At 46.4% G+C, this 72,089-nt stretch overlaps 1 protein-coding gene across 1 annotated transcript; it reads left to right on the top strand.

The window, feature by feature from the left end:
* Positions 1–27,609: 27,609 nt before the first annotated feature.
* On the top strand, positions 27,610–61,495 carry LOC119455799 (facilitated trehalose transporter Tret1). Its single transcript, XM_037717268.2, has 3 exons — positions 27,610–27,710; positions 54,965–55,213; positions 58,928–61,495. Exons 1-3 carry the CDS (start codon positions 27,704–27,706, stop codon positions 60,121–60,123), a joined length of 1,452 nt encoding a protein of 483 aa, XP_037573196.1. The 5' UTR covers positions 27,610–27,703; the 3' UTR covers positions 60,124–61,495.
* The last annotated feature ends 10,594 nt before the right edge of the window (positions 61,496–72,089 follow it).

Here is a 72,089-nt window from a genome sequence, read left to right as displayed (position 1 = left end):
GCTGTCCAACGGGCCCGCGACGCGGCGGAGAGGCTCAGCCTCTCTGTCCCGACGCGGGAGCGGCCCGCTGCGCGCCAGCGCGCGCCCTAAAGGACACTAATAAAGTTCATCTATCCATTCATCCCGCCGGGATCAAACCCGGGCACTCTGCGTGGTACTCAGCTAGCTACCACGCAGCGCTTGCTTGCTGCCGCAAAAACGTGAGAATGTAATACGGTAATGCGCGACAAGTCACGCGATTGTGATATGTGCGCTGCGTAGCGTCGACACGTGCACACTTTGCATTGTAGTTGCATATTATTGCACCAGGTGGCACGCCATATCAGTTTGTTTCGTTGGTAGCGGTACAAGGTATATATAGAGACATTTTGAGGGAGAAAAAGTCGCAGTTTCGCCCGAAAGGCAAAGCATCAGTCGCGCTAGCAAATTAGCAGACAGCTATACGCAGTAATGAAATTGGTTTTATCAGCCGTATAAACTTGCAAACATTCGCTTACTAACTAAATTAGCAAGCGCGGTGTCGCACGTCGCTCGATGACCGCGGAAACTCGATGTCAAGAGGATGCAGTCAAGAAGCGCGGCAGCAGCAGCGAGCGAATTGACCTTCGTGTTGTCTCTCGCTTCAACGTGAACGTCGAAAGCACAGCGCATACGAAGCTACCGGCACTGGGCGTACTTTGTCTACATCGCAGATCGCTTTGAAGATGGGGCCCGCGCGGGCGCGCACTTTGTGCCCGTTGCAGATCGCTGTGAAGGGAAGATACGGTGCCCGCGCAGCCGCTCCGTAAGCAGCAGCCGCCGCAGTAGAATATAGATCTAGAACCCCTCAATAATCTAAAAGTAGCGCCATCTCCTCTCCCCTGCGCCGGCGTTCACTCTCTTCTGTCGACCGTGGCTCCCCCTACGCGGTGCTGAACTAGGAGACGCTCTCCGAATGAAACGTTGTTGGTATACGTATCGCTCGCGCTTTCGAGGTCGTATTAAATGCGAAGCATTTCTTGGCAAACATTTGCCACTTTGACATATATCTATCTATCCAGCCGCCTAGCATGAGAAGAGGGTAGCACGAACATAAATGGTAGGTCATGACATGCGTGTCATGTAGGTCATGAAACAGCCGCCTAAAATGACAATGAACCAGCGAAAAAAGATTAACTCAAGAACTAGTCATGCATGCTCATGATTGACTTCTACCATCCTTCTTTAGTGTTTTCTTCACTTAGTAGTACCCACGTTCGAACCCATTTCAGTAGTTTTTGAGTTAATCTTTTTTAGTTGGTTTATTGTGATTTTAGGCGGCTGTTTCATGACCTGCATGACACGCATGTGCTGACATTCATGTTATGACCTATCATTTAGGATCGTCATACACTCTTGTCATACTATGCCAATTTTGGTACCTACCAAGTTAACGAGACGACCATGAGAGCACCAAGACGTAGGTGACTGTTTCATGACCTACATGACATTCATTCATGACATGACCTATCATTTATGTTCGTCATACCCTCTTCTCATACTATGCTAATTTTGGTACATACCAAGTTAACCACACATTATGACTAATTAGCTGCGAGAGCGAATGATCCACCATCAGTATTATCACCTGTAGTAGTGGGGACAGTGCAAGAGCAGAGACACAATAAGATAGTGCGCGTGCTAACCGCCCCCGCTCGATAGTTAGCTCCCGCCGCCGTTTTCTCCAGGAGCCAGCTGATTAGGGATGGTAATATCGATGAACGATTAATCGATTAATCGACTAAAAGTACGCCGCAAAACGATTAATCGTCATCGATGTGTACCTTTAATTTAATCGGTTTAATCGATTAAAGCAGTTCGATTAATCGTTTTCCAGACAGTGACTAAAGTGGCGTGAAAATTTTGAAATCGTACTGTAGAATGCGGAGTACGAGCAACGACCGCGCGGCTGCGAATACCGAGAGCGACTGTCGACTGTTTTCCCGAGTCATGTCGAGCTGGCCAAGCGCTTCCCCGCTTTACGCGCACGTCACACAGGCTGCCTGGGGCCCGGAGAGAGGCCGCCCCCATGGAGGAAGAAATAAACTAGGCGAGAGCATTACGTGAGGCAACTAGTCTTGGCAAGCGAACTCACCGTCAAGCGATTTCCTTCGCTTTTTACTTCGCAGTAGGGTCAACACGTGACCCTGAGTGACAACGTATTGGCCGATAATGTTTGGTTCGCAGCAGTTTCAAATAAGTGCGCACCCGTTCAGCTGCGCTGCTGCCCTGCACCCGGCAGCATTAAACCTACCGCGCGCTCTGATGTGGCGATCACGTGTTGCGCCATTACTTCTTGATGTCAGTCGTGCTGCGATGTTCTCTTCTAATTATTCCTTCCTCCATGCCCACCCTCCTCAGTAAGCGCCATCTTTAACATACAGGGTGTTCATTTTTAAGTTTTACGAAATTTTTGGAAATCGCCTGTGGCAGGTAGCTTAATTTTATCATTGAGCTGGGTTATTCGATGAGGCGCAAATTCGCGCGAGAAATCGAAACACATATTCAACTAATTAACAAAAAATCACTGATTAACTTCTTAGTTAATTACTTTACGACACATATAACAATTTACGAATTGTAGCCGGTGATCTTGTCAGGCGTATCCACTTGCAATGAATTTCCAGAATGACACCAGTTTGGAGATATGCGCCATCATACTCGCCGTAAAAATGCACTGTTGTTCCACTTAATTTTTTACCAAAATGCATTGAAGCACAAAAGTAACTGTAACGTCCATGTATTTCGTCCCACACTTTGAGAAATAGTATCTCGAAACTGGTGTCATCCTGGAAATTCATTTCAAGTAGATACGTCTTGCAAACTCACCGGCTACAGTTCGTAAATTGCGATATGTGTCATAAAGTAATTAACCAAGAAGTTTATTAGTCAATTTTTGTTAATTGGTTGAATATGTCTTTCGATTGCTCGTGCTACTAATGTCCACCGCTCAACGATAAGAATTATGCTACCTGCCACAGGCGATTTTTAAAAATTCCGTTGTAGTTGTCACGTAGTAGTTACGATGAACAAAACAGTCGCAAACTGTGAATGACGAAACGGACTTTTTATTGGGCGAGCCTGTGCCCACAAATACAAGTTTCACTCGAAGCACACGGCGAACACAATCCGCGATCGTCGAAATTTGATCAGCGGCGAAGCGCGTCGGCTTTTATACATGAGTCATCGAAGGTTCCAGAGTAATCTCTGGTACCCGCGTGTCTTCCAGAAGGTACTAGACAATTGGCGTCGCTCATACAATCAGATTACATAAGCGTCGGTGACAACTGACAACGGATAGAAGCATCGATAACGTTCGAGAAAATTCCGATACATGCAGGCGCTTCCTGCGCCGAGCGATAACGTTTAAGGTGGCGGTCCGGCAGCACCAGCCCCCCGTTTTAAATTTGAGTACCTTTGGAGCAACCGCGGTGGCTCTTCTACTTAGGATATAAAGTTGTGGTATATACCATAAAAAAGCTTAACTCTTGTATATTCTAACTATAGATAATATTAAGAAATTGATTAATGTGATTTAGAGATAAATGTTCAAGAACAAGCACGAGATGCATGGTTTTTGCGAACTGTGTCTCAGTTGTGACCATATTTAGAAGAAATTACCGCATTTACTGCATTGCGGCTTGCTCTGTAGCTTTAGGACATATTTATTTCCTAGACGTAGCAAAATAATTTAGAATTTTTACTTTTGGGATAATTTGCTTTTGAAGTTTGCCAAAATATCGCAACTTCTGTTGTAAACAGCCCGGCAACTACACGCCCAAGGAAGCTAAATTTTGAACAAATTAGAGATCAAGCAATTTCCAATTGAGATGCAAAATTTCATTTATGTACCTTTCTTGGCTTTCCTAATAATGCGACCGAAATTAAGCAATATTTAGAATTCTGGTCCTACTTTTGCCCATTTTTGCGGGAAGGTACTAAAGCTACGAAGGTGCGGTGTAAAACTAATAAAGGTACATGAATGAAATTTAGCGTCCTACATGGAAATTCCTTGAGCTCTAATTGTCCAAAATTTAGCTTTTTAGAGCATGTAGTGGCCGGGCTGTTTACAACAGAAGTTGCGATATTTGGCAATCTTCAAAAGCAAATTATCCAAAAAGTAAAAATTCAACATTATTTTGCGGCGTCTAGGAAATCGATAAATAGGTCCTAAAGCTACAGAGCAAGCCGCAATGCAGTAAATGCGGTAGTTTCTTCTAAATATGGTCACAACTGAGACACATTTCGCAAAAACCATGTATATCATGCTTGATCTTGAACATTTATTTCTAAATCACATTATTCAATTTCTTTATAATATAAATAGTTGGAATCTACAAGAATTAGGCTTTTTTTATGGCATATACGACAACTTCATATCCTAAGTAGAAGAGCCACCACGGTTGCTCCAAAAGTACTCGAAACGGGGGGCTGGTGGCGCCGTACCACCACCTTAACATTTGTTAGCCGGTGAAAAGCGGTCACCGGGGAAAGATAAACAAGCGCACGTGTCGATATGAACACTCTGTATATTGCTTATTCCTTCACTAGTCACTAGTGGCAATTAGAGTTGACCTCTAACAAATTAAACATTATTCTTTATCAAAATTGATACGCTTGTATGTCTTATCCTGGTTCCACCTTTCAAGCGTTAAAATAGGTACTTACGTGAATAGATAACTGTGTTTCAGCCTTTTTAAAGCGCCCGAAAAGAAAAAGTCGATTAATCGATTAATCGACGAAAAACCCCGCATCGAAATCGATTAATCGATGATACGCTAAAGCGACGAACGATTAATCGTTAATCGATTAAAACATTTAATCGACCATCCCTACAGCTGATCTCAATAAACGTCGTCAGCCCCCTTTGAAGACACGTGGCAAAGTAGTGGAGGTGCGGGGTAGTTGTCTTACAGGTTTCACTGACTAGTGAACTTAAACTTACAGCACAAACACCTAAGACGGACCACAAAAGGAAGATACGACACACACTGGCGCTGACTAATGCCCAAATGAAGTTTCACCGACTAGTGAGCTACCGATCAATCGCGAAAGCGATCCGTCGACAAAGAGAATTCAGAGGCTTCGCTCGCTTGCAGGGCCCCTTCCAAACCTCCCCACAATATTTTTCTTTTCTTTTTGCGGACTTGCGAAGCGCGGCAATGGTCATATCGCAGATGTGTGCAAGGCTGCTACTGGAGATCCTATCGCCGCCCGCATGTACAGCGCGTGCGCGAGAAATTGTGCGCTGCGTATTTTATTCACTATCTTATCAAAATGAACGCCGAGTAAAAACGATGAGCGCGGACGATAGCGACACGAACTTTGCTCTTCGCCGACAACCGAGTTTAGTTTCTTTTGAAGGGGAAAAGTCGCCCCAATATGTTCGTCTTTCTGCAGGTAAGTGCACATTTCTGCCTGCGTAGCGTTACCGCTTCGTAACGTACGGCAATACACTCAAAGGTGCTGTTCACATATATCCAGACCAAACAAGGACAACGCCATGGAATGTATGACAGTCGGCAAAATTGCCTTTGCACGTGCACGTGATTGAAATCGGGCACGTAAGTTGCAAATGAACGCTGCGCGAACATGCGGCACTGAAGAGAGCGAAAAACTAACGATGCCGCATACAGAAAGTGGCAGTATATTTAATTAGTGATGTGGGAAGAATCGCTCGCTTACCTCACAAAGCCAGGACCATTGCGTTGGGTTGAAATCAGCACGGCTGATTCTTTCAAGCCAGGCCTTTATCGGCGCCGCGCGTCTCGCTTCGCAGATGGAATCCGGAACAGTCGCTTGCCGTCAATTTCACGTGTGCTGCACCTGAAGGCACAGCAACACGGCGCCGCGAACACAGAACTACGCTACAAAAGCACACAGGAGGCGCGAAACGTGGTGCCTGCATACGCCGCTCGCAATGTTTGGCACCGCGATGACGGCGGAAGCAAAAAAAAAAAAAAAAAAAAAAGCGCGCGAGAGCACGTGACGGCGTTCGGCCAATGGGAGGGCCGAGCGTCGAGGGAAAGCGCAGGAATGGAGGACGGCGGCAATCTTCAAAGCATGGCGCTACCTTTAGTTTTATTCAGGGGTTTTAACCACTTTTCGGGCAGCAGTGGCAGCAGATGGTTCATCGGAGCACCGTCTATCTTCTCGCCTATGCGCAGAAACCCCGCAAAGTGGACGTCATCCGCGCATCCATGCCAGCCTGCATTGCCCCGGAACCGACCAACTGAAACCGAGGAAAGTTGGCGCCATCCGTATATTCATCACAGCCCTGCACTGACACGTGACGGACCAGCTGGTGATACGCCCCCCGCCCTTTATATATACTCGGACGCATCGTGGGACTCAAACCACTTTTCGGGCAGCAGTGGCAGCAGACGGTTCATCGGAGCACCGTCTTAACTATGTTCTCGCCTAGAGCTGCCCTCGTGTCTTGTACTTTGTGACTAGACGAGTGCTGGAATCAGTGACATATGTGAATCCTGTAAACAATACTTTTCTGAAGATGAGCTAGGATGTAATAACATGTACAGAATGCCGGCGATGCTGTCACATCGGAGAATGTATCGACATAAGTGAGCGTATCTATAAAAAGAAAGGGAAAGAGGCAAAGAAAGCCTTAAACTGTCAGACCTGCCGTATGCCTTCATCTCGGAACAGTCGGATGAACAATAACGCTGATCAATCAGCTTTAACGGAAGCCTTAAGCCAGCAACCTGCGGAAATTAACAAATGCTTGGCGCACTTGACAACCAATGTCGATGACCTTGCAGAATTAAAGCAAACAGTGACCAGCATTGAACAATCCATTCAACACATGTCCGATACGCATGACAAGCTTCTTGAAATCAGCTCAAGGCATGATAAAGAGATAGGAAGCCTCCGCAACAGAGTGGAAGCTGTTGAACAAAATTTCGACAAAAAAGAAATTCGCAAGCTAAATCTAGAGTTAAATGACCTTCAGCAATACAGTCGCCGCCAGAATCTGGAAATACATGGCATGCCGTTAATTGAAAAAAAGAGGATACCCTGTCACGAGTTAACGACCTTGCGAAGAGGCTTGACCTGCAGACACCATCTGACTATGACGTTGAAAGCACGCATCGCTTGCCACCACGTGAAGGGAAACCCCCAGTTGTACTTATAAGATTTGCTCGACTGTGCTTGAAGGCAGCATGGCTTGCGAAACGCGCCGAACTAAGAGAAAAAAACAGTAATATTCAACTATTTGATAACCTAACTCCTGTAAATAAGAAGCCCCTTTGGATGGCAAAGACTAGAACCGCAGAACATTACCGCAGCACCTATCAAGGCAGTTGTTAATTTGATTGTTGCCCCATTCACTTACATATGCAACAGAGACTTCTTGACCGGAATTTTTCCATGTGCCGTGAAAATAGCTCGCGCAACTATAATTTTTAAATGAGGTAATAAAAATGAACTTCAAAATTATCGCCCAATATCTATATTGCCGCTTTTCTCTAAGGTCACGGAACGCCTGATATATAAGAAGGTATATTCTTTTATAGCAAACAGAAATGTCATTTGTGAAGAACAGTGTGGATTTCAACCAGGTAGATCAACTCAGACTGCTCTACTCCGTATTAAGGATAGCCTACTTCATAACTTTGAAAAAAAGTCTTACACTGTGGGAATATTTCTCGATTTCCGTAAGGCTTTTCATTCGATAAAGCACGACATATTAATTAGGAAACTGCAAATGTATGGAATACGCGGGATTGCGCTTGATCTAATGAAAAGCTATCTTTGGGCCAGGAAACAATATGTACAGCTTCATAATTGTAAATCTGATTTGGGTGTAATTAAGTATCGAGTTCCCCAAGGATCGATACTTGGTCCCTTACTTTTTATACTTTATATCAACGACATATAAGCATTCCTTTCACACCAAACATAGTCATGTACACCGACGATACTAATGCATTTATTTCTGGTTTAGATCTCCGCGACATTGAAATAACCGCAAATTCCTGGTTGGATAAACTAAAATCATGGCTTACAGTCAACCAGCTAGAACTAAACATAAAAAAACCCAAATTTATGCTCTCCAAGCAAAAAAATCTCTTTGATTTTTATTGGAGAAAATATTGCGCAGGTAAATAAAATTCAATTTCTAGGCGTATGTTTTCAAAGCGACCTTAGTTTGTCTGACCATGTGGACAACCTTCGAATAAAAATATCAAGGTGAATCGGTCTAAAAGCGGGGCGAGCACCTTTAGGGTGCTCGCCCCGCTTTTGGTGTGTAGTTCTATGTCAACTTCGTCCAGGGACTTCCAACCCCTGGGTTTAGGACCTCTGCGGACCGGTCTGTAGAGAAGTAGCTCAGACTTGGTTGTCGAGCATCGTAGGCCTGTGCCATCGAGGAAGGTTTCAGTACGGTCGACTGCTTCTTGTAGGCTCGATTCCACTTGCCCTTCGCTGCCGCCGGTGCACCAGATGGTGATGTCATCGGCGTATATCGTGTGGCGGCGTATATCTTTCAATTCCCGACAGGGATACCGACAGTTGCCTGAGGGCTAGGTTGAACAACAAGGGCGATAGCACTGCTCCCTGAGGCGTGCCTTTGGGTCCGAGTGAATACCATTCTGATTTGTGGTCTCCAAGCTTTAACGTGGCTTTGCGGTTCTCCAGGAATGATCTTACGTAACCGTGAAAGGCTTGTCCTAAGTTACGATCCGAGATGGATTCCAGAATATGTCGGTGTGATATGTTGTCGAAGGCGTTCTCTAGATCAAGCCCGAGAATTCCCCGCACGTCTCCCGTATCTTGGTCTATGATTTGAGTCTTGATTAATTTCATTGCATCTTGTGTCGAGAGGCCTGGTCTGAAGCCCACCATGTTGTAGGGCAGGAGACCGCTCCGTTCGACGTGCTTAGTAATGCGATTGTGAATTACGTGTTCCGCTACCTTTCCTACGCAGGATGTAAGGGAAATCGGTCTGAGGTTGGACAGGTTTGGAACTTTGCCGGGCTTCGGAATGAGGATTACCAGAATCTGGTAATCCCCAAATTGCACGTTTCTTTTCTTATTTGTTTTTATTATTATTAATTTTTAATCACTTAGAATGGTTCTTAACGGAGGGGGTGCTGTGGTTTCACCATGGACATTCGATTAATGGATGGAAGCGAGTCTGAACGTACCATCTCCATTTCTAACGGCTTTCGTACAAATGAATACTGCACGGAGATTTAATTGAATCGGGGAGGTGCACAACGCAGTATACGACCTGTGTAAAAGCCACCTAATTATGATTGCCTTGTAAACAACATGACCAAGGCCTTGTCGCATAATTAGTTGACTTTTTACCAGTGCCGAAAACTAGAAAATTTGCCGGCATAACATGAACGAAATGCGTCTTTGCGCTAGGGAAACTCAGGTGACTCGTGTTCTTTTGAAGCGTGCCGGATGTGTACTTTGAAATTCAGGAGGTAAGCGCAGGATTCCAGCTGTCATCAGGCATTGTTTTCTAAATACATTATATATATATATATATATATATATATATATATATATATATATATAGTAAAGTGAAATCCAAAGTCGAAGTGGAGGCCCGCGTATGGAAACACACCATGGAATAAAAGTTGGATGAAGAGGGGTAAAGTACCTCAAACAAGCCGCTCAACGTTTTGATAGTTGGGCTTATCTTTGTCAAGGATAGCCTTTGACAAATATATATATATATATATATATATATATATATATATATATATGTCCACCTATCGAAACGTCGGCCAGCCTCTATGATGCACTTTACCCTTTTTTTGTCCAACCTCTTTGTCCGGCCAGTTCCTTGTAGGTAAATCACCAAGTTAGCCAACATAACCGTCGGGTCCCACTTGTTGTGGGCACTTACGCGCTCATACATAACGATCCAGACTTCCACGTCGAGGTGGTCGGCGCCGCAGAACGTTCCTGGATCCCGCGGCTGAGCCAGGTCAACCATCGGGGTTGTAGGCGTTGATGTGGGCCGTGCCGTTTCGGGTCCGGCTTCATTGTTGTCTCTCGTGGGTACCCCGCACCTCTCACCAATTTGTTACGCTGCGGAAGTCACGTATAAAAATGTATTTAAAATATGTACAGGAAAGGCAGCGATACACAATCAAGATGGCTGTGGAGACCGATTTCCACTCGACACATCAAATCGTATTCTTCTGACTTGGGCGCCACCCTTGGTTGCGCCATAACAATATGCTCCACTGAAACGTTAAGAGTTATTCGAGTAGCTATAATATGGAGACGTTCGTCTCTTGTTGCGACAGAATAAGTGAGGCGTGTAGGCTACATCTAAGCCTAAGCGATCGAGAAGTGTGTCGAACATGCCGTAATATTTTGGTTCGGTGGAAACCGCAGTATACATATATAATTGTTCAAGTCTGTATAGAGTTGACTTTGGATGTTCGTCGAACCACATAGTCTTTGCAACGTTTGTGCCGCGAAGTGCACAGAACACTCTTAGCGTCTGACACAGAAAACGACAACTTATTTGAAGAAGTTTGTCACAAAGCGGGTAAGCACAATACTTTGTCTATGAGCGAATGAAGTGTCGGAAGAGTCCTTGACTGCGAATAACTTGAATCGGCGGTTCTTTTGCGTCTGCGATCGTGAGGCTATAAGGGTTGTACGCGGTAAACGGAGACAAATACGGAGACTATGGGCTATCATGTTAAACGTATACGTTCATTTGAATGGGATGAACATTTCAGCCAAGGTGCTGTGTGATATTTCCTCCACTTGCGCTCAAATATTACTAAGGACAAAACTTCTTCCACTTACTACCGATACATCGATGGTGAACACGTTTCTTTCCTCTTTTTTTCTGCAGTGAGCGGCGAATGGGAAGGACCGTTCAGCAGAACCGGCTAACTGCAGTCGTGTGAAATCGTGAGCTTCGATTACATGTGCTCATGTTGTGCTTACTGTTGTTTTCTTTCGAAAGAGAATTTGCGTGTTTGTAAACATGCAGGCATATATACAAAACTGGCGGACTGTTTGCCACATTTAAAAGTGATCATTGCCAAATAAAGACTGGAAATTCGGCCGCCTGTATTAACCTCCCATTCAAAGAAATTTCCCGCCTTTAAGAGCTTGTCTAACATTTTGGTTTCTTTTTCCCGGCGGTATGTGAACGTAGCGTCAACGCATCTTCATGACGTCACATTTTGCATCTTGTCTCAAGGAGCGGTCATACCTTCTTATTTTTGTTTATTTGTTGGTCAAGCTCGGCAGATTACGTACCTCTGTCATGTTCTTTAAAGACGGAGACATAACGTCGCGGCTCGCAGAGAGATGACAAAAAAAAAACTACAATAAATATAAGGATATATAATAAAGAATCGAATAACCAGAAGAACATTGATGGGTATATATCCACTAATATTAAACTACGGTTATGAAATAATTGTTACAATTTCTTAAACAGCTGCTACTGGCAAGCACTGACTGTTAATTGGTAATCACTGCGTTGATATATATGCATACGATCAGCGCTAAATTCGCCTGCGAATTGCCCATACTTACAAAGCATCATCACATATAGCGTCTTGCTCGACATTAAAAGCCAAGTGGCCGGCATCCACCATTCGGATAACCCAGGGACATGTACCGAAAAGAAACGACACAGCAGAACGATCAAAACGACACAGCAGGCGTGGCGAATTCGGCAGCGAGTCGGGCCAACAGCTTGAGCAGCTCCGCCGTTAAGCTGTTCGCAAGTCGCTGCATACGGGATTCTGGGCAATGCTGGAACAGCACCAATGTTCTGATGCTAGCGCGCGACTGCAATACACGTTCTAATTGCACTATAATATCAAACAAAACGTTACAACAATGCGAAGCTAATTTTGTCGCCGTGACATGGTTTGCTTGTACTAAATAAGCTGTCACCACTACGGGCGGGCTGCTTTTTTAACTATTATTATTAAGTGTATTCAAGGAAATCTTGGTGCCTATACGTGGCGCTCGCTATACTCCTCTGACATTACCACTGTGCTCGTAATGGTCACCGCATGCACAATGATAACACGGGAATGTGATTTCGTAAGTTACCCGCCGTGGTTGCTTAGTGGCTATGGTGTTGGGCTGCTAAGCACGAGGTCGCGGGATCGAATCCCGGCCACGGCGGCCGCATTTCGATGGGGGCGAAATGCGAAAACACCCGTGTACTTAGATTTTGGTGCACGTTAAAGAACCCCAGGTGGTCCAAATTTTCCGGAGTCCCCCACTACGGCGTGCCTCAAACAGATCGTGGTTTTGCCACGTAAAACCCCATAATTTATTTATTCGATTTCGTAAGTTAGTGTACACCAAATACAGATCTTCCTGGACAGTTGCAAATGAGTTTTCTCTTGAATGCCACACTCCAATCACAATGCTCGCGTACACAGACACAAGAGCCACAGAAACATGAACACGCAAGAATACGTAAACAAAAAATCTGCTGTTCGAAAAGGACAAGAACGACAATACGAGCCAGAACAAGAAAATAAAGAGTTGAAAGGTACCGTAATCTGATTCAGTATTGTAGCGTTAGCTACACTGGCCTAGCCAAGCCCGTTTCGCGCGGCACATCAAGAGCCGTGCTGCGCATGCGCAAGGATCAGTGATGTCACACGGCTTGCGCACCGGAGCCACCGGAGCCGGCACCTCTCGCGCACTCCGCCGCCGCCGCGCGCGACTCACCGCCGCCGGTCTGCGCATTCCAGAGGAGTGTCGTCGTAGCCGTGGTAGACGCACTGGCGCCGGCGCGCGCTCGCTGTGCAGTTGCCGTCTGACACTGCGCTGGAGCCGCTGCGCTTCTGACTGGCGTTTCTGTGTGTCATTGGAGCAGCAGTAAGCATGACAATCAAGCTAATCCTTGACAATCTAGACAACCAGGAAAGCTAAGAATAATCAGCTGAACCTTTGCTAACGCTACGTATATCCTGGCATAGCCGAGCTAAGCCACTGCAACATTTTTTTTTTCAGTTGCCTAGTACAGATACGCCTGCATGAGGAATCATATATGACTGCTGAATTTATTGCAAGGAATTACCACAGGCAGGAAAGTAGACGTGCTAAGAAGTGTAAGTGGAAGCTCCGAGTTTCACGTCGACAGTAAGGAGACATGAAAAGGCTAGAGAGAGAAATGAGATGGGAAAGGCAAGGAGGTTAGCCGGAAGGTAGATATCCAGTTTGCTACCCTGCACTGGGGAAGGGGTAAGGGGAGACAGAAAGATAAAGAAAACTGCACACACATGGAAAGTGAGGGAGATCAGAAAGAAAGACACACACACGCGCACACACACAAAGGAACTCTGGAGTGTCACAGTCGTTCAAGCAGGTCGCTTGTCCGGAGGTAAAACTGCCGAACGTGTTCATTGCAGAGATACACGGTGTGGATCCGGTATTACGCGATACAAATTTAGGCACATTAAGCGCCGCTGAAATGGTTCCGCCCACGGTCTCACGCCCCGAAACCACCGCCTCGCCTTTCCACGGAAGTGTCGCACGGACAAGCGGGTTCCTACATGTGGTCAATGACACATAGTGTTGTGTCAACAATTAAGCGCTTAAAGCGATAGTAAATATCACTTAATTGAAGTTCAACAGTCACCTGCACATTGCCCTCTGTAATCCTATTAGCTTTGTCGAAGACAGCACTTCGAGGCAGTTGGTGTGACAAATGAGACGAAAGAAGTGTCTCCATCGTTTTTCTATCAAATGAATCATCCCGACAATGCAGGAAGCTCTCCCCAGGCGTTCGTAGTTCCTGGCGAGGCTTCGCGGAACGCTGCCTTGTTGCAGCTAAAGGGTACACCTGAACTCAACATGCCCTGAGGTCAACGCTCTTGAAGCGTACTGAGCGGCGGCACAGACGTCGCCCTCAAGGTCGATGCACTGCGTGTCACGACGACTCCCATAGCCATGATTATCTACTCCACAATAAATTTTTGAAATTACGAGTAGTTGCAGCCCACTTTGAGACGTTAGGCGCATGGTCATATTTATATGACAATATGTTCGTTCACGTCATGTGAATGAATGAATGAATGAATGAATGAATGAATGAACTTTATTGTACGAAGAGACTCCGTGTGGATAATCTCGGGTGGAGCCCCACTGGCCGCGGCGGCTCACCGGGCCTAGTCCATGGTCGCCAGTTCGCTTCCCAGTGCAATCTCGGAAAGCCGTGCCTCCTATGACCACGTTGTGAGTGTCTGTGATGAGCTCAACACCCTGGATACTGCCTGGGCTGGGCGCTGCGTACACTGGTAAGTAATGTGTGTCAGTGTGACTGTGTGGTCGTTGCATCAGGGGCATACCCTGGTTGTGTATACCTCTGGAAAGTGTATGCTCTTTTACACATATATAATTAACAGTATATTCTACGTAGTATTATCTCACATATCGGCGGTCGCCAAAGAAGTACGCGAAATTCTGTTGAATGACTCCAGCATGCGTCTGCCAAATGAGGGATTATCGCGTGCTCATCGCTTAGGATCATATCTACCGAACAAATGCAGACCAATTATTTTTCGGTTTTGTTCATATAATGTGAATGAAAAAAAATATTACCACAAAAGCCAAAACTTCGCGGCACGGCGTGCCAGTTGCTGAAGACGTTTGGAAAGAAACACGTGCAACTAGAAAACAGTTACGAGTACTTAATTTTGCAAAATCTAGAGACAGACCTTTATACGCGCATCACAACAAAGTTGTCATTAACCCTTTAACTGGCAAGATAAGAAAGACTTGACCTAGAATGGTTTTATTCCTTTAGTTCTTCTTTACTTTGCTCAAATACATACCAATTGAAATATTGAACAATTTCTCTTAAAGATAAGCGAGATACAGTAGGTCAAAATTATTGTTGACCAGGTGGCGAAAGGTAAATGTATGGTCCAAAGCTGGTCTCTGGCACTTGCTTTGGCAAGGTCAATGTGTGTTCTTGAGATGTACCTTTATGGAGTTAAGAAATAAGAGCTTGCTTAAAACTTGAAGGAGGCTTAAGCTTTGCCTTTAAGAGTAGAACGTGATAGCGTTATCGGGACCCGTTTACATCGCATCGTTCGCATACGGCACGTAGGCTTCATTCACTGCAACATTGAACGTGGGAAAGCCAGCTTACAAAGACCAAGCTTACACCGATCCCCTTAAGGTCGGCTTCACTTTTAAAATGAAATGCATTGCTGGAAAGACGTTTTTCCAAGGGCAATATAAGTGGTCTTATATGAAAATGTGAAGGCCCTAGCACCTTTATTTTATTGTTTGCTATTGCCCCGACACGCGCAGGTCTGGTAGAAATGTTTGAGTTTCCTCGTAGCAGAATTGATTTTCTCGTACATTCAAATTACAATCCGACGCCGATTGGTAAACAATCCGACGGCGAATCCAACGCCGAATGGTAAAGTCGCACTTTAATTTTTCTGACGGATTTCACTGTGAGAAATTCAATTTTTGTTCACTAAAACTGCACCACGTGGAGGGCCTGCGCGGTCGATGTGGTTGGATGATTTTCTCCGCCAACCGCGATCACACGCCGGTCGCCGACGCCGGATTTTCTGCGACACGGGGCACTGAACGCTATCGCGTTAAAACAAGACGCCGTTGTCCTTGCTATTTGACGAACATACTGAAGACGCTCAATATAGACAATAATGATAATATATAAATTCACAATAGCAATATTCACTATAGGAGACCCACCATAATCACGGCTTCGTTGACTTTCATCTTCACAGTAGTGGAATGGCTCTGATTTTTTTTTAATCTCCTTCGTGGACATTGAAATAGGAATTCATTGCATTTCATAGCTTAATTTTGTCGAAGGGCGGTTTTATTTTGAACAGTTCTCTGGTGTGTTACGCACTTTCCTCTGTGTAGTGTATGGATTTGCGTAGGTTTGTGGGTTTTCTGTTAATGGTGTCTAGTTCACTGGAAGTTCAAGCCCAATTTTGCTCGAAGCTTGCCTGACGCGAAAATAATCATTTAACTCCGACGACGCAGCAGTTCCTAAGTCTGGGTTTGCGCTTGAAGCAGCATTTGCGTCAATGTGTCTTGGACATGAGCAGTACACTCGTTACTTGTAGAAAGGGCGAAGTTCTATGCCACTAGCAAAATTTTAACGGCGCGATAAGTCACGTCGAGCGTAGCAGTTTCAAGTTTTATTGCATACTGAAAAAGCTATGGTCTTCAGTACCTGCGTCATTTCATAATGTTGTCAGAAAGCAGCGCTGCATAGCTAAAAGATATGAAAAAAAATGTCACAGTTTCGCCCTAAGGGCGAAGCAATGAATGCGATAGCAACACAGCAATGTCATAGGAAGTAAGGTGAGCGACTTTGGTAGCAATATGAATTGTAGTAAACATGAGCTGATTAAGTAAGCAGGTGTGCTGCGGCGTAAGAAGACCGACATGAAGAGAGACTCGATGACCACGAGAAGGCGCGTGTGAAACGGTGGTGTTGATGAGAAGCGCTTCCCGTGGGCAGCGCGTGCGAAGGGACACACCTCTAGCGCTGCACTGCCGATCCGGGCAGCATTGCATGTGTAGCATGCGTTGGAAAATGTGACCCGACTATTACTAACTGAATGAACAAGCGTGGTGTGAGCGCGCACAAACAAACGCAGACAACGACTGTCAAAATGCTGGCAGCAAGCATACGCCGCAGCGGGCGAAGGTACGTGCGGTCTATCGCTTCAACGGAAACTGAGCGGCGAATGCACGGCGCATAAAGGTCAGAGCCGTGTGGAGATAAGAGACGGTGCGGACGAGCGACGAGCGCGGTTGTTGGCAGAGTAGAAATGCGCCCCCCCCCCCCCCCCCCCCGCTCCCTCCGGCGCTGGCTTCCTGCTTCCTTGCTTGCGCGTGGGAGAATGAGTGCGTTCGCTCTCCGTGATAGCGCGCGTCCCCGCACGCTTCCGCTCGGGCATACGGCGCGCGGCGAAGATTTTATCTATAGGGGACCTCACGGCGACGACGACGGCGACGCCGACGGCAGAAATCTGGTTGAAGTGTCCATATAATTGCTATCGCAATAAAACCAAAAGAACATATCAACAAGTGGGACATTTTGCTTTTGTGTAGTGATTGCTATGTAGTGTTGATTTTCGGCTATGAGGTACCCACTAGCCCCAAAATAGGCCGTAGTAAGACCGTTTTTGTGAGCTTGAATTTCTCGAATTGTCACATTTCTGCATTTTCGTTTTATGCTCACCTATTTTTTTTTTCTGTACAGAATTAAAGCGGGAGAGGTCGACACGGATAACAACGCCACCAAAGGAAGCAGAACCCCCAGTTCTACAGTGCAACTATAATGTGACCCACAGCACCGGTAAGCGAAAATCAGGCCCAGAATGGCTGTTCATTGCAGTCCGCAAAAATCATATGCTAATGACGAAACACACGAAGAAAAAGCTAATATTTTGCTAGCACAAAAGTGGTGTGGGGCACAGAAACAGAGAAGTGTTTACAATATTGCTCGCATGCGGATGACATTGAAGCACTCACACGCTCTGTAATATCACTACAGGTAGACACACTTTCGAGAGCCCTCTCACTCATTTCTGCTGATTTCACAAGAGTGGGAAGTCACTGAATTAGTTTAGGCGAGTGTAAATGAACGCAAGTGCAGCTGCATGCCAGTAAGTATAAGGGACATAAATGAGTGCCCCTGATTGCCAGCTGATAATGTGGGCCAATTAATTATTACCTGCAAGTGTGAGGAATTATGACTGTGAAATGAACCAAAAGGCCAAGCACATTGAGTTGATTTCGAAGATGCCAAGTATATGTGAAATGTTGTTGTGCATAATGTGAAGAAAGAAACTGAACGTATTTTGCTCGCTTTGTTGCTTGCTGAGAGTATTACGTATGTTCGCCTATTGTCATGGCTTGATTACTTTGTTTGCACTATAAGTATGTGCTCATTGTGTTCAGATTATAGTAGGGATGGAATTTGGTGGTAATAATGCCAGTTAAATTTGCTAAAAATGCCACGGTACACGCCGGACACGGTACACGAACATGCCGGCCACGGTACACGAACACGCCGGCCACGTTACACGAACACGCCGGCCACGGTACGAGCACGCCGGCCACGGTACGAGCACACCGGCCACGGTACGAGCACACCGCCGTGGCGGCAAGCCACGCGGCACGCCGGCCACCGAACGCGCGTGGCGTCCGTGACTTTTGCCGGTGCCTCTGGCGGCGGCTCAGAGGTTTTCGTCAAGATGAGAACCTGACACTCGTCGAGCAACGTCGGAAGTCTTTGCCACCTTCTCGCCTGGCAACGTTTCTATATAAACAAGTTTCACAAAGTGATGTTTCTTTCTTTTATTGCGTCATCAGAAGCTTAATCAACAAGCGTGATGATTGTCAACGATAAACCTGACACGCGCTCAGCTCAGGTGATTATTTTAACGAAAGCTTGGCTCTCCGCAAAAATAAAGAATTCCGAGCTTTTAAGCTGTGAAAAAGAGCCTACCTTTTACAGATATGACCACGGAACAGTTACTGGCAGTGTTGTTTTGATTGAGGTCAGTCATGAATTTACTTCGTTCATCAATCTCGTTATGTCACCTCTTGGAGTGGTATGTGCGTGCATCCGTCTTGAGCACAAGGATTTTATTTTCTGCGCGGGTTACCATAGTTCTAATTCGCCTTCAAATTTTTCTTTAGATCTATACAACGTACTACGTAAATTGCATGTAAGGTACCCCACAGCGCTCATATTCCTAGTCGATGGTGATTTCAATTTTCCTAATATATCTTGGGATAAGCGGAACTCAGCAGCTCACTCCAGTTCCTTCGAATCCGCAACTTTTGTTTAACACCTGCTTAGATTTCAACCTCACACAGCTTATTAGACGCCCAACGCACACTACGCTTTCTAGTGCGAATATCCTGGAATTGTTACTTGTCACTCACCCAAGCTTCGTTCGAAATGTAGCATTCCTACCTGGCTTGAGCGACCATTCTGTTATAAATTTATTTTCATCTAACTCGTCGTCTCGTAATAGCAAAGAGCTGAAGCTAATTAGAGAATACAGCAGGGGCGACTGTTGTTTCACACATACGCAGCTCGGAAGTTTTTCTTAATACCTTTGTTTCGGGATTTTTATAAGACCTGTGCTTGAGAACTTGTTATTTAAATTCAATGTAAGTGAACTTATGAATCAATTTATACCACTACGCAAACTCTGGAACAACAAATCCCCGTGTTTCACACCTACCCTAAAAGGACTTAAATTTAAAAGGAGCTTGTACCGAAAAACTAGAGTAACGACTGCACCAGCCCATTGGGCAGCGTATCATCTCGCTGCAAACGATAGTACACATGCGTTGTCCGTTGCCAAGCATACATTTTTTTTTCGAACTATGCTTCCTTCCTTGTCAATAACCAACCCAAGCGAATTTTGCCAGGTTATCAATAGCAACACTAAAGGCATAATGAAACATAAAAAATAACGACGCAATAATTCCGAAAGGAAAGTGCTGTTCCGTGCTTAATTCACTTTTTTACAGCTTGTTTTGTTAGCGATGTACCCACCACGCTTCCAAATGTTTCCGATTATTGTTGCTAAAACTGTTTCCGATTATTGTTGCTACAGTTGCTAAAAGCCAGAATTGGCCAGAGGATCAATGGGCCACTGCGCTGAGCACGCGTTTGAGTGGCGAAGCACTTAGTGTGTACGGTAGGCTGACGCCAACCGATTCCTCTAATTATGGAAGGGTGAAAGTTGCTTTACTGAAGAGATTTAGGTTCACCGTAGAAGGCTTCCGAGATAAGTTTAGGACTGGAAAGCCCGCCGATGGCGAGACTGCCACGCAATTTGCCGCGCGGCTCAGTCACTGTTTTGATAGGTGGACCGAACTTTCAGAGACTGCACAGGAGTACGGTGCACTTAGAGAGCTTCTGATCAAGGAACAATTCCTCATCAGTTGCCACCCGAGCCTGTCACTCTATCTGAAAGAACGGAAAGCTAAATCGCTTCAAGATATGTTGGAATTGGCAGACCAGTTTTTGGAAGCACAGGGAGGCACCAATCTCTCCAAGATCAGAAAAGAGGAGCCAGGGGACGCAAAGAAACCGACATCCGATGAAAGGAGAAACCCTCAGAAGCCTGTCCCGAGATGTTATCTCTGTAACCGACTGGGCCACCATGCTAGCAATTGTCGGAGCAATTTTGCGCGCCCCAATGATGTCAGATGTTTTAAATGTGGGCGAACTGGGCACAAAGCCGATACACGCCGCAACGAAGGGAAAGAAGCTTCCCAGGCATCCTGTGTGTATGCCCCGCCAAAACACCAAAAAGACATAAACGCCGGCTTTGTAGAACTACGAAATGGGAAAAGAATTCCGGTGGTTAACGCTGTGATGACACCACGCCCAGAATTTCTAGTTAAAGGAATGCCTGTACTTGCCGGAAGAATGGCAGGCAAACAAATCACGGTGTTACGAGATTCCGGCACCAGCACAGTGATCGTGCGAAGGGACTTAGTAAAAGACGAGGAGCTCACGGGCGAAACCACTTTAGTTTACCTGATCGATGGTACGGCTAGGAAGCTTGCCGAAGCCAACATTGAGGTCGAGACCTCCTATTACAGTGGGAATGTCACTGCGCTTTGCATGGACAGCCCACTGTATGACCTAATTCTAGGAAACATCGAGGGAGTTCGCGCCCCAGACGACTCGAAACATTTGAACAAATCACCGAAGATCGAATCATCGACGATCGAGGAAGCTCGCGGAAATCCATCAGTAGCTGTCGAGAACACCGCGGCAGCAGACACACGAGCTCAAGCAAAGGCTCAGACAAGCCCTTTCCAGCTCCCTTCCACGCCCCAATTCCGAAAATAAACCGACCGGGACTCATAACCACAATCCGAAACACCACCATCGAAAAACCAAGGACAGGAAATGTAAATTTAAGAACCGTTGACGATTATCCGTGGTGCAAAGCGTTTTGATTGAGTGCACCGAGTGTTTATTTATGCATCATGGACATAAGTGTTTGCTTGTGTGCTATAAATTACCCTGTCATAGTTTTGTATATACTTGTTGCACATGTTATATTTCAAATGCTTGCCTTGTTACGCGAGATATGAGTTTTTGTATAGTACAAGTGTAATCATTACGCGATATATGTATTATTGTATAGTACACGTGTAATAGTTACACGAGCGATGTGTTATTGTGTAATATAAGTGTATTAGTTATGCGAGATATGTGTTATTATGTAGTCTAAGTGTACTTGTGTGACTTGTGTTTGTATTCGATGTATCGCGAGTGATGTGTGATTTGTGGTGGACTGATTTATTGACTTACGGACTCGTGTGTAGTGGACTTTTGCGCGCGCTTCTTTTGTGTTTTCTTGAATATTATTGCATAATCTTAAAGTGGGGGGCAGCGTCACAAAAGAGCGCGTAATCCAAGCGCGCGCCGCGTGTCACGCAAGCCAGCGAAAGAACACGCCGGCCCCGCGGCAACTTCAACAGAGGGGGAGAGCACATACGCCTCAAACAACGCTAACAACGGCGCCGAAACGTCTAGGAGAGCCTCGACGAAGCGACGTTAACCGGAGAGAGAGAGAGAGCACACGCGCGCGCCGAGACACCTTCTCACCCGGCGAGTCGACAGACATTACTACCGCGTGAGCACACACCAACAGGATGAGTCATCACCCCCCCTCGTGAATGCTCCGACTGCGGAGGTCGAAGGTACGAGAAAAGACTGGAAGCTTCCCAAGCTTTGGCCATGCTACGAGATCACGACACCGATAGGAAAGTTCGAGAACGCCTGTGGAAGCTATATAACCGCCGTGCCAGAATCAGAGGGTGGAATTCAGGGAGTTCAGGAGTTCAGTCCGCACCGGTGAAGTGATGTAACGTGAAGACCGAGCGTCTGCGGAAGGGGATTCCCTGGCAAGCTAGTCAACGAGTTTATCGAGCGTCTGCATTTCCGGAAGAAGTTCTTTCTTCGAGATTTGCCCGAGCTACGCCGAGATCGTCCGACTTCAAGACCAACGCTGGTGAATACGAATGGACACTTAGTGTTCCTTTTCATTTTGTATTTTACGTGTTGGACTCTGTCGTTATATTCTTGTGGTTGTTAATACCCATCTGATTTGTCTTGTGTTGTGTCTAGCCTAAGTGTGCAAGTGTGTGTGTAACTGCCTTGTGTGAAGAATATATCTTGTTGTGTCTTGACAACTCTGGGCTCTGACTCGGTCTTTGGACAGCAACCGGCGTTCGCTGGCGCACCAGAGGGCCCACTCTTAATTGTCCTTGCTTTCGTGGGATTATTTTCGGAAGCTGATAAGTCGGCTTTGGAATTTGGTCCGGCGTTTGCGCCTCGTTCACGGGGTCTGTGACATGGTATGAAGCACATGGCTACCATTTCAAATGACCGCAGGATGATGTCAACGCGTTGATAACGCAAAGAAAAAAAAAACCAGTTTTGTACTTTTCATCTGATAGAACATGGAACGCATTTATTGAAAAATAGCGCAAACGAAACGATTAAAACACTCCACACACATCCGACATACCAGTGTCCGCGCACAGGTGAAATTATCTTCCACAGCAGGAAAACATTAAACAACGGGAGCCTGTGCAAACGACCCGAAATGTAATTACGTTTTGAAAGCAATAACTGAGCGCGCTCACACAAACTGGTGAGAACATCGTAAGCTCCGGTATAGCTTGCATACAAGGCGCGCTCATAACCACTAATAATTACACAACCGCGGTGATTGTTCGCTGAGGCAGAAGGCCCAATGTCTGTTGTACGATATCTTGGAACGATTGTTGCTGAATTCAAAGAGGGGTTACGGAAAAAAATTGCCCCCACCTCCCCGAAGGGAATCGTGAGGAAATGCGAATGCATTTCTTGCGCCGAGAGTACACGGCGTAGTAATTTTAATGGCGTAAATTAATGACGAGACGAGGATTTGTACCGTAATCATTTGTTTACACATTCATCAGCACCTGTTGACGTTTCTCCGCCGCGTCTCGAACACGAACTTCAGCGTTCTCGGCTCGCCGTTGACGTCTCACAGCGGCGTATCGAGCACACATTTCCGGATCTTCGGCTCGGCGTTGGCGTTTCGCAGCGGCTTCTCGAGCACGGAGTTCGGTATCGGCAGCTCGCTTCGCTCGCTTGCGTTCGGCATCACGCGCTCTTCGCTTCGCAGCCTTGTCTTCCGCTTCTTCTCCTCCGGTTGATGATGACGTTGAAGCTACTGCAGTGACGTCACCTCCAGCGAGAGGTGTAATGCTCGGGTTGGATTGTATTACACTTCTTGCTAGGGGTACCGTTGCCGTCAGACATTCGCCTTCACCGACTTCTGCCATCGCCTTGAGAGGCGCCCAGCCAGCGAACGGTCGAGAGTGAGGCGTCCGCTTCACTCCATTTATATATACGTGCGAGCGAGCGAACGGGAGAGTGGGGCGCAGGGAGGAGAGAGAGCGAACGGCGAGAGGAGCGGCGAAGCACTGCACCTACCCTCTCCTACACTCTCTCCACACACGCGGGAGCTGCGCCGAGTTCCCGCGATGCGAGCGCCCTCACACGCCAGAGCGCGCTCCTCCTGCCCACTCACTCTCCGCTACTCCACCCGCACCAGATGCTCCGGTTGTAAGTAGTAGTAGTAAGTGGTTCGTGAGGAAAGGGAAAGGTTGACGCTATCTTCTGCAGCTCCGGTTGCTAGGGGCGAGGATAAGCGCACGCGCCCGCAGCTGTTGCTATGGGAGAGGGAGTGAGAGCGGAGAGATAACACCTGCCGGCGCGCGGACACCGACAGACGCCTGACATGCCCCGACTAAGAAATGCATTCGCATTTAAAAGCTAAGAGAGAAATACTCACTACATGGAAAACAGTATGGTACGCTGATCGCGAGCTTACACATAATGCTCTGCTATGGCACGTGCCATAAAAGCTATGGTATAAAAATTTACGACTGTTAGCTTTCAGGCTATGCTGGTAGATATATATAGATGGGTATTAGTGGACGCAACAAGCAGCATGCGCACGCGTCACCACTACAGAAGCCAAGTTTTCGCTGGAATGCTACCGGGCTACCAAGCATCTATATCATAGTCTGATACCATCAATGACACAAATGGCAGATTTCCCACAAAAGCGCATTTTGATCAGCCGGTGCAGGTTACCCCAGGAGTACCCCCCTTTAAATATAAAACGAAAAAAACTGCCTATTAACTATCATGTTGAATTTAGAGGGTACTAACCTGGCCCGTTATACCCAATCCACAATGCTACGGAAGGTCCATATACGGTCTACAAATGCTAGAAAATAACCTATCTTACTCGCTGAATGAACAAGAGAGACAGAGAGAGGAAAGGCTGGTAGCTTAACCAGATGCGAGTTTCCGGTTTGCTCCCCTGCACTGGGGTGGCGGAAGTTAGCTTGGAAAGAGGAGAGAGATAGAAAGAAAAAGACAGTTTCGCCCGGAAGGCCAAGCATTGACTGCGATAGCAAATTGGTAGACAGTTATACGAAGTAAGGATATCATTATCGGCTGTATAAACTTGGAAACATTCGCTTACTACCTAAATTAACAAACTTGGTGTCAGCGCGCACAGGCAAGCACGAACACAACACACTCGATGACCGCGGACACTCGCTGTCAAAACGCTGGCGTGAGGAAGCGCGGCTGCAGCAGCGAGGGAAGTGACCTTCGTGCTGCCTATCGCTTTAACGCAAACTGAGCGGCGAGAACACGGCGCGCACAAAGGTATGAGCCGTCGGCAGATTGCTTTCAAGGCCGCGCAAAATACGCAGTTGCTGCTAGAGTAGAGTGCCTCCCTCTCCCTCCCCGCTTTCCTCCCTTGCGCGTGCGAGATTGAGCCGCGATCGTCCGTTCCCGTTGCGCGCGCTCGCGAAAGACGCAGCGCTGCCGGAGAACGCCCCAGCCCCTCACTCCCTACCCTTCCCCCCACGGCCTTTCGCGCGACGGATGACGGCGCGTTTCTTCTCAGCTTTCCTCCCTTGCTCGCGCCATATTTAGCCGCGATCGTCGGTTCTCCTCGCGTGTTTTTACTCGCACATACAACATACGGTGCGCGACGACGGTGTTATCGCTCTTGGACTTTATGCTGAACATCACGGCGACGCCGACGGCAGAAATGCGTCTGGAGAGTCCATATATTGCAATTGCAATAATAATAAAAAGACTGTGACCCCTCATTCAGATATCGCTGTCAGATCTATCTCATTTATTTATTCATTATTTCGATAGGAATTCTACGGGCTCTCGAGGCGTGTTTTTGCCGACGCCGTTTGCGTCGGTACCCCCCGTTGCCGTGCCGTCTCAAGTGGACGGTGCATGCGTGGCCCGCGCACTTAGTGTTGAAAGTGATGTGATCTGTGGTATTTGAGACAGCCAGTCGTGAAAGCTGTGGCTCCATGCGCGCGGTCGTCCTGCGTGCCCATGGTGGAGATCATTTTATCTGTTGAGCTTTGAAGGAGCCACAGTTGCGCCCCCTTCCCCAGCACAGGGTTGCCGACCGGGTGCAGCCTGGTTAACCTCCCTGCCTTGCCCTCTCTTAATGTTTTTTGACTTCGACAATCACCCTCTAATGGTTTCTGCCAAGTTTATTTCGACTTTGCGTGCATCCTTTTTTATTATTATTTTCGCGATTACCTTCCAACATGCTAAGAACGTAACTACAAAAAAATGTACCTAACGCATCCTCGGTAACATACGTCGCTCTTTGAAAAGCGCTATACTTTCTGTAAAACTGCCAGCAGATTTTTTTTCAATTCAATTCAATTCTTTATTTGCAGACGTAGAACATACAGAAATGCCAAAACTGGTTGAACCCATAGCCAAAGGCTAGTTGCGGGTCCAATGAAAAATCAATAACAATTACAAAACAAGTGAGATACATCATGTGCATACATATACTTATCGTACACCATTAAATTGCACGAGCGTACAAAAGGAATGCGAAATTGTGAAAAGCATGTTATAGTATTAAATATTTCTAAGTAAACATAAAACACTATTTCACACTGTAAAGCCAAAACTGCATGGAATACGCATGCGTCGTCCACTCCTTTGGTTACTGTTCGGATTTTCTTTCTTTAAAACTTCCTTACTGGCGGCTGTTGTCGAATAGCTCTCACACACAGAATAAATGAATAACGTGTCCGATGGTGGTACCCAACCATGGTCTCCGAACACGACCACCTGATGCTCTAAGCATTAGGCGGTGCGCCAGTGTCCATTAAGCCCACACGCAGGAATGGAACGGGCAAACAATAGTAAACCTTACCGCTGTCTACCGTGTCATACTGCTCTATGCACGCAGCTTCCTCGCCATTCTTCTCGGGACAAACAACAATCATTGCCTGCTTCCGCCTGACATTACTGCGTCTGCGTCAAACAATGTGCACATGCATATATTGCTGTTTTCATTTCAGCATACCAAATATTTAATGACATTCAAGTTGTCACCTGACCTGTGCGTAAACATACACATTGCATGAAATTACACGTTGCATAGGATGACAAAGACATTGTACGCATCGCGTCTAGTTTTAAAGTAGTTAATTACCCGCTGAGCGAAAGCTTCGCTTCCCTTACAGAACCCAACTTGTGCGTTAGCTCTGCACAATCTTATTTCTGCGGCCAACAGGACCATTCTCTACGCAATCATCGGATTCTTCGTCGCAATGTGCTCGTACGTGAAAGGCTCTGTGTCAAGTCCGTATCTCAGGGGAAGCAAACGACGAACACTGCCTGCTCAAATTTCTTAGATGACGTCGCCCCCATCATGTCATCGACTCAGACGTTCCACGGAGGGTTCTTGCTGACAGCAACGTTCCTAGCTAAATGATTGCGGAAAACGTTGTTGAATGGTTCATTATTGTGGACCAAAGATTGCAAAACGCATCAATTATTTAACACGCCAGGAGTTTTGCGTCATGCCTACAACAACAACAACAACAAAATAGAAAATAATACAAACCCCAGAAATTCGCCTTTAAAAAGAAAGTTCGCCTTGGTCGAACTTTAGATCTCACTTTTTGCGTTTTATGACACTAGGCTGTGCAAGAACCAGCGCCAACACTATCGTGAGTCGCCCCGGTTGCATTCCTAGCAATGTGTTTGACCCTATAGCTCGAACCTTCCATCGCAGCTACTTCTTTGGGATCAGTGTGCCGACTGTAATCAGAGCGCTTTATCAAAGCACGCTGCTGACGTCTACGAGCACTTCATTTAAGAAAGGAAAAGAAAAGCGAAACTCCAAATTTAGTCATTCGTATACCAGATTTTTCCCCCACTTCTCCTGGAAAGTAAATGCACCGTTATAGTAAAAAAAAAAAAAAAAAAAAAAAAAAAAAACGGAGTTGCAGCGCCACGGACACTTCTTTAATCGAGATGCTTTCAACACTTGCATGCCTAAACCACTACATCGAAAACTCGAGACAAATCAGGTGTGACGACACGCCACTTCGTCGCCGAAACACTTCGACAGTTAAACATCTGCACCACCGCGCGATATTCCCCTTTCTCTCTTTTCTCTGTGACGTCAATTCTTTCTTCTTGTGCGCGCAGTCAGAGAGAATGCATCTTCAGAGCTCTCCCAGTGCGTTTCTCACGCCCTCGTAGAACTTCTCTGTTCCTTACTGACGAAGAGCCAGCATGACAGGTAGGGCATACTACTACTATACGGAGCTACTTGTTAACCGGAAACGACTCAAAAGTCAAATGTATGCGCATAAATTTTAGCGGGCATTCTCATACCACATATATTCATCGCTTATCGAGGTGAATGTCACGTTTAAGACCAGAGTATGCAATGCATTGATGTAGATAGATGTATGTTGTTCCTCGAAATATCAAGCACTGCAGCTACCTTCTCAAGCATCTAAAGGCTCAATATTATCTCCATTACCTTTATTACACCTCTGTGAAGAAATTATTATTATTATTATTATTATTATTATTATTATTATTATTATTATTATTATTATTATTTGATTTATAAACATATACACAGGAAAGAGAAAGAGAGGAGCAAGGCTGGCAACTGCCACCAGAAGGGGCACAACGCCTGGAAGCATGCCAACCACGCACACCTGTCAACTCTCCCGATTTGTCCGGGAGGCTCGCGAATTCCGACCAATCATCTCTGTTGCGCGGACAGGGCCATAAAACTCCCGAAAAACAATTTTAACCCCACCTACAGAAATAAATAAAAAAAAAAAAAAAACGCGGAATGCAGCACAGTCACATCCTCATTGCCATTATGCGCTAGGTAGCTAGCTGAACTCAGATTTAAGTCAAAGCTATTTGTGTGTAGGCAGTATAGGCCTAACTTAGTTTGCTTCACATCACATGCGTTGAGGAGTGCCCGTGAGGCAAAGGTATAATATGCGTTGTAAAATGGCCCGCTCCCTTAAATAAGCCACTCCGCTGTACAGGCCCGCTTTGCGGTGAAGCATATTAAGAATGGAAAGGGGCCATGATCACGGGACATAGTATGCGTTCCTTAATCATACATGCGCGCACATTCTGTCTCCGGCCACAGTTTGAGCACCGAGGCGTCTAAGGACTGTACTGTCAGCCATTCAGAGCCGTTTCTGACGTTGCTGTGGCGCAGTAAGAAAAAAAGTGCATTTTTTTGTCTTTTTACTTTTGTCATGTAATGGGGCTAGCGTAACTTGACGTGAACTGTTATATAACGCGTTAACTCTATAGAAACACCAGTCACTGGAATACGCCTAAACTTTTGTTACCACAACAAATCTAGTTGTCGTGGTTTCGGTTGCCTGCTGACAGAATTAGGCAACCACTCAGCTTCTTGTTCCGTGAAAAGCATTGTTTGGCGTTGATTTCCGCTCGTTTTAACTCGTTTATACCACTTATTTGTGCAAAGACCAATATTTGACCTTTTGGTAGGTAAGTATTTTCACGCTACATCTTGGGTTTTCGAGTCAACTCGCAGTGCTTCAAACCCACTTCCCGGGTGTCTTAAAGCGAGGCTATATTATTGCCGATCCACCCGGGCTTGTCGTGGCTGCTGTCATCTGACTGAGGCTTGCTGTTGGATTCCTTGCCGATGAATCGCTGATGTATTTGCGTTGTCTGCCCTCATGACGTGGATGATATTGTCTAGTTTATCTACCTATACCTCGGTTTTAATTGTCTGCGATCCTTTATCGCTTCGTACGTCGGTCTCAGCTATCCCCTGCCATTTTTATCCTCTTGGACGTCACGCATATTCAACCCAGTTGCATCGTTGTATACATAATTTCTGGTTGTACGACTTCCTTGCGCACTTCACTACCCCAACTTCAGAAGCCAGGCAAAAGCCACGGGATTTCGTTCTTTAAAGATACTGCAGCTTCCTTACGCTTCAGATACAGGAATAAATTCGTCCCGTATCACTTAAGTCTTCATCGTCAACAAGACAAGAGCCATTTGAATACCTATGTGGCCATCAATGCTTCTCTGACCTCTGCGGCGTGATAAGGAGAAACGACTTCATGTAATCGCGCAAATTGCCTGGCCCGCCATGGCATGAAAGGTCTTTACATGTGCAGTCCCAATCATGTTTCAGATACACTGTAATGCCCGCAGATACGAGAGTAATCACGTAGGGAGACTGTAGAATGAAGCATGTATGCGGATGATGTTAGAATAATGGAACATTTTACGATCAGTCTGCTTTCCTGCTAAAAATGTTCACGTTTCAAAGCTACAGGCCTACAATCGGCTAGGCTGCAGTATACTATATTGATAATATATTTCAATTTAGGTAACTGTACTATTTAAGAGGCTAAACAACGCAAATGGTTGAAAACGTATTTGGTTTAACTGATATGCTAGCACACCAGACACTTTGCCGCGCTATCGGCATTCATTACATTATCGCGAACACAGGTATGTTGTCTCTGTTCTGGAACGCATTAATATTCTAGTGCTAACACTTACACCGCCAATGGTAAGGCAGCATTTGTGTCGAAGGCCATAGCAGGTATATTACCATTTTAACATCTATGTATTGCCACGCGTACTTATTTATTTTTCCCGGTGACCGTCTTTCATCGGTTAACAAATGTTAAAAGTTATCGCTCCGCGCAAGAGGCGCCTTTCTGTATCGGAAGTTTCCATAATGTTAACGCTGGTTATACAGGGTGTCCCAATTGTCCTGCACCAAGATTTTAAAATATGCAAATGCCACGTAGCTAGACACAACTAAGGTAATGTAACAATGTTTGCCGTCGTTTCGAGATGCTCAGATTATTTTTTGCATTCCGCCTAATTGCATAATTAGCCTTAATTAATCAACTTCTCAGTTATTACAATTAGATGAAAAGTGTCAATGACAAAATTATAGAGCAACACGAGAAACTCCCGATACAGCTTTGAGTTGCTGAATACACGCGACATAAAAATGTCACAGTTTCGCCCTAAGGGCGAAGCAATGAATGCGATAACAACACAGCAATGTCATACGAAGTAAGGTGAGCGGCTTTGGTAGCAATATGAATTGGAGTAAACATGAGCTGATTAAGTAAGCAGGTGTGCTGCGGCGTAAGTAGACCGACATGAAGAGAGACTCGATGACCACGAGAAGGCGCGTGTGAAACGGTGGTGTTGATGAGAAGCGCTTCCCGTGGGCAGCGCGTGCGAAGGGACACACCTGTAGCGCTGCACTGCCGATCTGGGCAGCCTTGCATGTGTAGCGTGCGTTGGAAAATGTGGCCCGACTATTACTAACTGAATGAACAAGCGTGGTGTGAGAGCGCACAAACAAACACGAATAGATCACACTGAATGACTGCAGACAACGACTGTCAAAACGCTGGCAGCAAGCATACGCCGCAGCGGGCGAAGGTACGTGCGGTCTATCGCTTCAACGGAAACTGAGCGGCGAATGCACGGCGCATAAAGGTCAGAGCCGTGTGGAGATAAGCGACGGTGCGAGCGAGCGACGAGCGCGGTTGTTGGCAGAGTAGAAGTGCGCCCCCCCCCCCCCCCCCCCCCGCTCCCTCCGGCGCTGGCTTCCTGCTTCCTTGCTTGCGCGTGGGAGATGAGTGCGTTCGCTCTCCGTGATAGCGCGCGTCCCCGCACGCTTCCGCTCGGGCATACGGCGCGCGGCGAAGATTTTATCTATAGGGAACCTCACGACGACGGCGACGATACAGCTTTCAGTTGCTGAATACACGCAACATAAAAGTGTTTTTCCGAGCGTGAAAGGAGTCCGCGAATACACGCAAAATTGCCGCGCGACTGGCTGCTCGAGGCGCTTGGCCTGCGACAGCTACAGGGGGCCACTGCCTGCGACAGATGGCGCGTCGGGCTCGCCACTTCGCAAACCGCTGGGCGTGACCTTATCATGGTATTATCTCACTGCGGGGGAGGGGGAAGTTTCCCCTCCTGAGCTGAAACATAAAAATGTGGCCATTTAAATATATTCTTTAAACTGCATGGCAGAGGATGGTTGTTGTTGTTGTTGTTGTAGCCTAACACGCATGTTGCTCCTACCCACGTTGGGGATTGACCAAGAAATGGGTGGATTATTCCAAATTTCATCCGTAAAGCAGGAGCAACAGTCTTCTTCATCTTTGTTTGTATCTAAATTTCGAAGTTATGCAAAATACAGTGCACGTGAACATTTTCCACACGCAAGTGTGTACATACTTGCGGACTCCCTCGAGCAGACGAAACCTAAAGGAACAGCCTTTACGTAGCAAGCACGCACGCCGCGCGACAGCACATTCTCCCAGCTGACGTCACAGGCAAAAAGGCGCCGCTCAATCTTTTCGAGGCGAACACTATTGCTTGAAATAGAGAGCCCTTTAACCTTTTATAGAGAAGGCAATGTCTCTCCCTTCAGTATGCCTTTTAGATACAACGGTTTTTCTATGCAGGTTTTAAAATAACTGCCTGCGACAAAATCGCTGTTCCGCCAACTATTCGCGTTTACACCAAGAGGCGAAGATCGTATTATAAGACAAATGATGGTGAACCACTAATTCATTAGCTCATATGCAATAAATACATTTTTAATGGTGCTCGAGGCCATCTTAGAGTGGTGACACAATGCGGCAAACAGGGCCAACATGGGACTAAACCTAAAGGACGGACTGCGCGGGCACTGGCTTCCAACAACAGTTTAATGCGCTTTGGCTAATTATTCTTTGTCCTATATTTGTACCTTATGCCACACGAGGGGATGATAAGTATTTAGACTACAAAAAAGAAAAAGAAAAATGAGCTAGGAATCTAACAGCCACACTGTTCTGCATATTCTCCGAGGAACTCAATGCAGTTGCGACATCTGTCCTACAGCTTCTTGAATTGTTGCAAATAAGATCCTTTCGTCAGTTGGAATTCGTCAGTTTCGTCATGGCTGCAAATACTCATTGGCAGCCATGATTACGCATATAATACTTCCAAATTGTTCACTCTCTAAGCCTTTTTTTGAGATTGGGGAAAGATACTAGACGGATCGGACCCAGGTCGGGCATTTAGTGTGAATGGGGCGCCACTTAAAAGCTTAGGGAGGTCAGTTTTCCTATTGTTTTTCTCTGTAGTGTGTGACGAGGCATCATGCAACAAGATGGCCCCTTTGAAGGACTTTCCTTGATGTTCTTCCTTGACATGTTGCCTCAACTCCGTCAATAAATCACAGTAATATTCGACATTGATGGTTCAACCTTCCTGGAGTTAGTCAATCAGCAGAAGTCCCTAATTATCCCGACCTGTTGCCATTTACTTCAGCACCGACCTTTGCATATGGAACTTTTATAGCGAAGCTGTTAAGGGCTCAGCCTTCGATGGTCGCGTCCAGATGTAAAAAAAAAATACTCTATCTCCCGCTAAAGGGAACCATGTGTGGATGCGAAGCAGCGGGGAGATGGTTAGCGGGAGATGGTTTCGCGGCAGCGGCCCGAGCGCTCATTGCGGCGCTGCACAGGAGAGAGAATGAGGCGCGCGCGCTCCGTAATTTTCATTCATACCGCGGAACTACCGTGGCGCCCCCAGCGGAGTATGCAGCTGTCGCACCACCTGTCGTGCGCGCCGCTCCGGATTCCTAGAGGAGAGAAAGGGGGGAGCGTAGGAGAGGAGAGAGAGGGGCAGGGGACGCGCATGCGCTGTGGGGGTGTGGCACGCGGGCGCCACTCCGTACAGTAGAGGATTCCTGGAGGAGAGAAAGAGGGAGCATAGGAGAGGAGAGAGAGGGGGAGGGGACGCGCATGCGCTGTGGGGGTGTGGGACGCCGCGGGACGCAGGACGGACAAAGCCCCCGCCAAAAGCTATTTCGCATCTAAAACTCTCCTTGGTCGTATGATGTATGTGCGAATGAAAGCGCGCAAGGGACGCGTGCTTTCACGTGGAGCGAACGCACGGCAGAGAGCAAACGCCACTTCTCCCGTCACGCGAAAGACCGTAGGGGGACGGGTAGGAGGGAGGGAGGGGAGGCGACGTTTAGCTGCGGGCCTGCGGTACCAAATGCGTATCTTGCGACCGGGCGCAAGGGGAACTGGCGACTCAATCTCCCACGCGAAAGGAGGACAGCGGGAAGGCAGCGCGGATGGGAGGGGTTGCGGGTTCTGCTCTGCGAGCGACTTGTACTTTGCGCGGCGCCGGGCCGGCGGTCGCGCGCACCGTATCTTGAAAGCGATCTGCAACACGGCTCCTACCTTTGTATGCGCTGTGCTTTCGTCGCTCAGTTTCCGTTGAAGCGATAGACCGCATGAACCTTCGCTCGCTGCTGCTTGCGCGCTTGCTCACGCCAGCGTTTTGACAGTGGTTGTGTGCGGTCACACAAACAACGCGCAGAAGCTGTTGTCGACGGCGGCGGCGTTTTGCCCGCGTTCGCACCGAACGCGCGCGGCGTTGGTGACGTGTTTAAGATGAACGTGCCAACCTTTGCCGTACATCCTATGGCGGTGTACCGTAGCGACCATAAGGCCATGGTCCCTGTGGTCACTAAATAAACGAAAACCACCGGATCATACATAGTTCTCATTCTTTAATAGTTCAAATAGCCAATCACACCATCCCATCATAATAGTCATCATAGGAAATACATAATTCCCACCATAGTACAGCTTCGCTGGTCTTCCATCTCCACCCCAGTGGAAGGGCTGACTTTTTTTTTTTGGGGGGGGGGGGGGTAGAGGAACCACAGTGCCTCTATTCATTAGGTTGTTCCTTTGTTACTCCGATCTCAAAAGGGGGCCCTATAGAAGTTTCGAGGTCTCTGTGCGCCAGGTTTCAAACCACAGACGGTAATCTGCTAGACCATCCGCCGTGGCCGTGGAAGGCAGACGAGAGCTACCGTCGGGTAACTGCCGATAAATTAGGCACAAGCGCACTCCCAGCTAACTACTCGGGCAATACGGGAACTCAACACTTGGGAACGGCACACACATGTTGGCAAATTGTCGGCATGGAGCCAGCAGGCATCCATTTTTTTAATAGTTGTGTCGTCCTTCGTATTTGTTCCCTTGGAGAAAGCATAGTGGTCTGTGCGAATCCTCTGCCATGCAATGTATTTGTGAAAAGCCGGAAGCCTGGCCGTCGGCTGCTTGTAACCGTCTTCGTAAGAGCGGGCGCCAGCTAATCGTGAAGTTGATCATGTTACAATTTTGAGTGCCTGTAAGCGGCCGCCATGTTTTTGTTATGATGATGACGATGGTGAGGGGATTGTGGGAACGATGCGTTGTCAGTCGCCCGCGATAGCTGGTTCCGAAAGCGCTGCAGCCGTCTTGTCGTCTATAAATGCCGATGAGTGTGTGTTCTTTAACGTAATCACATTTCAGATCACAGAAGTATACCACGGAGATAATTTAGCGAGAGCACCCTGCAGCACCGTCTGCTTCAACGGAGCTGCAGCATCGTCTGCTTCACTGCAGTTCCAACTTCGTGAAGTTGGCGAAGCTTTTTTTTTTTTTTTTTCTGCGATATCTGCGTAACTACACACATATGTAGGGAGGCTTGAGGCACTGTATGGAACATACTAGACATCTAGTACGCTACACTTTTTTTTTACGAGTATCGTATTAGTGCCGCACGATAACGCAATAGCTTGTGCTGCATTTTTATCCTGCTTTGTCATCTTGATTGTTGTATATGCTAAGAGCAGACGACGATAGATATCAGTGCAATAAAGTTATCTGCTAGGTTTTGCACGCCGTTGCAGAGAAAACTCTAGCTCATACGTTCTTACGTAAAACTGACACGAAGTAAGTATGAACAGCATTTCACACCGACAACGGACACTCTTCAGCAACATATAACCAATTAGTGGGCCAGTGCAGTGGGTACAAGATAGAAGCATAGCGTTAAGACCCCGAGTCGCAGAAAATCCGACGTCGACGCGCCGGCGTCGTTGGCGGAAATAATAATCCCGAACCATCCCGACTGCGCAGGCCCTCCGCGTGGCGCAAGGCGTTAGCGAAAAAATTGAAATTCTCAAAGTAAAATTTGTCAGAAAAATCGTAAAGTACGACTTAACCACAACCTACAGACGTGATAGCGTCGGATTATAATTTGAATATACGAGAAAACATAATTATTTTCCGCCGAAACTCAAACACAAACCCTTTTTCCAGCATTTCTACAATTCATACGGCGCCGCGCCACGGTATCTTCCTTGCAAAAACACCATACAGATGGCGCTCGCCTCCTCGGCAGCCGCGCGTGGAGGCGAAGTTGGAAAAAAAAAAAAGCTGCAGTTGCCGGGAAGTCTGATAAGCAGCCTAGAACTTTGAATGTTATCGCGTTCCACACTTAAAGGCGAAGCTTAAGCATCCTCCAAATTTTATATGGTGTGTGCAGACAGTTCAGGTGCTTTATTTTCTCCTTGTAGCAGTCAATAGAGAACAGACAATAATTTGGGTATCCATGCATGACATCGCTTAAGGATATTGCTTAAGTACCAGCACTATTAGAAACGACTTAAGATGCTTCTCGTGTAGGTGAGTGCACCATTATAGCAGTTGAAGCACATAGTGAGCGAAAGAAAAAAAAATTCAAGTGAGGCGTTAATGCGCGCGCAGCCCTGTTTCTGTGCACGCCAGTCATATGCTGCTGCGTCTTTCCATAGCCACGAGTGCTCGAATGCGGTTCATTCATGTGCATGTGAAACACAGGACACGAAAACCGTCACGTTACGTGTTGTCTTGTTTAGTTGCCGTAACGGAACAATCGCTGCGCAACTTACAAAGTCGACGGGCGCAACCGAACGCTTTCTGCTTACCTTTATTTCATATCCAAAAGGCAGTTTGGGGTACGGGTTGACCTCTGTGCACTTTCCGGCCGTGAAATGAACCGAGCAGAGCCAAAATAAGGACGTCAGAGGGTCGTAAACGGCACTATTATCCTGTTGTTGCAGGCCCGCAGCGTGGAAAGGCAAGACACACAGTATCGCGCAGTTTACAACCAAACGAATACCCACCCGAGTAAGCTCGTTGGACACGAAGTCTATTCACCATTATCCTGTGGTGTCGTTTCTCGGGCACCGCAGGAACTTGCGCCGCGAAAACACTCCACACAAACACAAGCTTCTTGTGCATCCGTGTGCATCGCAGGGCTCTTGCATGAGCAGCTTCCTGTTCCGCTGGTTGTTGGTACTGCCAACGATGGCACTGTGCCGCCAACACTCATGTCTAGAACGACGGAACGTCGCGCTCGAGACTGCACGAGCGACATCTGCAGTTTGAAATAGGCCACATCTGAGCATGCGCGGCGCCAATGAAGCGCCGGCATTGCATTTTTATCCCTTTTTATCGCCGCGGCTGCAACAACTGCTTTGGCCGTCAAAAGCGCTGTCAACGGTGTAGCGCAAAAACAAAAACAAACAAGCAAGTAAACAAACAAACAAAAACGCAGCGAATCGTTCTCGACACCCGGTGCAAGCTATGCTTTAAGCTTATTCTTATTGACAATGTTACCATTGACAATGTTCGCTCAAAACGCACAAAGAAATGCCTCCGCTTACTACTCATGTATGTTGTGCTTACATTTGACAGCGTTCTTGATGTACCTGCATGTGTTGATTTCAATAAATCTCGTAAGTTCAGCATATCTAAGCAGCAATTTTCTGTATGTGCGATCGAAACCTACAATTATTCGCAATTAACATTGGCGGGTCGACGACCAATAAACGATGAAAGTAGGTTTGTAAAATTCACTCCTAACAGACGACAATAAAAGCGATGCGTTATGCAAAATCCACGGCGCGATGGGCGAGATATATGTCCGACGCCATGGCGGTATGACGATACCGCGAACTGAGAATAAGCCTGCAGTATAAGTATAGTGAACTAGAGTATAAGGGCGCCGAGCCGGGCGATTCCACGCGTTTTTCTTTTTTGGTGGCGCTACACCGTTGACAGCGCTTCTGCCGGCCAAAGCAGTTGTTGCAGCCGCGGCGATAAACAAGGAGAGAAAACGCGAGGCAGGCGCGCCATTGGCACCACACATGCTCAATTGTGGCTTAATTCAAACTGTAGATGTCGCTCGTGCAGTCTCGAGCACGACGCTCCGTTGTTCTAGACATGAGTGTTGACCTCTTTACATCCCGCTTAGCAGATGCGATATGAACACGTTTAAAGCAAACAGCTCAGCAGATTCTGAAAGATCACGTCTAAAAACACAGCAACATGCGAACACGCACCGACAAGTGCAGCCATTTTCTCCCGTCGTCCGCAGTCCCCGCAGCTCTCACCAGAAGGCACCGCCTGGTATCGAGGGTAGTAGCGCGCCTGACACTCGGGCTACAAGGCCATAAAAATCAGGGGCAGAATTCACTAAGCTGCGCTGTTCGTACGCAATTTCTTAGCGAAAAAGTTCTTACGCATGAGATAAGGGCGAAACCGAAGGTGCAGCGCATTTAACTTACGGTGTCGTATGAGAGCGAGGAGGGAACAAAGCTCGGAATAAGCGACAAGAAATGAAAGAAGTGCGCTGAACTGATAGCATGATCGCACATCATGCATATGCAATCGAGGCTATATTCATGCGGCAAACCACTGCACGTCCCTATTCGACAGCTTCCTTTTCCGGGCGTCTGCTACAGCGCCGACAAGCTCAACCGCGCTCGCCCGTTCACCGCAGCGCCGTCAAAGAATTGCGGTGAAAGTGTTACGCATTCTGTTCGCATTTCTGCGAGAGACAGGACTGATGGACACATGGCGACATATTTGGCGCAGAAAACTCAGTCAGAGCAATTGGCGAACAGGTCTGCCAGGCTCACCCCGCCTGTATACATCACCACTATCCCATTGCAGAGCTACTAAATGTCTTTATTTCGATATTAATTAAGCAATTAAAAACGAAAATTCCATAATATATAGTTCGTATGACCTCAAGGCAAAGGGCCCGCCACCAGTTCGTTCATCGGTATGGTACGTGATCGCGCTGCGCACTGTTGCAGGTGCGGTTCTATTGCTGCGCATAGGCTCATTATCAGCTCCCTCGCCAGCCCGTACCGTCTAAGGGGCTGGTCGACGACGTTGTCAAGCGCCAACCGACGACGAAACACGCGCTCCCTTCGCATAGATCACTGTCGAGGGCACGGATAACTATTAAAGTATCCCTAAAAAAGAAATGCAGAAAGAAGCAGTGACTATCAATACTCCCAAATTATGTCAGAAAACTTCACTGCGTAACATCCACACCTGCAAGATCCCCTGCCTATCACCACTGTGGGGATGCGCGACGACATTCACGCGTCTCCTGTAATCCGGCTTCACCGCGTAGCTAAGTGCCGACGGCGGCGGTCGTGGTCGTTGCGGCGCATTGCGAGAGTGTCGCGATGCTGGCGCCACCGGGCGGCGGGGTGACTTGGGAGAAAGGGGTCAACGGCGCTTCCTCTTTGGGTTGGAATCGGCGGCCAACACGCACGAACGCTTCGCGCGTGCGCCGGCCCGCTTCGCGCGACCGTCGCGCGAGGCTAAGAGCAGGACACCGGTATGGACGAACACGGATCGTTCGAGCGCGCCACCGTTGGCGTGACTGTACACGTGAACGACTAGGCGATGGTGTCATGGCATGGGGCGAACGTATTCGCTCGCTATCGGGTCGCGGTGAATCGGACATCCTTGATTTGTCGCGCGCCCATGTGAATGTTCTATTGGTTGTAATTCGGCTAGTGTGTGTTAGTGTATGTAAGGTGCAATAAATGCCCCTTTACTTGTTTGCACTACTGCGTTGTCGTTCCTTTGTCCTAAGAGCACATGTGAGACCCCACACCACTTTGACATCGTACCAGCGTTCATCGCTTCTTTTTAGCTTCTCCTCAGCTGATAAAACACAATGATGCCTCGCTCGAGGTCAAGAGTTTGTTCTTACCGATTCATCGCTTTTTAGCGGTCCTTAACTTATTCTCAGACTTCATTGTTAACCTCAAAGTTTCTGCCCCATATGATAGTACTGGAAGAATGGAATGATTGTACGCTTTTCTTTTCAACGACAGGAGGTGAGCTCCCGGTCACGATTTGGCAATGCCGGCCGTATGCACTCCAACCCATTTTCATTCTAATGTAAATTTCCGTCTCATGATCAGGGTTCCCTATGAGTAATTCACCAATATAACCTTACTCCTTTACATAATCTAGAGCCTGACTGCCGATCATGGATTCTTGTTCGCTTGGCAGGTTATTCAGCATTACATTTGTTTACCTACTCTCACACTTTTTCGGTTAATGTCCTCAATCAATTGTTGAAATGTGTCCCCAGCGTTGCTGAACAGGACAATGCCACCGGCAAGCTGGTTGACATATTCGCCGTTGATCATCGCCCTTGATCCTCCCCAGTCTAATAGCTTGAATACGTCTTCGAAAATTGAAAGAACTGGAGAGATTGTGTCTCCTTGCGTGACCATTTTCTCGATAAGTATTTGTCCACTTTTCTTGCGGCTAATTAAAACATGTGAAGCCACAACAATCACTGATGCAGAGTCGGAGCCTGAGAAGTTGCGGATACGTGTGCTGTGTGAAGGCAAATATGAAAGTTACACATAAGTGAAATAATTATTGAGCTGTCAGCCGTATTCCGCAAGCACCCCGGCGTTGATGTGGAGTTCGTTCAGTCCTTCAGTAGGATCCCTACGATATGCACTTACACCGCTAATTACATAGAAATGTCGTAGATTTCTCCAAACGCACTGAATTAAGTGATCGAACTGTGCGCCTCCGGGAGAGCGCACAAGGCAGCATAATTCGAGCGACGTCAATGCTGATCTTGCTGATACGGCGCGTTTTAGTGACCGCGCTTAGGCTACGTTCACACTCGGGAAGCGGCAAGCGGGCGGAAAGGCCAAAGCGGCCGGAAAATCTTTTCCGCGTTTGTCCAAGTTGTTCACATTTGTTTTGCTATCGCCGCTGCCACCGCTGCCGCTTTCGCCCACATCCATCTAGTCTGCGTATGTTTGTCGGCGTGGTGGCGCTCATTATCGCACCATTTCGAGCGGTATGTTCATTCATTTTCCCACCCGTCATCAAAAGTGTTCATTTCGCGCAACTTTGCGTGCCATCTGCGACCTTCGGTAATTCCTCGTAGCCGTTCCGTAATTCTCATACGGGCACGTTATCGCTGAGTCAAAGGTTGGTGCCTAGGCGTGATTATATTTCTTTAATAGCTTTTATTTACAGGTTGTAATAACATTTCATCATTTCGTATTATTGGCAGCGCCTCCAGTACACCAAAGCTAAAACCCGGGCTGGCCCTTGTGTTGGGGCTCGCCGAAGCCTGCGCGTTCTACGTGAGACCTGAGACCTATACTCCCAATGAAAAGTCTTTATAGGAGGCGTTGCCCCAATCTATTGTCGCGACGAGAAAACCACCGCGCAACGAAACAAGCGCCCTGCGACTTCTGCAACATACCGCGCCCGTGCGAGCAGAATTGCGGAGCGCCAACAAGGAATCTGCCCAACTTTTTTCTGCCACAGAAGTGGGCGAAGAAATTGTTTTTTATACTTCTACCTACTTGTTTCCTAGAAATGGACAATGAATAAACGGAAGGAGCGGACACCTCGGAAGCGGCTGTGGTGGGTTCGCCCAGCTTTGCAAAAGCGCGAGAAGTTGGGTCACCCCAAGGCTTCGCGACCGGAGGCTGCACCTCCGGTCGCGCGACGTTGAATACTATCTCGAGTATTGCTGACAGTACGTTTTAGTACCACTCTTGTCGTAGAGAAAGTGGTGGATCTAGATCGCGTCGAGCACCATCGCAGCCTACACTTTTGGTGCCATGTACAATTTTACGACCGGATGTTTACATGCTAGTGGAGCTTCCGGTCGAGCGGAACGACTTTCCGCCGCGATTCCGCCTCGCCATGGCGAAAAAATCGGTCCGAGACCGATTTTGCTTTCCGCCTGGTTTTCCGCCCGCTTCGCCGCCTAGGCGGGCGGATTTTTAGAAGTTTTTGCCGCTTCCGCCTGCTTCGAGACCAAGTGTGAACGTAGCCTTAGCGTCGGGCACGCTCCAAATTCTTCACTTCACGATACCGGGCCACTGTGACCGGCTTTTTCGCGCCGTCACGTTGACCTGACTACTGCGCAGCAGGCGCGGAGAACCGTAAAAGCTGTTGCCGGCGGGACGAAAATTCTTGCGCTGGAGTCACAAACGTCTACGAAGGGTTTCTTAGGTGAGAGTAAGTGAGAGGAGGAAAATATAGAAAGAACATCGTACGAACGAAGCGACTGAAAGACGTGAGTGACGTCATTTCGCCCAGGACTGATCTTAGTCTGGGGTTTAGAATCAGCATCTCCGGCCAATCATAGGAAGACGATGGCTGTCGTCTGCTGTCGCATTTCTTTTCTTTTTTTTTTTGCCATCTGCTTTTACCGTTGTCTGTTGCCTGTACGGGCTTTGTGCACGCAAAACAAAAACGTAGTGGTGTCTTTGTGAACGTTATGCTGCGCTCGTTTTTACCAAAAACGACGTGTCTCCAGTTATACGCCTCTTTGTGGTTATGAACATAAATGTGTGTGTGTGTGTTTGTGTGTATGTGTGTGTGTGTGCGTGCGTGTGTGTGCGTGTGTGTGTGCGCGTGTGTGCGTGTGCGCGCGTGCGTGTGCGCGCGCGTCTACGAAATACATTGATAACGAGTACAGAGCGATTTGTTACATGGCCGTTAAACCACTGATCATCAATATATTTGAAAGAACATTGCATACATATTGCGTACAAATACCGTATGTGAAACAAAGACAGGCAGATACAGGTTAGGAATGTTTTCCATTTTGTAAATAGCCCAGCAGCGCTGAGTGAAACATTGAAGCATCTGATATCTCGGCGATGTTGGTCGGCAGGGAGTTCCATTCGTTTATGCACAATACTAAAGGCGAACTTTGGTACTTCTTCGTCCGGGCAAAAATGGGTGGTACTTTGTGCGCATGATCGAGACGGGTTGAAGTATGAGGGGCTGGAAAAATGTGCGATTGTGCGAACGTTGTGTTGCTGTGGTAAAGTGAGTAAAAAAACGATAGTCGAGCATGTCGCCTGCGCATGACAAGCGTAGCTAGATTAAGTTCAGCTTTTAGTGATGAAACGCTTATGAAACGTGAGTAGGATGACGTGACAAACCGCGCGGCTTTGTTCTGTGCCATTTCGAGCATGTTAGTAAGACCTGTCCGGTGAGGATGCCATATGATAGAAGCATATTCTAGAGAGGGCCGAATCAATTATTTGAAAGCGTGCAGTCTTGTATCTTTATTACTGAAATGCAAACGTCGTTTAAGTAGGCCGAGCTTCTTGAAAGCCTTATTGGTAATATGCTCGATGTGGGCAGCCCTAAAATCCCTATATAAGAAAAGTACCGCCATCTACTCTTTCCTCCGCCGCCTCCTCTCCTAAAGCGCTTGCTTTTTTTTCTTTACTTTTTGCTTGCGAAAGCCAAGTCGACGGTGGCGCACCTAGAAAGTCCACGTTGAAGCTTTCAGGCCGGGCGCGCGCTGCCGCCGCCGCCGGCGACTGCGGCTGCGCAGAGGACTTTCAACATGGCTCTGAGGCGGAAAAAAAGAAAATATAAAGAAGTGAAAAGCACGCGCTATCATCGTCCAATCGGAGATACAGGATAACACAGGAGAGAGCGAAGCGGCATTTGTCAAAGGATGGCGGTACTTTTCTTATATAGGGACTTTAGGCAGCCCAGCTTAAATCGGAAGTATGACGCCCACGTACTTAAATGACGTGACTTTTTCTATTACTATGTCATTTACTTTATAAGAGTTTTAACATGCAGAAGAAATTTTGTAAATTTTAAGTGCTTGGTTTTTTTTTTCGACATTAATTTCCATTTGCCAATTACTGCACCATTCCTTTAACCTTGAGAGATCAGATTGTAGTTCTGCGACGTCGGCTATGCAAGTTATTTTCTTATAAATAACACAATCGTCCGCGAAAATACGGATTGACGAACTTATGTTAGAGGCTATGTCATTAATGTATACTAAAAATAGAAGAGGACCCAGCACACTCCCTGGCGGCACCCCAGAAGTTACTCGTGTCGGTTTAGATATGTAATTCTTAAGTTTAACTGACTGACACCGACTGTTTAGACATTCTTCGATACAAGCAGTCGTTCTCTCGTCGAGACCCAGATTACGTATTTTTAAAATTAGTCGATTATGGGGAACACGGTCGAAAGCCTTTGAAAAGTATACGAAAATGGCATCGATCTAGGCGGACATATGTATATAGGGCTGTGTACAGGTCTGGCACAAGTTCGAAAAGTTGTGTCTGGCATGATAATTTTTCGCGGAAATCATGCTGGGTGTTGAGAAGTAAATTGTTACGGCTCAGATGACCCATCACCTGTGAATATATGATGTGCTAGTCTAGTACCTTACACGAAATGGACGTAAGTGAAATCGGCCTGTAGTTGTTAGGGTGATTGCTGCTACCAGATTTGAATATAGGAACTACATATGCAGATTTCCAATCGTCCGGTATACAGCCAGAATCAAGGGATTGCTGGAGGATTGATGCGAGCAGGCTAGCTGAATGGTGGCAGGTTAATTTAAGTAGTTTGGCGCTGATGCCATCGGGTCCGGAACTGGTTTTGTGAGGAAGTCGATTGATGGCGCTAGCAACGCCGTGTTCCGTAATTAGGATTGCTGGGAGAGGGTGCGAAAAGGTCAGCTGCGACAGCGAATCATTTAGTGGAAGATCGTTAGTGAATACTTCAGTGAAGTGTTTATTAAATTTTTCGGCACATTGTTCAACCGCTAAAGTGCTGCCGTCTTCCCTCGTCAATACCGGTAATGAGTGGATACTTTTAGGGTTCACGATATTCCAAAATTTTGGGGGGTCCGTTTTCATAAGGTTCGGGAGCGTATCATTAAAGTATTTGTCTTTAACTTGGAGAATGATACTTTGTGTTAAAACAGCAATGTTTTCGTAGGCTGCCCAATCTTGAGGACAGTTTGAGCGACTCGCTTTCCTGTAAATCCTTTTCTTCTTGTTAAGGGAACGTTTCACGTCTCGGGTGAACCATGCGTCGTCTATTCTAGAAGTTATTGTTACTTTAGGCGCGCAAGCAGCTTCAATTTCTTTTAGTTTGTTCCGAAACAGGCACCAGTTTTCATAAGTCGAACGGTCGTCAAAGTACTTGTAAAAATCGGCTGCAAAAGCCTGTAGCATAGTGTTCAACTTCGTTATGTCGGCACGCGTGTAGTTCAGTGATAACTATGCGTGTAGATCAGTTCATAATGATGTTCTTAAGACTGCTACACCCCTATCGTAGAAATTTCTTCTTAAGTCGTTATCTACGACGGGTGTTTAGGTTTTGTGAATCTTACTATTGGCGGAAGTACTGAAGTTCGCACCTGTGCTACTCTTACATAGACGCATTTTTTCGACTACAGCGCTCGTCTTTGCAGCGGTGCCCATCGCAAGCTTGCTGATCTTACGAACAGTTTTAGCTTTGTGAATATGGCTTTTTCGTAAGATTTTTCTTACGCCAAAATGTGTTCGTAAGTTCGCTTAGTGAATTCCGCCCCAGGGCCCGAATTCACAAAGCTCTTTATTCGTAAGTGCTCCTTGCCATTGGTCAGTCACCTTCGGTAATATGTCCAGCATCAGGATTGTTCGGAATGTTATCTTACGAACAATCCTAGCGTAAGAAGGTTTTGTGAATTTGGGCCCTGGTCTATTCGCGACTCCAAGTAAACGCCCGCTACCTGTCGGCCGCGCCGAGAAACAGCCGATCCAGGTTCAGGCTGTTTCAAGGTTCAAGAAGCCTGCGAATACAAGCAAAGTGCCTCGAGCGGCCAGTCACGCGGCAATTTGGGTGTATTCGTGGGCGCCTCTCGCGCTCCAAAAAACTTTTATGTAGTACGTATTGATCAACAGAAAGCTGTATATGGAGTGTTTCATGTTGCTCTACAGTTTTCTGACATATTTCATATACTTATGGTATTTGAGAAGTTGTCTAATTAATTAAGACTAATTATGTAAGTATACGGAATGCAAGAAATAATCTGAGTATCTCCAAGCGACGGCAAACATCATTACCTTGGTTCTGTCCACCTACGTGGCATTTGCATATTTTTAAATCTTGGTGAATGGTAGTTGGGACACCCCGTATAATCAGAGACTATGTGCATATAATCGATGAGAAGGAAATACACATTCCTCGCGGAAAGCCCCTGCTATCGGAAGGCGCCATCTCCACGAATATCCCTAACCTGCATGGTTGCAGCGAACACACGGCTAAACTAACAATGAAGGTGGTCACTTTCTACCTAACTTCTCGGCCGTACTTCTTCGTGAAAGGAGTTAATGCAGAGAACTGAGGCAACAAGCAGACAATGAAACTCCGAAAGATGAAACCTAGACTAAATATGCAACATAGGGGGGGGGGGGGGGGAGGGGATGAGTAGTAGTTTAGGATGCTGATTAGCTTCTGCATGCTGTTCTGCTACATTTTTGCACGATGCGCCTTACCAATATGTTGTATTTGTTACTGTAAATGAAGTGTTTATATATACATGCTCTGAAAAATGCTTGTTTGTTTCGGCCAATTTACTCTTATGTTTTGTATTGTAAGAAAACGGTCTTGTAAAAGCTAGCATGCAGAGTGCCGCAGGCGAACCAATTGAGATGGCATATCCATAATTACTGAACAAGTTGGCCGCCGAGCCGGTGCCAGCGCTTGGCAAGTTTACTTTCCTGCAGCAGCGTATAATGTACCACGGCAGTTTAACAATCAAGCCCGATGCGGTTAGAGCAATGGGCATACGACGAAGGTAACGGGTCAACCCTTTGCGTATGATTAGGCTGTGGCAGTGACATAGGCAGATAAACTTCCCGCGGAAGCGTAATGATTGTAACAACAAACTGGGCAGACATTTAACATAATCGCGGGAACGACGTCAAATCTTCCCCGAGCCGGTCCCGAGAATCGCACTTTTTATTCTTGCCAAAGCGTCGGGGTACCCTACAAATAACTGCCCGGTCGGCAGTACAGTAACCGGCAGTTTACTTCGTAGTGAAATGGTAAAAGTAACGCCGCCAGCCTCGGCACCGCCGTGTCTCGAAGCGAAGCTTCAGGAGGAACGCCTTGCTGCGCCCCCTCTCGACAGGCAACATGCAGCGCTCCAGCCCGCGCCCTCCTCTGAGCCCACTACAAAGCCTTCTGGTACACTGTAGCGCAGCCACCGTTACTAATCTAGTAACGTTGAGCGCAGCCGCCGACTAATCTAGTAACGTTGAGCTACTGTACGTAGTTGAGCGCAGCCGCCGTGGCCGGCGGCGGAGGCGGCGCGCGCCCGGCCTGAAAGCTAAAGCCCCTTGAAAACTTCAACGGGGGTTTTCGAGGGGCGCCACCGTCGACTTGCTTTCGCAAGCAAAAAGTAAAGAAAAAAAACAAGCGTTTTAGGAGAGGAGACGGCGGAGGAGAGAGTAGATGGCGGTACTTTTCCTATACAGGGACTTTAGGTGTTCCTAGGTCGTCACTTTGCCAATGACCGACCGATATCACAGAGCTTGTTAAGCTTTGGTGATATGACGCTAAGCAACAGTGGGCTGGTTCAGGCCTCTTGAAGCCAGATAATGCACAAGGATGCTTCATTTCTGTAGGAGCCGATTCAGCACTGCCTCAAGAGTGGTTTTGCGTCCAGATGTGAATTTTATCTTCGAGCTACTTTTGAGCGCTATGTTGAAGTCAAATGTCAGCGAAGAGCCGCCGACCCCGAGTTGCAGGAACGCGATGTTGAGGCCAAACGTCAGAGTCGTCTAGCCCTTCAGGAACCCGACAACGGCGGTGCACGCCTCGGCAATGCTAGTGCCAACTTCCCCGGTGCGACGGCCAGGTTTCAACGCGAGTTTGTCGACCGGAACTTCGGAGCCAGCTGCAGTGCTCGTGACCGGTTGTGGTTCGAGCACAACGTGGTACTCGTCAGTGCAATTCGTTCGGAGGAACAGCGGAGAAAAACACCACATGCTTCGCTTACCTCCTCGACAGGGGAGGGGCTACTGATTTTCCTGCACACTCGCCTACAGCGTACCGCTGCCTAAGCGAGCACCATCTGGATGGTATTTTTGCGAGGAACAGACGCGGATGGGCGCCTGTATGAATGGTAGAAATGCTGGAAAAGGGGGTTTGTGTTTGAGTTTCCGCATAACATAATTATGTTTTCTCGTATATTCAAATTACAATCTGACACTATCATGCCTGTAGGTTGTGGTTAATTCGTACTTTATGATTTTTCTGAGGCATTTTACCTTGAGAAATTGAATTATTTCACTAGCGCCTCTGGTTCGGTATGATTTTCTTAACCGCGGACGCCGACGAAAACACCGACACCGACGCCGGATTTTCTGCGAAACGAGGCCCTTAACGCTATTGCGTTAATAACAGGCACTGGATCTCATAGCTGTATTGACCGAGGATAGTTATCCCCTTGCTATCGCCAAACACGATTGTGGTTCAAACAACGAGAATGTGAGAGCACGCCCGCACGCTTAAAAAACAAAGCCTTCTAGAAAAGCCTTCAAATCAGCTGTGGTTTTTGCTGCTCCCACTCATTCATAATTAAAAATACGGTCATTTCTTTAGGCAACATTCGTTCGGAAGGGTAGACATTGTTCATTCGTTTGTCATGTTTTTTTTTTTTAAGAGAAAGCTTTAGCTCGGGGTAACTCAGATGCGGCCTATTCGAGTACATGGGAAACGCAGACATGCTTTTATGAGGCAACCTCTTGACCGATTTTAATGATGTTTGTTGCATTTAAGGAAGAAAACAAAATTATAGTGATTGCAGGAAGCTGAAGTTTAATTTAGACCTTGCATTTTTTCACCTAATTGGCAGGAATTGTTAAGCTTAAAAAATGGAAGCATACAGTTTTAGAACCGTAACTGCGGCCGCACCCAAAACAGATATCGCAGTTTTGTACACTCCACCCATTAGAACATCTAAAGCCGACAAATTTGATTAAAATATACAGCTTGCGTAAATGTGTTAAAATGACTACAGCGGTTTTGCAAATGTCCTATTAACATATAGTGGCGTACTTGAGAGCCCTGTATAATACATCAATTTTGTCCTCTTTAGAAGCACTAATAGGTGCAGCTTACGCAATTGCCATATCTTTTTTCTAGGCCGAGTTACAGATTTGCAAACTTGATAGTTTCGTTCGTCGAAAATTTCAATATTCCAGCAATTTTTATTAAGAAATTGCCGGTCTAAATCAAATTTGAATTTGCAACATTAACTACATTTGAACTTTTTCTTTTAGATGCACCAAATCTCATCAGATTTGGTGCAGTGGTTACCGAGAAAAACGATTTCTCCGTTCCCATCTTTTCAGATAGGAGCCCCGAGCTAAAGCTTCCTCCCAATAGCAGCGGCTTGGTTAAGCATATTCTCACAGCGCAACTCAACCGCTGTTTGTCTGCTTCACTGACTTCTGACGTCCCTCAATGAAGACCGCGTCGCGGACGAATTCTGCGCAAAGACTGCAAGCGTCACAGCCACGTATAATTTCTGAAAATGACGGCCTAAGACGGTAGTACTTTATTTTTCTGGCACAAAAGAACTTACAATGGTTGCTCTGTAGAGAAAACCACATGACCTCATGCGTTTATTCTTCCTAACCGGTTGGCAACTGTAGTGATTTCTTTTTGGTTATCTCGCCATCCGACACCGAATGCACCTAACTTTGCCCTATTTTCAGTCGGCCATTTTTGGAGAGTTCTTTTTACTGTGCCTTTTTACAGCGAAGCTGGTAGTGCGACTATAAGCGCTCAAAAGCGTCATATGCGTGTTTTCATGGTGTCCTGGTGGAAATTATAAATTTGCGGAGTTTATATTGAAAGGGAATGTTGAGACTCTAGGCCTCATGTTCAAGTTCAAGTTCATTTATTTACCACATACATGGAGTTTCACATAAGTGGTTGGGACGAGGGAAAAAAACCTGCATTAAAAACAGCTTGACTAGCCCCACGTCCCCGGTTCACTATGGCAGCATGGCCAGTAAAAGAAAAGTACATTTCGACATCGGTGTCAAATGAGAAAACACGTGATATCCACAGAAAACATATTGACAAAAAGTGAAATTTAACTATCAACATATCTAAAACAGCATGCTTAAAACAGAAGTGTTAGAGAGTGTGCGAACATTTTCATAAGAAATCTTGAATTTATTTAATGTCTTCGGCAAGCAATAACCTAATGTTTGAAAGCCATAGTTTGTGCGCGGCCGTGGCACATACCATTGTTCCGAGTGTCTGTTTTGGCGCAAAGAAGGATTTAGTTGCAAGTTAGCTACACTGTGTATATAATCGCGATTTTTCACATTATCAGATCTAAAGGAAAGTAATAAAGTGTATTCGTATAGCACGTTCAATTTAATTACATGATATTTAACGAATAGTTCTGAAGTGTATGCATTATATGGTAGGTTTGCAACAGAACGTAGGGCCTTTTTTTGTAGGATAACAAGATTATTTATGGATTGCTGTGTTCCGTTACCCCAAATTAAGTTACAATAACGTAGATGTGATAAGAAGAGTGCCTTAAATATCGAAAGCTTTTGAGGAACTGGCAATACGCGCTGACATTTTCTCAGTACGCCCAAGACCTTGCAAAGTTTGTTTTGTAAAAGTTCCGTATGGTGATCTCATTTCATATATTCGTGAAACATTACACCTAGAGATTTTGCTGTAGAAGAAAATTCAATTTTATTATTATTCAACATGAGATTATAAGAATGAGTGGGCTCATAAAGCGAGGATTTAGAACGAAAAAGAACAGCTTTAGTTTTTAAGCAGTTAATTTGTAAAGAATTGTTAAGTGTCCAGCCACATATTTTATCTAATGTCAAGTTAGCTAGATTCACGAGATCATGAATATTTGTTCCTGAAAAGAAAAGACTAGTATCATCAGCATAGATTATGTATTGGGCTGAAGGGTCAACATTTACAATATCATTAATAAATATAACAAACAAAAGCGGCCCCAATATGCTGCCTTGGGGAATTCCGTATTTAACAGGTTGCATAGAAGACAGAATTCTGCTTATCGATACACATTGATGTCTGTTAGCTAAGTAGTTTTGAATTAGATTGAGGGCAACACCACGAACTCCATAACACTGCAGCTTTCCTATTAATGTTTCATGAATAATTTTATCAAAGGCCTTGTACATATCTAAAAATATGCCGAGTGTGAATTTTTCAGCTTCAATATTTTTAAGAATCAATTCTTTTTGAAACAGAGCACTTTCTGTTGAAAATCCTGATCTAAATCCATATTGCGATTTTGTTATGACGGAATGCTTGTCAAGAAAGTTTGACAGTCTAAGATGAATAATTTTTCAAGTCCCTTGGAGAATAGGGGAAGGATTGAAATAGGTCAATAATTACCGAGAATGTTTTTATCTCCACTTTTGTATATTACCGTCACTTTAGCATTCTTCATATTCTGTGGGAAAATGCCCGTTCGTAAGGAAAGATTGTAATTATGTGGCACACACGGGCTGATAAGATCAATAATATATTTAATAATCGGCTCCATTTTTAGACCGTTTATATCCTCGCTCTTACTCATCTTAAAGTTTCTAAATACTCTTAATACTTCGTTTTCATCAGTTGGGCAAAGAAATATTGATTCCTTGAGCAGCACGGGTAAGTAATCAAAAGCGCTATCTTGATGTAAGCTCTCAGTTACAGATTGAATTCATTGAATTTGTCGGCTAACTCCTTGCCTTTGATAACTTCATTGTCAACTATACAAGTTCTTCTAAACTATTTCTTACTCTACCTGGAGATATGATGGAGTGTAATTTATTCCACATTTGTTTGATATCTGTGACGCCCTCAAACATGGCATAATAATAATTTCGTTTTGCTTGCCGTTGTAACCTAATGATCAAATTTCTACATTTTTTAAACATTCTCAAAGCATCTGGATTTCGGTTAACTAAGAATGCATGATATAGCCTATCCTTCTCCTTCATCGTTTTTAGAATTTCTGTAGTCACCCAAGGCTTGCGGGCACGCTTTGGTTTTTTAAAAACCTGAAGTGTGAAATGTTTATTATAAACTGAACCGATCGTTCGGATAAAATAGTGGTAAGCTAAGTCAGCACAGGAGATAGAAAATAAGTCATCCCATTGCGTTTGCTCAATTTCATCACGAAAGCGCGAAAGAGAGGTTAAATTTACAGCTCTATAATATATAGCAGAAGCAGCCTGTCTGGTTGTGCAGCGGGATTGCTGTACAATAAAATAAATAGGTAGGTTATCACTGATAGCAGTACAAATAGTGCCAGAAAGTACGGAATCGGAAGGAAAGTTTGTTACGAACAGGTATATTAATGTTGCACTCGAGTCAGTAATACGAGTAGGAGTGACAATAACATTCGATAAAAAGTGGGAATCAAGAAGTGCCGAAAGATCCTTTTGCTTATTTGTGCTACCTAACATATCAATATTCAGGTCACCTCCCAAAACGAGTCTATATCCATTGTCATTAACAAAGGAAAATATGTTATCTAACAACTGTATAAAATTGTTTATGCTGCCATCGGGTGGTATGTATACTGCAACAAACACACAGTTTCCTACTTTAAGACATACAATTTCAATATCATCCGTGCATTGATAACATTCGTTAAGGAATTCATATCTCATCTCATGTTTAACATACATACATACGCCACCTCCTGTCCTTGTTTTCCTATTTAAATAAACTGAATTATAGCCTGCGATATTAATAGCGTCTGAGCCTATCACGGTACCATTTCTGTTAGCATAATTATGGAAAAATCATTTAAACTCATCAAGAAGAACAAAGAGGTTGTCCTCTTTGCAACGAGCCGACTGCATATTAATGTGAAGCACAGCAAGGGGTGATATGCGCTGGTCTACAATGCGTGAATTTAGTTCCGATGGACTAGAACCTATCGTATTAGATAGAGTCCATTAGTAGACAGTGGTGATATCATGTGTATACAGAAATTAATTATAGCAAGTATAACAAAACAGCAGCCCTTGAATAGGGTAAACGTATTCACTAAAAAATGAGGCTGAATCATTAGGAAGCTGTACGTTCGTTGTACAACGTTAAAATAACTAGCATAGACAACAGAGAAGTGATATATGGCACTAATCCAGCACACAGAAATATCGAAAGCATTATAAAAAAGTTCAGTTGCATAATATTAATGAAGAGTAGGGGCATTGTTTATGTGCATAAAACGTTCGATGTGTGGGGTTAAATTAGCGGCTACATGAAAATTGCTAAAACCTCGTTTCTTGTTTGTTTAGAGGCGTTATATAAAATCCTTACAAAGTTACCCCGCAGCCCTAGAACAAAGACGGTAGCACATCTATATTTGCATACAATGGGTGTCACGTTATGATCGGCGTACACTGGAACTTTGAAGTTTGTACGTCAATTGCAGTCTTTGCAGGAAATTACTTACACAAGCGTATTTTTACAAACTGCGCAGGAAGTTTTCCAAATGTCCTGAAAAGCTCACAAAGTTGAAACTTTGAGCGTATCAGAGGCAAATGATCCTTGATGCTAGAGGAAGCTTTACCTGCGTCAACTGATTACAGGCTTCGCGAAAAAATCGATGCATGTGCGGTAGAAAGCAGTCATACGGCCGTTATTAGCTGTTTACTGGTCTCCATAATATTGTAATAAAGTTTATTCTCTCTCCCGTATCTCGAGGGGACACTACGTAAAGCCACGTTTACATTTGATGAAAACGGGCTGCATGTTAAGTGTAAAGTGTAAAGCAGAGGACCTTTAACCTTCTGTCTTAATTGATAGCCTTGCAGATTATTAGTGAACCTTCGTTCTCTATGTATATATTCATGCGTTATACTTGGCATCAGCGGCGTCCTCAGTGAACTCACCTTGTTCTCAGTGACCTTGTTGATATTTCCTGGAAATAGGGGACTGGTTGTGGGTGATGTGCACGCTTAACGTAAAGTGCGTGGTTAATTGTAGCATCTGAAATAAACTGCGTATGCAAGTGCTCTGGAGCATTACAAGTGCATTTTGCGAACTGTGAAGAATTAAGCCCGCTCTCTTATGAGAACTACAATTGTCACCGAAATCGCATTTAACTAAAATGGAGGAAATATTATCGCGGATGTGCAAATGAAGTATAATGAGTGTGCATAAATTACAGCAATTGGAAAAAAAAGTCCTTTAACAAGTGCTCAGAAGCGTTATGGGGTCGTTGTCCTCAATATTTACCAGTGTCTTACGACAATTGGTAGTGACATCGAGTTCACATTCGGTGGAAATTAAACCATTGTTAGCGGTGGGGTGTGGGGAAAATGTAACGTTTGTGGTTTAGTTATGATCCTTGCAAATAGTTGATCAACCCTCAATGTCTCCCTATATATTCATGGGTTATGCAAGCCATCCGCGGTATCCTCGATGTACTAAACTAATTATATTTCGTGAAAATAGCAGGCAGGTTATGGGTGATGCGAAGGTAAAGTTCAAAGAATGTAGTTTTATTTACAGCATATAATTTTCTTGCTATTTTGGGAAAGCTAAAGGGTACCGAGATCAAATTTCGTGATAATGGGGAGAACATTATGGCATGGTAATTTAAAAGTGTGTTGATGAAGTACGGCCTTGGTTAAAAATACTTCAGCAAGTGCTTGAAAGAGTTATATATATGGGCGATTATTTAACGTGTCTGGTGCAAGCGACATGAAAAAAAAAAAAAACATTAAGCCAGGTTATATCGATAGATTAATAATCTAGAAGTCTATCATCGTTTTCTGTGTGCCAATATATATCTTTGTTGCTTAGAAAAATGCCAACAAAGGTCCCACTGCTGCTCCCCAATTTTTATTACCCGTGCCAAAAAGGGACAAGTTGACGTAATCTCCACGAGATCTCTTTCTATGCCGCTCTCTGTGAATCAGCCAGTGCTGACGTCACAGAAGAGGTGCCATAGTCCACAACAGGTCGCACCGCCTCAATTTTCCAAATTCGTCATTTACTCGTTTGACCTGTCCACGCTACGAATGACGAATTCGTTATTACAGAAGCCTACTATTTCAATTTAGCTCGACCTAATATTCTACTCCCTTCAAGTAGAGGCAACTGAATTTATTATTGCAACTGCTCGAAACACCTTCGCTGTAAGATTAGGATGTAATTCTTGCAAGGTCGCACAAGTATGCAGTCTTTTTTGTGATGCAGCATATTGAAATTTCAAGCCTATTTCTCTCTCTCTCTCTCTCTTTCCTCGACGTTGAGCAGGGGTCACTGCCCAGCCATATGTGCGTAGTCGCGCTATAGCTGCATCGCACATCTCCAGTTACATTGTCCACGTAAGCAAAGCATCCGCGTCTGCTGTCGCAGCTATGCTCGGTTGGCTGGGAGAAGAGCGCAGTGCATCGCCCCTGAAAACAAATTCCGCCGCTCCAGTATCGAGCGTCACTTGCTCCGCTTACAGATGCAGGACCTGTCTGCGATGGAACCGCCGTGGTGGAGAGCGCCATGGGCAGCGCATCGGACGGGCGGCGCCGAGTGTACCTGGCGGTGGCGGCCACCTACTTCGGCACCGCTTCTACGGGCCTCGCGTGCGGGTACTCTGCGCCCGCGTTACCGGACATCCGGCGCACCATGCACGTCAGCGAAGACGACGCGGCCTGGTTCGGCTCCCTAGTGCTCGCCGGAGGCATCGTCGGCGGAGTATTCTCAGGTGAGTGATGTCCAGTGTGCTGAATCTGAATTATTTATTTTACAGCGAAGCTGTTTATGCGGACCCTGTGCCGTCGTTGTCGAACTTCGCTAAAAAGGGGCCCCGTGACCTAACGGGAGAGGAGAGGGAAAGAAGAGCTCAACAGGGAGAAAGGGGTTGGAGTGACCCCTTTCTCCGTGAGAATGCTGTGAGACGGTGCAGATGAAGAGGAGAACGGGGAGAGGGGTTGACGTAAGTCGCGTCTTCCTATGCTCGCGTTGGAGGGGGAGAGCGTCTGGCGCGCCAACCAATGGCGGTGTAGAAAAAAGTAGGTCAACGGAGGAGTGGGGTGTGAGAGGAGTTCACGTTAGCGTTGGTTGTATATACGGAGCTTTGGTCAAGGACTCTGGTTGCAGAATCAAGCGTCATTTCCTTCGCTTGATCACACTCTCTCTCCTGTCTGGGAACGTCGTAGAAAAAGCGCGAGGAACGCGCTAGGAATGCCGTCGCCCATGGACGCCAACGCGTCCCATCCCCCGCAAGTAGCGCCGTTCACAGCTTCGCTGTTCGACCATCTTCACGGAGTGGAAAGGGGGCGATGATTGTTTTTTTTTTTTTTTGCAAGTGCGTGCTTTGGCACGTGCATTTAAAAGGGCCAGTGTTGCGGACTAGCTATCAGCTCAAGATACAAAAATAGGTGCTTATTGTGAGCTGGAGGTTTAAATCGAAAAGGAGGAAATAGGACTAACTTATCGGGCATATTGAGAACTTCTTTTCCTCGCGAGAACATGTGGGCCAAATTCTGGAAGTGTTCCAATAACGAACACAATTTTTCTAGACTTTGCACGCTTGTAACGAGTTAGTACTCATTCGCAAAACTATTGTGCTATGAATTGTTGAAGAATTTAGATAGAAGGCAGCACCAAATAAATGAGATAAATGCGCCCCTCTAGTGCTGAGAAGCGTTTTCGCGCACATATTAAAATGGGGCCTGTATTTCCCATTGTTATTGGTGAAGTTCAATTTTATTTATCTCACAATAGAAACTGACAGAGTGGACGCAGAAAGAAAAGCTGTTCAATACAACAAGGTTTCCAGATATGTCCCATTTAGTCAGTGGGACACCTTCTTTTTCTTTTCAAATATGTTCCACTTACTATGTGGAAACTTGTGGACTGAGATTAGGGGCGCTATAACGTAAAGCTATTCCAAACGTTTCTATTCCAATTTCTGCATTCACCCTCCACGATTGGTCAAAACATTTTCGGGCCACTCCCAACTTCGCCTGTCTGTCACGCGATGTCACGAAAACCGCGATTGCTCCCCATTTGATATAACGTGTACGCACTGATTATGCAGGATTAAACCGCACAAAAGAAAAATAATTATTCCTGATTCGACGCCTTTTCACCATTAGCCCTCTGCTATTGGTCCAATGTTTTCGGGCTGCGCCCACTTCGCCTGTCCGTCACGCGACCTCATAAAACCGCGAAAACTGACCGCGTCAAAGTGACGTGTACACGAAAAAAAATGCATTAATATGTCGAACAAAACTGAAAATTTTTCTGAATAGCCAGAGACTGCCTCGTTCCGAAAGGCCCTCGCTACTCGCACCTGCCGGTGAGCATGTATTTATTTGCGCATGATAAACTTTTTTGCGTGGCAGTAAAACGTTATCGAGCCCTTTCGGCACGTATACGACGTTGCTGTCGTATCTTCCTTGCTGAGGATTCGTTTTAGCGGCCTTCTTATCCTTCCGTTGCCCGCCGCCGCGAATTTCGACCAGCCACCGCAACCTAAGTAATGCGAAGCGAACCAATCGGAGAAGCCGGCACCACCCTCTTCATGCGGTTATCTATTTTCACTGTGCTGGCTCGGCCCCATCAAAACCCTCTCCACTAGAGCGTGCTCCTCGCCTCTTGTCAGCCAATTTAGATAACAAACACCTCTCAGTGCAGGCAATGTTATTCGTTTTGAAAGCGAACAAAGGTGACCTCCTATAAACGACGAGAGTGTTTGATTGGGTTGTTCAGACAACGCTGCGGGTCACCGCCCGATGCTTGCGTCGGTGGTTACGTAAATTTGACGTCAGGAGATTGGAATAAAAGCAATTTGGGAATAGCTTTACGTTATAGCGCCCTAGGAGTAAAAACGTGATAAACGATAATGCATCTTTAAGGGACTACAGCGTAGAAGGGCAAATAACAACAGGGACATTGTGTCTGTCACTGTTATTGGTGCTTCGCCTGCTTCTGCGCTGTAGTCGCTCAATGCAACTTGAAGGCCACCCCGCGCCCGGTGATGTCACATGAGAGGAGAGAGCGAACAAAGTCACAGCAGCAAATACACATGTTTAACCATGGATTCTCTTCGTAAACTGCAGGGCGGAGCTGAAGCATGTTGCACATCGCGGCAAAAATGGGACTTAACTACTTAGCATATGAAATATATCATGCAGCAAATCATTCACGTCTATTCAAACAAGTGTATGAATGTAGTTAATTACTTTATGTCAGGTAGCCTCCAGTGAAAGTGAAGTCTCGAAGCTGGACAGTAGAGGCACTGTAGTGGAGGGCTCCGGATTACCTTTTACCTCCCGGGGTTCACCTGGATGTAAAAGTACGCGATCGTTCTTGCATCCTGCCCCCATGAATTACCCCATCACGCCATAGCCACTGATCAACAATAGCGGGCATCAACTAGCAATCTCCCGTCAACTGCTCAGTTTTAAAAGCGTGATACTTAATTGTTTACTTAGCAATGTTGAAATCGTCATGTTTACATGAAATAAACTGCGTGCAAAAAATATTACCACATCTTGGCACCTTACGCTAGACAGATATAGATTGAAATTTCGTGTGCCCACTAGTTGAGCAAGGACTACGAATGCAATGTGCAGGGATGATAATCAGCGGGTGCATTTAAATATGAATACGTCGTAAGGACAATAGTAATATGAATAATTTCATGAGTACAGACAATCAAGTTTGCTTCTTTAATATACTTGAGGTAATAGACTGCAACCCGCCGCGATGGCTCAGTTAGCTAAGGCGTTGCAATGCTGAGCACGAGATCGCGGGATGAAATTGCAGCCGCGGCGGCCGCATTTCGATGGAGGCGAAATGCAAGAACGCCCGTGTGCTTGCGTTGTAGTGCACGTTAAAGAAACCGAGGTAGTCAAAATTAATCCGGAGCCCTCCACTACGGCGTGCCTCCTAATCAGAACTGGTTTTGGCACGTAAAACCCCAGAAAGAAGAAGTATAATAGACTACAAATTTTCGAACACCAGTACTATCTTGAGAAACAAGAATACATTCAGTTGTATTATAATCTTCGTAGTTTTCGTGCATATCCATGTCTCACAATTTATTATTTCCGTATTCCTTTTTTTATTCGTGTATATTTTTCAGTTGCCTTTTATTTTGTTATTTGATGTCGGCCTCATTTTTTTTTACCTCTTTTGATTACTTTCCCTATTGCAGAGAACGGGAGAGCGGTTTGGCCGCATACTGTTAAATACCATTCTCCTCTGCGCTCATTATAGGCTGTATTCGGGCTGATGCCCAGCCTGGCAAATGATAAACTGTAGTTCGGCGCAGTATTCTGGAGGCCGCATGGCTCTCTCGAGAACGACGTACAGTCGTAGATGTAGAGACGAGACATCCCTGCAGTTAATGGCACAATTAATATGCGCAGAAGTATTTATGTCGTTTCCCATCCCATCTACGCTGCAGGGCAGCTGCTGAGCCTCGTAGGCCGCAGGGGTGCCATGGTGGTGGCGGCCACGTTGTTCACTGCCGGCTGGCTTTTCCTCGCCTTTGCCAATTCCACGGCTCTCCTGTTCACCGGCCGCGTGCTCACAGGCGGAGGAATGGCCGTCGCTTCAGCAGCGTCCGCAGTGTTTGTGGCAGAAGTGGCTCCCACCAGCCTGCGGGGAGCGCTGAACACCGGCTGCAACTTCATGGTCGCTCTGGGAATCCTCGTGGGCTACGCCCTTGGCAAGTGGCTCAACTACCAGTGGCTCGCCGCCGCCTGCCTCATCCCAGCTGTCCTTAGCGGCGTCGCTTTTCTGCTCTACGTCAGAGAGTCGCCACTGTGGCTCCTGCAAAAGGGACGCCGCGAGGAGGCCATGAAAAGCATGCAGTTCTACCGGGGCGCGCACTTTGAAAACGAGTTCAAAGCCATGGAAAGCAGCATGACCGACGTATCCGTGGGTCTCAGCCTCGGCGACATTGCGCAACCTTACGTCTACAAGTCTTTCCTGTGCGCCCTTCTGACTCTATTCATGCAACAGGTGTCGGCCATCAATATTCTGCTCTTCTTCGCTCAAGACATATTCCAGGAGGCCGGCGTCGCTATGGCGCCCGACGATTGCGCCATCGTCGTGGGCGGAATCCTCGCGGTGGTCTTCCTGGTCGCCACCCTGCTCGCGGACAAGGCGGGGCTCAAGCTGCTCTTCATCGTTTCGACCGCACTGTCCGTGGCCAGCCTGGTAGCGCTGGGCCTGTGCTTCCACCTGAAAGAAGTGAACGGCCAAAGTTTTATCGACGACTACGGCTGGCTTCCCCTGGCTTCCATCGCACTCTTCTTTATCGGCTACTCTCTCGGGCTCGGCCCCTTGCCCTTCGTGTTCGTGGGAGAATTGATACCGCTGAAGGCCAAGGGCGTGGCAACCGGTGCATGCGTAGTCCTCTACTACGCGTTCGGCTTCATCGTAACCAAGACGTATACAGACTTGGTGCACTTGATAGGCACTGCAGCCGCATATTGGTTCTATGGCTCACTACTGGCGGTAACGCTCGTTCTCTTTGTAATATTTGTGCCTGACACGAAAGGGAAAACCCTCGATGAAATCGAACAAATTTTCGGCAAGAAAGCTGTGCCCCCGCAGTTGTATAACGTCGATGAAATCGTAACGTATCATCTCTAAGAGCCTGGATCAGCAACTTTCTGCTTTACGCATATTCTGGACACCAAGCACCATTCCTGACTATATAGTGGCAGGAAATGGCAGCACTATTTCCGCTCACATAGCGACATTGAATTCGTACTACTTTATTACCACAAATAGATGACCTGGAAGATAGCGCGCCTCGGCAGAACTAGTCGGTGGTAACGGCTATGGTGACGCAATTTCTTTCTGGTTTAGGTTTGCTGCGCACGTTGATACCGCGACGTAATTACAACGGTATTCGCGTTTTCGTAGGTATTATGAATACGTGGCTTTGTCTACAGACAAGATCCTAGAACATAGACCCTGCGGTTCATCGACGCACAAGGCGCTGTAGGCGCTACTTGCGTTTTATTGCGATAAAGTTTATATAAACACTATAGCATTGTGGACACTAGCAACTATATGGACGCACCGCCCCCGTCTGTCACCACCGTGCTTGCTGTTCTGGATGCGACGGCGCATGCACGGCGCGCATGGCCCAGCCCCCGAGTCCGCTCTGTTCTCGTGGCCGAGCCATAGGCCGAACGTATACGCGGCCCGCGCGCTGCTTGTTTGAGGCGTAGAGGAAATGGTTGGAGACCACGTGATCTGTAGCGGGGCCTAGGCTTCTCTACCAACGCGTGGGGTGAGCATGCCAGGGCATACCCAGAAGGCTGGTTGTGCTGGTAGGGGCTGGTGGCTGGACGCGCCCCGTCCTACCGCGCGCACAATGTTCGAGGTATATAAAACGATCTGCAGAGATCCCGAGGCTCGGTACACTTGAAACGGTCAACGGAGCAATAGCAAGGAACGTTCGCTTTGGGAGAAGAACGCGCGTTCCCAGCTGTCGGCACTCCTCGTTACTCCGGCGCTGTGACCGCGAGGGTTCTCGGCAGTGCTGCCAACCTTATTAAAATTTCCTTAGATCTATTCATTTTAGGCAGAGTTTAGGGAAAATAGAGAAATGTGTCCAATTCTAGGGACATTTTGCGCTAAGCCACTGAAACGATGAAACTGCTGACTTCACGATGCGTATTGATTTCAGTCACCACAAATTACCATTGCGTTGTTAGCACGCGAACTATGTCGTTCGACTGTACAGCAGCGCATTGAACGCATCTTGCCCAGTGAAAGACAGGGTGTCGGTGCCCAAGACCCTTTGACCAAGTACTGCTACTGCGCTATTGCCGTTAGTACCTCTAGCTGGGCTTTCGATGTATGTGCAGTTTGAATTAGATATTTATGTATAAATAGCGAAACAAACGTAGGCTGGATTACCAAACAAAGCAGCGCGGGCAAATCTGAACGAAAGAAGACACACATACGAAGACACACTGGTATGTCCTAGCGCCGAGCACGACAATGCGGTCGTGGACAATGCGGCTCCCCAGCCTCACACTTTGCATCCGCCTTATTTGGAGTATGCATTTCGGCATAGCTTGTAAGCGATGCAGTGCATAAATGTGAAAATTGCATTACATTAATGGTGTGACCTTTGTCTCGGATAAACATACACATTCCATGAGAGTACACGTTGCACAACATGAAAGCAAACAAAATTGTGCGCGTCGCCGTAATTGTAAAGCACTTAATTAACCACTTTATTAAAGCTTCGCTGAACATAGGTTCCAGCGTGTGCGTTGGACTTGCAGATTTTTTTTCGGGGCATTTGTAGTTAAGATGGGACATAAAATAAATGTTAATTAGGGCATAAATGTTAAGTTGAAACATAAAATAAATGCACGCTGCCCTATGTGATGCAGATATTGCAGAACTGAGGTAGCGCATTTTTTGTCGGTTATCCAATGAGTATAGTCACCTGGAACATTAGGCTTCAGTTTGGCCTCCCTGATCATCTTTTGCCTAATAATTCGAGAAGCTGGGCATAACACCACAAGGTGATGAATGTCCAGCGTAGACACATGAGCCGGACAGTGAAAGCCGTGCAACGTGTCTCTATAGAGACACGTTGCACGGCTTTCACTTGGAGATTCCCAGGTAGATGTGACAGTCGAAACTGTGTATGCAAGACTTAAAGCATACGATTGGGCGTACGTATGCTTAAAAGAATATAGACTGACTGTACATATTATTCCGCTTCGGGCGACGCTACAGCAGAAAATAACGCACCTGGATAGCTATGATTAGCTGACGTCACGCCTCAGCAGTTGATCTATAAACCAACATCGAGTTGAAAGAATTGAAACGAAGCTAGAGGTGAGAAGAGAAAGATAGGATAAGAACTAGGAGGAGAAAATCAGGAGTCTCCATTCGTCCTCCACCTGGAAGCGCCATTTCCTCAAACGAAGGCAAAACGAAAATTACCACACATCACTGGGTCATCCTGCTCTGAACTCATTTACGGCAGCAGCAGCGGGATCTCCCATTTGAGACCATTGTCTTCTATAAACAACAACATGGTTGCGATGCACAAAACACTGTCTTCGTCCGCTACATTTTTGCTGTTATGGCCTCCGAAATGCATGCACAGACGCCACCCCTCTAAGAATCACTGTGGGGTGCGAAACCTCGCACGGCAAATAATTGAGCGCCACTTAAGTGCGGGCTCGCAAGACGCCTATTTTCGCGCGCACGAAACCATTTTAGTCAACAAATTACGCAATGAAACGTTACCAATTAAAACTAGGCTGTGTGATTTTGTTACTTTTGTGAAGTGTCATTGAGACGTACCTCAAACAGTACAGCGTTATTTTATTGGGACGACGTTATAAAAAAAATTTAAAGAAATGCTTATTTTGAATCCGCACACTTTTGAATATTTGATTCCACCCCGTGATGATGACTTACTATTTGATGTATTCTTCCTAAACATTCCACCACTTAATGATGACTTGCCATTTGATGTGTTCCTCCTAAACACAGTTCATGTAAGACACGCGTGTTGGTACGGTGTACTTAGCACACTGTTTCTTCAAAAAAACAAAAACAAAACAGTTTAGTCAAATATTCGTATGATGAAACAAACTTTCAACGGGACGGTTACTATCTCTTTAAGTGCTAATGTGCTTGTTTTTTTTTTTTCGTCTAACTACATACCGAGTTTCGCATGTGAAGCTTCCAAAGCGAGACACACTTACCTAGATCTCCCATCCCCATACTCACTTCGCCAAAAACGCCTCCAACCATTATTTTAATATTCTCTCTCTAAGTTGTTATACATAGTTGAATTGAATTGAAGTTTATTTTCGTTCGAACTGTACAGAGCAAAACATGCAAACAATGCATTTATATTCCTAGCTAGAAGCTAGCTGGAATCCATTCAAAAATATGCATAGGAAGCAAAACAAAATACAGGCATCACAAGTACTAGTACTTACCAGACTAGGCAAAAGATGTCGCAGTTTCGCCCGAAAGGCGAAGCATCAATTAAGATAGCAAATTAGTAGAGAGCTATTCGGAGTAGGGATAGTAGTTTTATCGGCTGCATAAACTTGGACACATTCGCTTACTAACTGAATTAACAAGCGTGGTGTCAGCGCGTACAAGCAAACATGAATAGATCACACTGAATGACCGCAGACGACTGTCAAAACGCTGGCACCAAGCGCTGCCGCCGCAGCAGGCGAAGGTTCGTGCGGTCTATCGCATCAACGGAAACTGAGCCGCGAATGCACAGCGCATACAAAGTTCAGAGCCGTGTGGACATAAGCGACGGTGCGGGCCGGGCGAAGTACTAACGCAGTTGTTGGCAGAGTAGAAGCTGCCCCCCCTCCCTCCCGCGCTGCCTTCCCGCTTTCTTGCTTTCACGTGGGAGATTGAGTGGCCAGTTCGCCTTGCGCCCGGTTGCAAGATACGCATTTCGTGCCGCAGCACAGCGTCGCCCCGCCTCCCTCCCCCCCATACCCCCACGGCCTTTCGCGCGACGGTCGCGTTTGCTTTCCGCCGTGCGTTCGCTCTCCGTGATAGCGCGCGGGGGAATACGGCGGGCGGCCGGCGATTTTATCGCCCTTGGATTTTAAACGGAACCTCACGGCGACGGCAGAAATCCGGTTGAAGTGTCCATATAATTGCTATCGCAATAAAACAAGCACCTTTACAATTTCACAACGCAGACGGTCGTATGATGCATGATCTCGTATGATTTTGTACTACACATCATGTTTCCGAGTTTTACTAAAGCGATTGAAGTGTGATGTCTTGGCTGGGGGGTGCGTAATTCTTGCATAAGATGTTACACTGGTTACGATAAATAACATGTATGTACTATTAAGACAGAAAACGAGAAGATTCACGATAGCCCAGTGTCCAGCGCTTCCAGTTTCCGAATGGACATTGCCGCATAGCAATAGATTGCAATCCAGTCGCTGCAGTGCTAGGTGCAAAGTCTTGCTCTTATTCTCGCTTATGGCCAGGTTGAAGCTGAGGACGAGAAGATGGCCTGACGAAGACAACTTGACGATGACGACGACGGCCATCGCCGTCGGCTCAGCGAACAGGACGGAAAGATCGCCACAGAAAACGCAGTTGAGAGCTCTTAACTGCTCTCGCAGTATAACTAGTAATCATTCTGCCGTACCACAAAATATGCAAGGTTACCTTTGACTTGAGGAGCCGAGTGTAAATGTCACAGCGCGCTGCGATCAGGTAGTCAGTATAGAACCCAGTCAATAGATAGACCTAATTAGCATAGTGTAGACTCTCTAGCGCAGACGTATATTTTGGGAGACGCGCCGATCGGAGAGTAGCCGCGCTGTTGGTGGCATACTAGCTCCGACGCGGTTACAAAATACTGAATAATTAATTTAACTCCCCTAACACGCTCGAAGGCTTTCATTGCGTCACTGTTCTCTTGGAGGAAGAAGGGAGGAAATATTTTCTTTGTTCGCCACCGGTTTGGTTAAAGACAGCGTCACATGATGTCGCTACAACCGCTACTGATCGCGTCTATACGTATGCCGGCATTCCTGTTTACGCCAGTGCAAACACAATGTCAGTTTGCGGAAGCGCGAGCGCGTTGACAGCACTAGCAAGGTTTGGCGTTGCGCTTTAACTACTAACGCTGTTATAACTTTGGAGAGGCTGCAGGCGACGTCAGTTCCTGTCCTCCAGACATGATTTCGCCTTCCCGAGCGCATACGTCGAGAGGGGGTGGCAGTGCCAGTGTTCGGTTGACGGCTGTGCGCCGGATCGTGGCTCTGTTTACTTTGCCGTGTGGGGGCGCGTCAGTGTCATGGATAATTGTTTAGCGCTTTGTCCCGCGTACCTGATGAACTTACAAAGAAAATATTGCCTCGTGTAACGGCGTCAATCAGTATCAACTAAGCAGCAAGTAACGCGAGCCAGCTGTCACACATGTTGACAGTAAAAATTAGTTTGTCGTGTCCAACAAGTATGTTTTACTACAGCAGAATAAAGCATACAACTCCCTCGACTAGCGCAATTATTTCACGAGCGGGTGAGTACGGACCCTGACTGCAAGGAAGTCGTCGTCAAAGCGTGTCGGGCTTACCCAGGTGAGTTAAATTCATTATTCAGTATTTTGTAACCGTGGTAAAATAGCCGTGATCACCTAATGAGACAAGCTTGAATGGTGAAATTAACTTTTTAAAGCGTCAGCGATCTTTTTTTTTTTTTTTTGTCACAGTAGAACGTAGCGCCATCTCGCCTAGTGGGGATGCCGTGCTTACAGAAAGCAGGTCTACTGGTCTACGACTAACAAAGGGTCGAAACAGAAAGTGTCAGCCTTGGCACGAGAAGAATATGCATGCCATCCTGGCCCTGTGGTAAGAGTATTGGGCTGCTGTTCTCTAAGGCAGCTGGAGCTTCGATACCACTGTGGCTCATGGATATCTTTTTTATTGCATGGGTCCGAAATGAAGCGAGCCAAGAATCTACGTCAACCTACCTACCCACCGTAAAGTGCCCTGAATGAGGCAAAGAATGCTTCGCATGAAAATGTTCAGCCCTTAAAAATGAGCAAACGGTGTCATATGGCTGTTAACACTTTGTTTTAGATCACTTGGCTTTTTGTTGCTTTCATTTTCGGGCTTTTCATTAGCATCCCGTTGCGGCAGCCACCGTGGCGGCAATGTGGGACCACGAGACTTCACCACCAAACGCGCTGAGCGATAGATTTTGATGACCAAACTTCCTGTGTAGCTTCCATGGCGTCGCATGCTGAGCATGAAACAAGTACAGCACTTCCGAAGGGCATGAGAAGTCGCTTCTCCAGCTTCACCGTCATTTATATGAGTTGTCAGGTTGGCATACATATGTGAAGCATTTTTCCAGAAGATTTCGCTATTTCGATGATGCCAAGGAAGGTTTAAAAAATGGAGTGTAAATGATGTCCCAAAGGTGAAGCCTGACCGCCTCCATCTTAGGAGGGGCACGATAAAACATTAGCTTACAGTGAAGCAATGACACTCCCCACAAGCTTAACATGGCTTATATTGCCGCACAGAGACTGGTCGACGTCAGTTCTCTGTGCTACTTGTATTCGTATGACGTCTGCACTTCGCAAATTTTAGTGGTGATAACGCCATCAGTACTCCGGCAAGGATGCTACTTTCGTCGGCAGCAACGACTTATTATTTTCTAATTCACCTAACATTTACACTAAGAGAGCCCGAGCACTTTATCCGTAAGCGGGCATTAATCGACAAGGCTCTATTTCATAGGTGAAGGAGGAGCACGCGTTGGCTTCACCTCTTCTGGTAAGAAGTTGAGGGAGCTTCCACTCCAGCAATATTAAAGACGATAGTCTCTCTTGGGCTACCTAAACGCGAAAAACTTTGTCTGTCTGTCTGTCTGTCTGTCACTTGATTCAACCGCCCGGCCAAAACAGATTCAACCGCCCGGCCTAAACCAACCAAGCTACAAGCGCTGGTGGCACGGGGTCATACACGTCAACATTATACAGCGCAAAGAAAACCTCAGGCCAATTTGAGGAAAAATATATTACATAACGGTGATCCGCAGCGTTCATTTAATTAAGAATACACGTTGGACTGGTTTTTACGTTAGTAAATGAAACATTAACGCGTTATAAATGGTGTCGAAGAGAATGAAGCCGCGGCTCTGTAGCCGGCTTTAAGCCAACAGTAATAAAAGGCCCCAACAGATGGCGCGAGAACAGGGCGAACGCGGGAAACTTGAATTCAGCAAAACCTCCATTGCATTCGTCATGGGAGGCGTGAGAGGGGAGGGGAAGAGCGTGACGGGTGGGACGAGGGGAGAAGAGACGGTGTTACGTATCAGGGGCGGCAGAAGACTATCGTCTTTCGACGTCATTTGCAGAAAGTGGAGGGGGGGGGGGGGCTGAGCCCCCCCCCCCCCCTCCACTTCCCCCCCTAAAGTGTCATTACCGGAGTTCTGTTACCCAAATATTTTGAGGATTATTTTGCGTTGCCTCTACCTTTTCACTTTTGTTGTGGCTAAAAGCTTACGGCATCTTTGTAGGCGCGGACGTGCACGACGGCTTTTTATACTTTCGCTTTAATTCGGCAAATCCTGACAATAGGAGGACAAGCGCATTAGAAGCACCAGCTGCGGCTACCTCATCGGTGTTTCCTCACTTCAACAATTTTATTTAGCTTTCCACTGCGAACATCATGCACCGACACAATATATTGAAATATATACATAGGACAAAGTTTATTATATTTTTAAAGAGAAGGAGGTAGCCAACTAAATGGATAGCCTATGCCTAGAGAATAAATATTTTGCTGTATCTTCACCTCACTTCAAATTAATTTGCGTGCTTTCTTGACCCTGAAAAAAACCTGCAGACTTCAGTGACCCCTTCGGCAGAGTCTTCTATCAACAGCGTTCTAATTCTCTAAATCTCTAATAAAAAAAGCTCTTCTAATTATTTACAACATTTACGCATTACGGATGGAAATGTCGCCTGTTGCATGCAGAGGCCATAAAAACGGGGTGTTTCAGCAAACACTTTCAAAAATTTTTTATTAAAAGTTGCCTTTGGCAGATAGCACAATTCTCATGAGCTGCCCTACTCGAAGAGGCGGACATTACGTGCCCAAAAATTGAAACGCATAATCTACTAATTAACAAAAATTCACCAGTTAGGTTTTTAACATATTAACCTGTGACCAATGTTGCAATTTAGAAATTCTAGCCGTTCAGTTCGCAAGGCGGATGCACTAGGAACTATTTATCAGGATGGCACCAGTTTCGAGATATTAATTCCCGAACATTGCGGAGAAATGCATTGGCGTTCCAGTTACTGTTGTGCTTACCCGCCGTGGTCGCTTAGTGGATCTGGTATTGGACTGCTAAGCATGAGGTCGCGGAATCAAATAACGGCCACGGCGGCTGCATTTCAATGGGGTGCAGGACGCGCCTGTATCGGAAGTTTCTAGAACGTTATCGATGCTTCTTTCCGTTGCCTGTTTTCACCGACGCTTATGTTATCTGATTGTATGACCGACGCGAATTGTCTAGAACTTTCTGGAAGACACGCGGGCATCAGGGATTAATCTGGAACCTTCGATCACTCAGGTATAAAAGCCGACGCGCTTCGCCGCTGATCAGATTTTCGACGATCGCCGACTGTGTTCGCCGCTATCGTTGTGCTTTGAGTGTAGCTGGCTTTTGTGGGCACAGGTTCGCCCAATAAACAACCAGTTTCGTCATACACAGTTTTGCGACTGTTTTCTCTACTGTCACGACTACGTGACATCTGGTGGAGGTGCTGGGTAAAGACCAAACGACATGACCTTGAACTCGAGCAGTCCGTCTGGTGTTATAAAGGCAGTCTTCTCCCGGTCCCTCTCGTCGACTTCGATTTGCCAGTAGCCGGTTTTGAGGTCCATCGACGAAAAATACTTTGCGTCGTAGAGTCGATCCAAGGCGTCGTCAATCCGTGGGAGGGGGTATACGTCCTTCTTCGTGATCTTGTTGAACCCTACGTTTCTGCGACGATAATCGACGCAGAAACGTAGGGTTCCATCCTTCTTCTTCACTAACACCACGGGGGACGCCCACGGACTCTTGGAGGGCTGGATGATGTCGTCGCGTAGCATTTCGTCGACTTGTTGCCTTATGGCCTCGCGTTCGCGCGCCGAAACTCGGTACGGGCTCTGACGGAGTGGGCGGACATATTCGTCGGTTATAATGCGGTGCTTGGCGACAGGGGTTGGCAATGTACGTCATGCTGGCGTCGGACATGCTGGCAATGTACGTCGACGTCGAACACAAGACGTGGGATGCCATCCTTCCGTACGTAACCTTCGCATACAACACGGCCGTGCAAGAAACGACGCACATGGCGCCGTTCAACCTGGTCTACGGAAGGAACCCGGCAACGACGCTTGACGCCATGCTACCAGACGTCGCTGACGAAGAAAATCTCGACGTTGCCACCTATTTGCAGCGTGCCGAAGAAGGTCGACAGCTCGCCCGCCTGCGCATCAAGAACCAGCAGAGGACCGACAGCCGACACTACAATCTACGACGACGCTACGTCGAGTACCAGCCCGGCGACCGTGTTTGGGTCTGGACTCCGATACGCCGACGAGGACTTAGCGAGAAACTGTTGCGTCGCTATTTCGGGCCATATAAGATAATCCGACGTATTGGCGCACTGGACGTATTGGTCGTGCCAGACGGCATTTCGCAATCACAGCGGCGCCGGGCACGACCTGAAGTCATCCATGTGGTGCGTCTTAAACCTTTCTACGCCCGCTGACGACGTTAGGTACTTTGTTACTTTGTTATTGTTTTTTTGTTTGTTTATTACGCATGGTTTTGTTTTCGCTTTCGTGTTTGTAGCATCGGGACGATGCTTTTTAAGGGGAGGGTATTGACACGTATAAATGTCTATGTTTCACCGGTGGCCGCTTTCCACCGGCTAACAAATGTTAAACGTTATCGCTCGGCGCAGGACGCGCCTGTATCGTAAGTTTCTAGAACGTTATCGATGCTTCTTTCCGTTGCCTGTTTTCACCGACGCTTATGTTATCTGATTGTATGACCGACGCGAATTGTCTAGAACTTTCTGGAAGACACGCGGGCATCAGGGATTAATATGGAACCTTCGATGACTCAGGTATAAAAGCCGACGCGCTTCGCCGCTGATCAGATTTTCGACGATCGACGATCGACGATTTTCGTGTTCGCCGCTATCGTTGTGCTTTGAGTGTAGCTGGCTTTTGTGGGCACAGGTTCGCCCAATAAACAACCAGTTTCGTCATACACAGTTTTGCGACTGTTTTCTCTACTGTCACTACTACTTTTGTCATTCATACTTTTGTGCTTCGATGCATAAAACGACGTTTTGTCAAGAAAGTGACTGGTACGCCAATGCATTTCTCGGCAAAGTTAGAGAATTAATATCTCGACACTGGTGTCAGCCTGAGAATTAGTTCCAAGTGGATTCGAACTCCGCGGCTGGAATTTGTAAGTTGCAACATGGGTCATAAGGTAATTAGCTAAAAATTTAATTGGTTAATTTTGTTAATTAGTCAATTAAGTATTTCAATTTTTTATGCAAGTATTGTCCGCCTCTTCGAGTAGACAAGCGAATGAGCTAGAATGGTGCTATCTGCCACGGGCAACCTCTAAAATTTTTGAAAGTGTTCGTTGAAACACCTTGTATATAGAATTCTCTCAGTAACCGAAATGATGCCAAGCCGGATTCACTCGAAATCAGAATAAATAGAAGTCTAGAAGTCATGCGCAGCAGCGCTTATATTTGGACTCAAAGTGCTAAAAAAAAAAGAGTGCAGTTTGGCCGGGAAGGCAAAGCAGTATTGGTGATAGCGAAGTAGAAGACAATTACACGAAGCAACATTCTTACCGTGTAAATCCGTGTAAGGATCGCACCCCCAACTTGACAACCAATGTTCCAAGAAGTAATCGTGTTCCGTGCGCTTGACAGCGAATTGTCGCGCGCAGCGTACTTTCGCGCGTCGCAACTGGATGTCGAGAGGAGACGATCGCGGAGGTTTACGGCGGATACTCATAGTTGGAAAAATTACGTTAAATATCGCGGTTCCATGAAAGGCCCCTCACAATCGCGGCAGAAAAGTGCGGCCCTTACATGAGTCTATACGTTAGTTATAGTGGCCATATAAATTGTAGTAAACATTCACCTAAAGTTGAAATATATCAAGCATAGTGTAATGCAAAGACCATGTAAACCTGTAAATACCTCAGTGGATGACCTCGAGCACTCGCTTTCACAACGCAAGCATTATGAAGAACGCCGGCAGCGGAGGCGAACGGTTCGTACAGCCGCGCGATTCACCGCAACTCCGAAAATTAGATTCATCATCATTATCTGCCTACTTTTATGTACCCTACAGACGGCCTCTGTCAGTGGTCTGCAATGACCTCTGTCTCTTAACACTGCTAGGCTAGGGGAGCGGAAAGACAGCCCGGCAAGGAAGCAGCGCGCATGAAGCTAGCAGCCATACCTGCGGCTCGCCCTTTATCATTACACCTACCAATGATTACCAACAATTAGATATGGCACGCGGGCCGCATAAGCGTCAGCCGCGCACATGCAGTCATTCACAGCTACGGCAGGGGTAGAGGAGAAGACGCGTGCTCTCCTTCCCATTCGCGTTTGATTACGTGAGCTACGTGCAACTAACCCGAATATTGAGCGCACGGGAAGATAATGCCCATCAAGCCGCCATACTTTTCGGCTCACTGTTACGTGGTTTTTCCCGCACCCACATTGTATGGGTCGCTCATTTATAAGGCTTTTGGATTTAATACGGAACATCACGGTGACGACAACAGCGAAAATTTGCCTTGAGTGTCGATATAGTTGCTTTCGCCATGAAGCCAGAAATATAAAATTGTTAGCAAATCGTATACATACATACATACATAACATACATACATACATACATACATACATACATACATACATACATACATACATACATACATACATACATACATACATACATGGGTAGGTTTCGGAAATATGGTCGGCCCCCAGCCCTCCCCCCCCCCCCCCCCGGAAA

This window comes from Dermacentor silvarum, chromosome 6 (assembly GCF_013339745.2).
Source record: "Dermacentor silvarum isolate Dsil-2018 chromosome 6, BIME_Dsil_1.4, whole genome shotgun sequence".
In the NCBI taxonomy this organism is placed as follows: domain Eukaryota; kingdom Metazoa; phylum Arthropoda; class Arachnida; order Ixodida; family Ixodidae; genus Dermacentor; species Dermacentor silvarum.
Note: the sequence above shows the minus strand (reverse complement) of the source record. Positions and strands in the feature narration are given on the sequence as shown.

Bases quoted from the DNA above. Each gene is read 5' to 3' on its own strand.
- LOC119455799 (XM_037717268.2), top strand. The intron at 55,214-58,927 runs GTGAGTGATGTC...TCTACGCTGCAG, and splicing joins CGTCGGCGGAGTATTCTCAG to GGCAGCTGCTGAGCCTCGTA.